Source organism: Equus caballus, chromosome 22 (genome assembly GCF_041296265.1).
Source record: "Equus caballus isolate H_3958 breed thoroughbred chromosome 22, TB-T2T, whole genome shotgun sequence".
Lineage (NCBI taxonomy): Eukaryota > Metazoa > Chordata > Mammalia > Perissodactyla > Equidae > Equus > Equus caballus.
The window spans coordinates 29536098-29606093 of NC_091705.1; the positions used below are offsets into that span (position 1 = coordinate 29536098).

The 69996-nt window shown below is 51.5% G+C and overlaps 2 protein-coding genes across 3 annotated transcripts in view; both read left to right on the top strand.

Annotated features, from left to right (window-relative positions):
• Positions 1-1508: 1508 nt before the first annotated feature.
• On the top strand, positions 1509-34855 carry BPI (bactericidal permeability increasing protein). 2 transcript variants are annotated; one of them, XM_070248062.1, is made up of 17 exons: positions 1509-1590; positions 2775-2943; positions 7411-7610; positions 10231-10345; positions 11624-11752; positions 13190-13351; positions 14588-14651; positions 18624-18687; positions 20047-20138; positions 22292-22468; positions 23787-23846; positions 25487-25654; positions 26746-26813; positions 28822-28864; positions 31837-31900; positions 32917-32993; positions 34463-34855. In XM_070248062.1, exons 3-17 carry the CDS (start codon positions 7481-7483, stop codon positions 34499-34501), a joined length of 1452 nt encoding a protein of 483 aa, XP_070104163.1. In that variant the 5' UTR covers positions 1509-1590; positions 2775-2943; positions 7411-7480; the 3' UTR covers positions 34502-34855. The 2 variants fall into 2 exon arrangements, with proteins under 2 accessions (XP_070104163.1, XP_023482313.1); XM_023626545.2 differs by lacking the exon at positions 1509-1590 and having other exon boundaries at positions 2755-2943; positions 7426-7610.
• Positions 34856-43060: 8205 nt separating this feature from the next.
• Positions 43061-69996, top strand: part of LBP (lipopolysaccharide binding protein) — a 27335-nt gene continuing 399 nt past the window's right edge. The window contains exons 1-15 of the mRNA XM_001499784.6: positions 43061-43716; positions 45506-45620; positions 46764-46892; positions 49908-50063; positions 50693-50756; positions 54079-54142; positions 55827-55918; positions 56439-56615; positions 57961-58020; positions 59919-60086; positions 61275-61342; positions 61862-61904; positions 63706-63769; positions 64578-64654; positions 66772-69996. The exon at positions 66772-69996 is cut by the window's right edge and continues 399 nt beyond it. Coding sequence (XP_001499834.4) covers positions 43593-43716; positions 45506-45620; positions 46764-46892; positions 49908-50063; positions 50693-50756; positions 54079-54142; positions 55827-55918; positions 56439-56615; positions 57961-58020; positions 59919-60086; positions 61275-61342; positions 61862-61904; positions 63706-63769; positions 64578-64654; positions 66772-66816 — 1446 coding nt within the window. The 5' untranslated portion in view covers positions 43061-43592 and the 3' untranslated portion in view covers positions 66817-69996. The remainder of the gene's footprint in view (positions 43717-45505; positions 45621-46763; positions 46893-49907; positions 50064-50692; positions 50757-54078; positions 54143-55826; positions 55919-56438; positions 56616-57960; positions 58021-59918; positions 60087-61274; positions 61343-61861; positions 61905-63705; positions 63770-64577; positions 64655-66771) is intronic.

Below are 69996 nucleotides of genomic sequence, written 5' to 3' on the forward strand. Positions count from 1 at the left end.
CAGGGTTTGAACTCGTCCTCAGCTCCACCCCTTAGTGGCTCTGAGGCCTTGGCGACCTTCTTGACCTTCAGTGTCTTCATCTGTAACAACGCAGACGTTTGCCCCTTCCTGGGTGGAGAGGGCAAAGTGAGGGGTGGGACATGGGAGCATTTAGAAAATGATTGTCTGCCCTTTTCCCTTAGAAAAGAAAGATAGTCAGAAAACAGAGTCTGACCTTTGGACTATCGGACACCTGGGCACAGACCCCAGAACACTGCCTTGTGTGGTTCTGTTACTGGCACATTGGGTTCTTATTGTCCCCCAGGATGGAAATCAAGAGACAACAAATGGGAATAGAAAGGTAAAAGTTTATTAGCTTGTGCACAGGAGAGGCACAAGGGAGCCTGTGTGGAAAGGAAGGGGGCAGGTGAATGGCTCATTGGGGAGCAGGATTGTGGAGCTTTTGTTAGGCAAAGGCTGGGGAGGAGTGCCTTGTCAGGGCATGTAGAGGTGAGGTTGTGCTTGCGCTTGCGCTGTTGTTCAACATGCCACCACATGCATTGCCTGTATCAGTAGTATGCTAGCTCTCCACCCCTGGGTGTGATTTTTAGTACGGTAGTGGGGCTAGGGTCACCTTCAGTGGACTCCTGGGTGCTAGGGTGCCTGCGTAAGCCCAGGAGAGTCCAGAGGCTGTGGAATGTGGAACTTGGTGGTCTCTATCTGATTCTCCTCGCTTGCGAATTGGTTAGGGGCCCTATCTTGTTAGGCCAGGGGCCTTGCAGATGGCCCTGTCTCATTAGGCTGGTTCTTGTCTTAGTTCTTATCATTGTGGCCACCTGGGTTCCTCAGATCCACATATGCATGCTTGTATACACCTCACACACACACAGGAACTTATGGGTATTGTACTAATCAAGGCTACTAATTGGAAGCAACAGAAAGCAACTGTGGCTGATTTGAGCAGAAAAGAAATTTACGGAAAGGATAAAAATCTGACTTATGGAACCACAGGAAATTCTTCAGATCTCTACCCTGAAGATAGAGCGAACTTCATTAAAATTGAGAGGCACAGGTAGCATTGTGCCCTACGTAGACTTAGTGCTCCATAAATGCCATCGAAGACAAGAAGAATCTTCTCGAGTGACACCTCTGCTCAAAATCCTTTAACAGCTCCACCTGTCACAGGGAAGTCCTGGCCTCTGGGCAGGAGGTGCTGGAGGTGGGGGTGGGGACGGAGGCTCCGAGGTCTTTCAAAGGGTCTGCAAACTCTTTATCTGGAGGCCAGCACACATCCCCAGGTGGGTGGGAAAATCCCTCATCCCCAGCTGCTGATCTGCTCTCCCCGTCCTCCCCCCCGGCCCCTAGGACTTTGGAACTGCTGCTCTGATTAGCTGGATTCTAGGACACCGGTTGGCCCTGTTTTCTAGTGGGCGGGAGTCTCTGTGGCTAAAGGGCCACATACCCAGGTGCCCTTTCTCTGTTCTTCGGACAGTGCCCTGTGACCAGTAAGCTAAAGCCCAGCTCCCGCCCCCTCTCTCCCTCCACGAAAGCCGGTCAGGTCACGTTTGAAATTTCTCCCCGACAGGGCCACCAAAGGCTACGAGGGGAAGGGTGAGCATGGCCCAGCCCCTGTGCTCCCGCCCAGCCTCAGCCATTGGCCCCCGGCCCAGCTGACCGGGAATCACTACCTAGTCTCTGAGGCTGACAGTCTCTGGATTCAGCTCCCCAGGTGTCCTGAGGGCCAGGGGGCAGGGAACTGGCAGGGCAAGTTTTGTCTGTTCAGAGGTCCCTTAGCCAAACTTTCCACTATCATCAAACATGCCCCGTGCTCCTCATTTCAAATATCTGTAAGCCGGGAGCCAGAAAAATGCAAATTCGCTTAGAAGAGGTGTTCAGTTTGCAGTGGCTCTTTCTCAACCTACTAGTTGTAAACCTATTACCATGGGAGGACCTTCCTACTTGGAAAACTTGGGGGGTCTCTGGCCTCCAAGAACAAGACCACAACATGGCCGCATGGCCCAGGCCCCTTCCTTCCCCCTCGCAATCCCACACTGCACCCCCTAGGGATTTTCGCCCTCAGCGCCTTTGCCTAAGCTGTTCCCTCCACCTGGCCTGCCTTCCCCCACCCTGTCTGGGCAGATGCGGGCTCCCTGGACGTGTTTCTCCAGGAGCCTTGGCATTCCACAGGTACCTCCATCACACAACCCAACAGGAAGTGCTCCCTCCCCTCCTTTCGAAGCCCTCACCCTCCCTTTGCCACTTCTCAGGTGCAGGGCCTTGGGCAAGCTCCTTAACTTCTCTGAGCCTCAATTTTCTCATCTGTGAAATGGAGCCAATGAGACCTACTTTCAGGGACAGGGGAGGATTGAAAGAGAATGTTATCCAAGGGCTTGGCTTGGTTTCTGGCGTGGCTGGAGCCCTCTAAAGATGGGGCTGTGGTTATGGACGAGGACCCTGGAGCCCAGAGAGGAGCAAAGACTCGGCCAAGTTCACACGGCCATGCGGAAGCACAGCCAGGCCGTTCCTCACTGGCCTCGCTCTAGTCCGGGCCTCTCTGGGACCCCAGCCCCGTGCTCTCGCGGCCCCTGGGCAGGGCCAGGCTGGGAGGGCTGTGTTACTTGCCAGCACAGTTCTCTTTGGGACCAATCCTGGGCCCCCTGGGGCTGGCTGAGCACACACCCATTTCCTAGTGTGGCCGAGGGGAAATGACTCTGGATGTTGAGGCTGTTGGACATTTGGCTAAGTAATACAACTGACTGTTGCTTTATTTCCTGTGACCCTCCCTCGGGCTGGAGGAGGCCCAGCCCGCTGGAGCCAACACCGGAACACAGGTGAAGCTCTTCAGTTTCCGGAGAGAAAGGAGAAGTGAAGCCGAAGCCTTCAGCCTCCTTCTGTCAGGTGGGCTGCCACGCCAGGGCCAAGGCCAATTCTCGCCTCCTCCTGGAAGCCTTCAGGGATTGCCAGGTCAGGCCGAGCTTCTCCTTCTCAGGCTCCAAACACTTACTGTCTGGGATTCATGCTCTGGGTTCTGACCCTTCTTTCATTTCTTCCCTGCTGAACATATCCTGTGATCTACTCTGGGACTGTGGCAATAATCATAAGCATAATCATAATCCCACGGGAAGACGTGCCTCTACCTCCTGGACCAGTGTCCACCCTCTCGGGGTGATCTGCATGGTGCCAAACGTCTGACTGCCTTTTCCATACTCACCTCGTGGCTGGATCTCCATGAGGGCCTAGTCCTCTCCTCCCTTCTACCCCCAGGACACACCAAGAGCCCCCACCTACTCCCGCAGCCCCAGGATCCATCCAGAATCGGAGGAGGCGGGCTGCGCTGGGCAAAGGAGGGAAAGAGCTGGAGAATCAAGGCTGAGGGGGAGGGAGAGGTGATGGGGCCGCAGCTCACCTCAGAGACGGCCTCACGGTAACATCTGGGCCTGATGAGGGACATGTGCCTGAGGATGGAGCGTGGGGACAAATGAGGAAACTGAGGGTAGCAAGGTTAAGTGACAAGCTCAAACTCACCCAGTGAGTAAGTGGCAAGCTGGGGATTTGGGCCCAGGTCTGTGAGGTCCCCAACCTGTGGTCTTAACAGCCTTGCCAGCAGCTGTCTCTCCTCATGGTGCCTGGCCGAGTGGCAGGCTCACACAGGGATGTGAGCGATGGATTCCTCTCTCTCTGCCCATATCCAGCCCAAACCCAAAGACTAGAGGAGCAAGAGCTCAGTTTACGGTACCCTGTCTGTGTTTTCCTGGGGGCTCCAGAACCCTCCAGCCAGCTGGTGATGAAGACTGAATTATGACTATTTACTGAGCACCTTCTCTGTGCAAATTGATTCAGCTCTATTATCTCATTTAATCCTCAGAAAACCTCCCATGACGGGCATTGTTTCCTGGTCTTGAAATAAAGAATCCAAATTTCAGAAGGGTCAAAAAATTTGACCAGTGTCACACACAGAGTAGGTAGCTGGCTGCCCAGACCATGAACCCCTATGTACCGGCTCCAAACCGAATACACTTTCCTCTGGAAAAAGTCGACATCCTAAGGACCACAGAGTAGAAAGATGGACAGAAGCAGCCCCTGAATTAACCAACTCTTGATCCACCCCACCTCTGAATTCCTGCTGAGATAATTTATTTTCTTTATGAGTTAAGCCATATTGAGTTGGGAGAGCAGAAGAGAATTTAAGGGGATGATCAAACTATTCTATATCCTTATCGTGGTCCTGGTTACACAGAGCTATACATGTATTAAAATTCATAGAAATAGAAGAAACTGTTAGAGGTAAATATGTCATAATGGTAAGATTTTATTGACCTGGGTAGTCTCTTCTTATCTATGTTTGAAATATTTTACAACAATAATAAAAAGACCAAAAAGAGGAGGAAGAAGAGGAAGAGGGGGAGGAGGAGAAGGAGACATTGGAATAAGCCTGCTTAGATGTGATGGCTGGAGCTGTTGCAGCCATCCTACAACCATGAAAGAAGCCAGTGTGAGGGTAAATCTGAGACACTGGGATGGCAGAGATGGAGAGACAGTAAATGTCTGTTAGCTGCTGAATCAACCAAAACCTCAAACCTGCCATCTCTCTGGGCTTCTTCTCTGAGATAACAGATGTGCTTAATTGTCAAAGCCAATGGGAGTTGAGGATTTCTGTTACTTGAGTTGAAGACATTCCCACTTATATAGAATTATACAGAGCAGAGAGTCAGATCTGAAGCTGTGGGGCACCTCTATCGCCAGAGGCAACACTGAAAAGGAGGCTGCACCATCACTGACAGCCTCATCCGGACTGGGCTGGGCACCAGCCATCAGAGGGAAGCCTGTAGGGATGGCTTATTCAGAAACTTGCCATCTGGTTTTAAGATCCCGATTTTGTGGCAACGTAAGTCATAGACATGTGAGTTTCATCTCAATGCTCCTTTCCTGTCCGACACCCTTGCAGAGGCAACATCTGTCTGAGTCCAGGGGACTCAGGAATTTCGGGCAATTAGAGCTGCAGGGGTTCAAAACTGTGTAAGATAATTTTTCAAAAATCTAATTTTCTGTCAAGTCATCGATCTATGCCTTTTGGCTGCTACTTAGAGCTCTCTTCCTTGTACAGAGGAGACATCTGACCCTGGGGGCCAGGAAGGTAGAGCTGGGGTGAGGACCTGGGGTGACAAGTCCTCCCCGCAACCGCCCCAGGTAGGGGGAAGAAGTCTCCTCTCCATGAAAGGCGGTGTGACCTTGACAGAGACATAGCCACTCTGTGACTCAGTTTCCTCATATCCCAAATGGAGAATAATCGTCCCTCCTTGCGGTTGTTTTTAGATAATAGACAGAGATAATGTGTGTAAAGCACCTGGCACACAGTAGGGGCTCTGCACATGGCCACTGTTCTCGTTCTTAAGCAAGCCAGGATTCTTGCTGTTGTGGATGGGGGCAGGAGGGGAGGCCCTTTTAGAACCAGGCAGAGAGAGGAAAGAAAGACAAAACCTCAGGGGGTCTCACGTCCTCCTGGCTCAGCGGGCTTCATTAGACTTTCATAAAATCAGACTGGGGAAACAGGGCGCCAGGGGGCTGATGGGGACCCAGCGGGAGAGAAGCTGGCCTTCCCCTCCGCAGCCCCACCCTTCCTCTCATTACCATGGATACTAAGCAGGCTGCCCGGCAGGGTTCCTGACCACCCAGGGCCTGAGGATGCTGCAAAGGGAGGGGCCGGAGCTGAGCAGACAGAGTCCCGTCTGGAAAGCTGGGGTGGTGGGGGGCGTGTCTGCGTGGCCCCAACCATAACGTGCTGAAGGACCCAGGCTGGTGTGGGAAGCTTCTGGTGGTCTGCATTTGAATCCCAGCTCTGCTAGCAGCTAGCTGTGTGACTGTGGGAAAAACACTTCCCTCCAGAAGCCTCAGCTTCCACATCTGTCAAAGGAAGGGGGAAAAAGGAACGAAAACAAAAGCTTGGTGAGGAAAACTGTAGGATGAGGAAGCAATGAAATATGGTGCGTGTGGAAGGATATCTAATCCTGGTAGAGACGGTCACTCCATACCGTTTATTGAAAAAAGGGAACTTTGCAAAACTCACCGGTGAGATCCCACTTTTCCTTTTTGTTAGTTTTGGGTTTTTTGTTGTTTGTTTGCTTTTGAGGAAGATTGGCCCTGAGCTAACATCCATACCCATCTTCCTCTACTTTATATGTGGGACGCCTGCCACAGCATGGCTTGACAAGCGGTGCCATGTCCGCACCCGGGATCCTAACCAGCGAACCCTGGGCCATGGAACCGAAATGTGCAAACTTAACCGCTGTGCCACCGGGCCGGCCCCTCGATCCCATTTTTCTTTGTTCAAAAAACACACACTCTACCTATACTTACCAAAAAAAGGCAGGGGGAAGAGAAATACTCTAAAATACACTTCTGTTTGCCTCTGGAATCAGGGATTGCATGTAACTTTTATTCTCTTGGTTGTTTCTCAAATTTTGACCAATGAACATGGATTCCTTTTAGAGTCAGAGTGACATTAGCAGCTACCATCTGTGTGCTTGTCACGCAGGGGCTTTGTGCTAAGTGCTTTACCAGATTTAAAGCCCTTTCTGCTTCACAAGAGTCCAGGGAGTGTGGCAGCTCTGATTGTCCCCACTTTACAGAAGAGGAAATTGAGGTTCGGAGAGGCAAAGGGGCTTGACCAAAGTCAGGCCACCAGACAGTGGGAGAGCTGAGATTTAACAGCACAGCTAAGACCCTGGGCTCCAAAACTCAAGCATGTAATTATTGGCACTACTGCCTCTCAGGACAAGAAAACGCTAAAGGTTCTCTTGTCTTAAATGTTTTACTATGAAAAATAGCAAGGAAACCAAAAGTAGAAAGAAAAATAGAACAGTTACAAAGTGAATAAGTTCTGGGGATCTGACGTACAGCACGGTGACTATAGTCAAGAACAGTACGTCGTATGCCTGGAATTTGCTACGACAGTAGATCTTAAGTGCTCTCATCACACACAAAATACAGTAACTACGTGAGGGGATGGATGTGTTCATTAGCTTGGTTGTGGCGTCATTTCACAATGTATACATGTATCAAATCTTCAGGGTGTATACTTTAAATGTATACAGTTTTATTTGTCAACTATACCTCAATAGAGCCGACAAAAAGAAAAGAAAAATATAATGAAACTTGACGTACCCACCACCCAGGTTCAAGGAAATCCATGACGGAAGGATTTGGGTTAGGGGTCAGAGAGGAGGATGGGGTGCTTAGGGAGGGGAACGATACCCAGAGCCAGGAGTCTCACACACACACACACACACACATGGCTCCCAGGCTCCACTTCCCATTGCCTCTGGGGCTGTGGCCCCAACCATGGCGGGAACAATGGGCAACAGTCCTCCCCCTCGCCCGCCCCGCCCAGGTTCCTTCCTTCTTTCTACATTCTTCTGACGCGTGCTTCCCCAGCCGGCTCCTTTATAGGTCCCCGGTTCCCCTCCGAGGCCTCGAGGCATTGGCAGCTCTAGAGGACGAAGACATGGCCAGGGGTCCTGACAACACACTGCAGTGGGCGACGCTGGTGGTGCTGGCCGCCGTGGGCACAGCAGTGACAGCGGCCACCAACCCCGGCGTTGTGGCCAGGATCACCCAGAAGGGCCTGGATTACGGTAATCAGAGCCTTCCTTCCCTCATCTCCCACCCCTGAGGAGTACTTATTGAGCACCTGCTGTGTGCAGCCCTTTTAATCCAGTGCGTGGCATGCTCACAGCTCCCCCAAGCAGGCCCTCTTACCTCATCTTACGTATGAAGAAACTGAGGCAGGGTGAGTCGCCCAGGGCCACAGGGCTGGGAAGTGGCAGTGCTGGGACTGGAGAGCTGGTCTGGAGGACTCCAAGCCCAGTGCTCAGGCCCCTCAGGTCCTCACGCTCCCTTCCCTCCCTCTACCCAACCCCCAACTCGGGCTTCTAGGCCCTTCACTTCCCTCCACAGCTGGTTCTCAGCCCTGCCGTTTGCCTCGAGACCCCTGGCTCAGTCTTCAGCCTAGGCAGAACTTAGGTACACGAGGAGGCTGAGCAGGGCCAGGGCGAGCGTGGTGAGGGCCCTTCTTATTGGGCTCCCCCAGGGCAGGGGCTGAGCAGCCATAATGTGCAGCCCCCCATCTGGATGACCAGAGGGCCTCCCCCAGGCCACTCTCGAGGCCCAGACAGAGGAGAGAGGGTCCTGAAGCAGCCCCTGCGGACCTGCTCAGATCTGTGCCGGGCACTGTGCTAGGAGCTTGGCACGCTCCATCTCATTTCGTCTTCATTTCAACGCTGGGTGGGACATCCTGTTGCTAGCAACATTTACAGGTGAGCAACTGAAATTTGGAGTGGGTCTGAGGAAGTGGGCGGCCTGGCGTTGAGCTCCCGTCTTGCCCCATGCCCCGGCATAGGCTGCTCGATGCTGCCTCCCCGTGGCAGAGAGATTAACTGCAGAACAGTGGGGCATAGCCAGCCCCAGAGAAATGAGACCAAGCAGAGGGCAGAACCTCATGGGCCAGTGACCCCTGGGGGAGATCACCTCTGATTCCAAGGGTGCAGACAGAAGGCTCCACGTGAGCTAGGAGGGATGAGGACAGCTGTGCTCCGAACCCAGAGCAGGCATGGCCCCGAAGGCTTCCCCGAGCAGAGGCTTAGGCTCAGCCTTAACCCCATAAGTCTTCATGTTCGGTCCCGGTGGCCTCGGTTTCCCCTTCTTCTCATGCCCCACGGGGCAGCCAGTGGGTTTTCTGAAATGCAGCCATCTGCTCGTGTCCCTCCCCTGACTTACACGAGTCAGGGGTCCCCCAGCGCCTCAGAACATGTCCTGCCCTTCAGCACGGCACTGAGACCCTCCAAGACCCGGCCCCTGCACCCCGGCAGATCCGGGCTGTGTCACATCTTCTCTCCCCTCCAGGCCGTGACTATGTCTGTCTTGTTTAATTTGAACCCCCAGATGGCCTATTTCAGGGCAGGGGCTCTGGGACCAGAAGGCCTGGATTCAAATCCTGCCTCTATCATTTGGCAGCCAAGTGTCCGCCTTTCTGGATCTCAGACTCCTCATCTGTGACTCGGGGGTGGTAGCAGGACCTCCTTCCCAGGATTGTTCCAGCGACTTAATACACGCGCAGAGCCCCGAGCGGTGCCTGGCCCAGATAAATGTTTATCATGGTTATTCTTATTTCCTAACTGGTTCTTGGAAAACACAAAGCCTGGGGTCCCTCATCTCACGACTTACTCCTCCCCAGGTAACCAGTCTGTCTTTCCATTGGTTCTTTGATGCTGTTAGCCACACAACTGATGGCAGAATTCCTGACATGGGGGCATTCATTCCTGTATTCATCCAACAAATATTAAGTGCATTCTAATATTAACTGCCAGTCATTGTGGTAAATGTGGGGGACATTTCTCTACAATAGTAAATAAAACAGATATTGCCACTGAACTTGGGGGGCTTACATCTGGTAAGGGAGAGAGAGATTAATCAAAAAGTCACGTGAATAAAGGCATAACTACAAACAGTAATGGGAGCGCCAAAGGAGATGCCCACAGCATCGTGAGAATGATAACAAGAGGGGTTCCTCTCGTCTGCTGGGTCAGAGGAGGTTCCTGGAGGAAATGGTGATCGAACTGACTAGAAGTTGGCCAGGTGACGATAGGAGGGAAGGGTTTCCCAGTCAGAAGAAATGGCTCATGCAAAGGTCCTGTGAAGACAGAATCCAAAAGCCAGAGAGATGTGTATCTGTGAGGCCACAGCCCAGAGCAAGGCACAGAGGCGGGGTCCAACAAACACCCCTAGAATGCATGACTGGGTGTTTGGGGCTGATATTTCAGACCAGAGTTTGGCAAACTATAGTCCACAGGCCAAGGCTGGCCCACCACATGTTTCTGTAGGCCCATGAACTAAGAGTGCCTTTTACATTTTTAAATGGTTGAAAAAAAATCAAAAGAAGAATAGCTCACAACATGCGAAAATTATATGAAACTCACATTTCTCTGTCCGTAAATCAAGTTTTACTGGAGCACAGCCACGCTCATCCGTTTACACATTGTCTACGGCTGCCCTTGGACGCTAACAACAGGGTTGCGTAGTCATGACAGACAGTCTGACCCACAGAGCCGAAAACCTTTACTACATGGCCCTTTACAGAAAACCTCAGCTGACCCTTGCTTTAGACATTTTTCCAAACCCTGCATCCTTTCTGTGGAGTGGGCGAGGCCCCGCTCACAGCCTGGGCCTCTGACCATGACCTCTGCTCTCTCCCCTCAGCCTGTCAGCAGGGCGTGGCCGTGCTGCAGAAGGAGCTGGAGAAGATGAAGATTCCCGATATGTCAGGAAGTGTTAAGATGAAGCCTTTCGGGAAAGGGCATTACAACTTCTACAGGTAAGGCCCGTCGAGCTCAGTCCGCAAGGGCTCTGGGGCCGCCAACACCTCGAATCCCAGAGTCACAAACTCCTGAACCCAGAGAGGTTAGGATCCCAAAGCCAGCGTCTACACATCCCAAGGGGATGCAACCTCCCAAACTGAGCGTGGAGGAAGCCACAAAAACTGTCTTTCGGGCATTCACCGTGCCCCGTGGAGGGATGTGTCATGAACCCCAGACCTTGGCACTGGGCCCATAGATCAATTAGAATTTTGGGGGGTGGGAGGTGGGGGTTCAAGGATAGAAAACCTAATACCAAATGGCCTAAGCCAGAACTTACTGGCTCACAGGACTGAAAAGCCCCCAAAGCAGCCTGGCTTCAGCTTCAGCTTGAAGCAGCTTCAAATGCCATCAGACCCCGTTTCTCTCTTGCCATCTATCAGCATCTCTCCCCTTGGGGAGGTCTAACCCTCAGGGAGGGTGTCCCCTCGAGGAGGCAGGACAGTGGCCACCAGGGTCTCCTGAGAGCCCCCAGTCCTGAGGAAAGAGAACGTGTTCTGCTGGCAACTCAGGCAAAAACCCTAAGATTCACCCTGATTGGTCCATCTTCCGTTATGGACACACTCCTGAACCAATCACTGCGGGGAGGGGCACAGAATACGTCGATTAGCTTATGCCTACGTCACAAGCCCCGCCTCCTGAAGATGGAGGTGGACTCGACTTTCTTTGCAGCGGGAGCGGTAGATGTGGGGAGGGGTTCCCCCAAAGTAAAATGGCAGAAGGGGGCATGGGTGCTGGGCAGAAAACCCATAAACGTCCTCTACAGAATTTTATACGCCTGTTCATTCAACGGATATTTTTCAGCACCTACTGTGTGACTAACAACAGAAGGCTTTGCTACAATAGTGAGAAAAGACAGACACGTTCCACCCCCTACCGAGCTTGTAGGCAGTGGGGTAACATTTGTTGTCTTCACTGATGCCACACACCCTGTAAGATGGAGATTACTGTGCCCATTTTACAAATGAGGAAACTGAGGCTCAGGATGACCAAGTGACGTGCGCAGGGTCACACAGTAGTAAACTGAAGAGCGGGATTCAAGGGCAGATTTGTCTGACTTCAAAGCCTCGCCCCTCTGCCCATTGCCCACAGAGTTCCCAAGGCTGCTCTGGTAGCTTCTGGGTTCTCCTGGAGTGGGTGGGGTGAAGGGCCAGGGGCGCGCAGTGAGTCTGCGTGAACGATTAACTGAGTCCTTATGTGGGGGCCTGGGAGGCTAACTGAACGTTTCCTCTTTGCAGCATGGATGTCCGTGGATTCCAGCTTCCCAGTTCCCAGATGAAACTGCTTCCCGATGAGGGCCTTGGTCTCTCCATCAGAAACGCCAATGTCAAGATCGGTGGGAAATGGAAGGCACGAAAGAGTTTCATGTGCGTTTCCAGGCTTGGGGTTGTTGATTGATGGGTGAGCTTTAGTGACTTGGAAAGGATGAGAGGAAGGCCCAGTTTTCGCTTTGTCCCTCACCATTTGTCCCCGAGGGGTTCCTGGGGGAATTTTTCACATTAGAAGTTTCAACATAACCCTTGGTTAGTAGCTGAGCGTTGGTCCGCCTCTCGATGCAGGGCGCTGGCAAGGCTGAGTTGGTGCATGTGGCTTGGGATGGAAGGCTAAGTGGGACTTGAATTTACTGCCTTATCAGTTAGCCACTGCTGAGTCACAAAGCATCCTAGACTCAGAGGCTTAAAACAAGTCACATATCATCGCTTATGGATCTGTCGGCGAGGGCTCCCCGACCTAGGCCGGGCTCAGCTGTGGCGGCTTTGCTCCGCGCGTCGCTCCTCCTCCTCCTGGCCCCGGCGGGCTCCCCAGAGCCTGTGCTTGGTGGTGGCAGAGATGCAGAAAGGGCAGCGGACGCGTGCAGGCCCTCTGAAGGCCTAGACTCAGAACGGGCCCACGGTCGCTTGTGCTCATGGGCCCCTGGCCAAAGCAAGTCACGCAGCTGAGCCCAACGACAAGAGCACGGAAGTGCACACGCCTTCCCACGAGGCAGGTGGTGGTGAGGGTGTGGAAGCCAGGAGGGGCGAAAATTTGGGGCAAAGCATCAGAACGACGGCTCTGACTAGATATCGGGCTCTCGACGCAGCGACCTTGCCCACTGGTGACAGCGGCTCAGACTGACCAATGGCTCTAGCAATTTCTCCTTGTGGGAAATCCAGGGAGAAAATAGAATTGGTGAGGAGAGGGGCGTGAATCCGCCTTCCCCACCGAGGACCGCTGGGTCTGTCCATTCCCCACAACCAGAATTGCTCAGTCCTTCCCCCGGCTCGTTTGTGTCTATCATTTCTCTTATTTATGACCAAAAAAAAAATAACACTTCATCACATTATAGAAGAATTGACAAACTACATTCATGTCCTCTGTCTTATCTAACGCTCATGGCATCCCTGAGGAAGGGGTTATTTACCCCTTTAAATAAACAAGGGCATTAATTAATAAAAGTTATTGGCCCCAAACACCCAGCGTTTTAGTGGCGAAGCTGATGTTCCACTGCTGGTCCAGGGTCTGGGTGAGGAGACTGAAGTTCAGAGAGGTTAAGAAACCCGCCCAAAGCCACACAGCACGGGCAGTGGCTGAGGCACTGGGTAAGAGCAGGGTTCGGCCAGGCAGACATGGGTTCACACTCCAGGGTGGAGTCCTGGCTCTTTCACTGAGCTGCTGTGTGACCTTGAGCAAGCTGTCTCCCCTCTCTGAACTCCACGTCCTCGCCTGGAGACTAGCAAAACTACCTTCCGGCCCTGGTGTGGAGTTCGAATGGCAGTGGGGAAGACCGTGCTTGCTCCAAGTCATTTGTCTTTGTCTCCCATCAGCAAAACCAGCGGCAACTTTGAGCTGAATGTGGAGGGCGTCTCCATCTCTGCTGGTCTGAGGCTGGGCCAAGAGCCCGCCTCACGCCGCCTCACCGCCTCCTGCTCCAGCTGCAGCAGCAACATCGACGGGGTCCGCCTGCACGTCTCGGGCAGCAGTCTGGGGTACGATCTCCCAGGGCTGTGGATGGGAGGAGGGACCTCAAGGAGGACTGTGCCAGCCATCCCTGGATTCAGGAAACACACCCCGAGTGCCACCTCCTTGCCAGGTCTTGTTCAGAGGCCTCGGGTGGGGGGCAGAGGACAGGACTCCGCAGAGGGAGCCCACACCGTCCGCCTCGAGGAGCCACTGTGCGTTCAACGTTCCTTCAGCCGCCTTTCCTGAGCCCTCGCTGGGCCACGGGCTGTGGGTTACACACTTTACGTGTACCAAGTTATACAATCCTCACCCAGATCTGTAGGCGTCCATCCAGCCGCCCCTCCAGCAAATGCCGGCTTAGAGTCTGCCCTGCAGCAGGCTGGTGCCACGCGCTCGGGCGGCAGTGGTGGCTGATAAAACTTTCTCAATAGCTAACAGCAGTGGGAGGCTCACTGTATGCCAAGCACAGTTACAAGCCTGTGTGTTATCTCATTCAAGCTGCACCACGGCCCTGTGAGGCTGGTCTCCAATTACCCCATGTTCAGGGGAGAACACCAAGGCACAGACAGGATGGGAAATAATCAGAGTTTTCATACCTAGTGAGTATTGAGAAGGGATTCAGCCCAGGACTGGCTGGCCCCAGACTCTTAGCCACGCAGTCCCTGTTTTCTGGAAGCTTCCAGTCCAGTGGGGAAGACTAACATTAATCAAGTCGTTGCACTTATGAACGGCTCACAAAGAATTACGAGAGGATATCAGAAAGAAAAAAAAAGGTACAAAGTGCTGCAAACACATAGAACAGGAGGATCTGACCCAGTCTGGGGACTAGCCACTTCTTCCTTGATGAAATGACATTTGAATTGAGATGAAAAGAGTAAGTAGGAGTGAATTAGGTAGATGTTGGGGACGGGGAGTGTTTTAAGCAGAGGGAGCAGCATGTGCAAAGGCCCTGTGGTGGGAGGACAGAAGAGGATGTGGCAAAGTGGTGTGGCTGGAGTGCAGAGAGGGAGGGGAGTGGTGAGGAAGGAGGCTGGGACAGGGCAGGGGCCCGGGCATGTGCTCATGGAGGGAATAATCTCATAAGCAGGTCCCTGCACACAGGGTGAAGTGTCTTATGGGGGTGTGTGCAGTTGGAGCCCAGGCCTGAGGATGCCTAGGCCTCTTTGGAGGAGGGAGGAAGCCTTCCTGGATGAGGCAGCCTCCTGAATGCAGCCCAGAGACAACTGGGAAGCTCACACATGTCCCCACGTGTCAATCTCCAGGTGGTTGATCAAACTCTTCCACAAAAAGATCGAGTCTTCGCTCCGAAAAGCCATGAACAACAAGGTAGGAGGGGCTCAGAGTCCCACGGCGGGTCGGGGATGGAGGGGCCCTCGGGGTCCACGCACCTCATGCATCTCTGGACACTCCTACCGTCGCCCCAGCCCCGTCACCAGTCCTTCCCGCCTCTGAAGCCACTAGCCCAGCTCGGAGGTCAGTCATGTGCCTTCCTGCGGAGTCCAGCAAGGCACGAAGGACAGTCCCCTCACACAGCAGGGCCCCAGGCCGCTCACACCACCTCTGCTCTGCTCGCAGCCTCCTTCCCTGTCTCTGCCCCACCCCGAGCCCCCGTGGTGCTGCCCACCCAGAAAATGCAGTGGATGCAGCTGCTGGCCTGAAGGGTGGCCAGCTGTGCCCTGAGGCTGGAGCTGGTACGGAGGACGGCACCGGCCAGCGCCTCCCAGCCCTGCCTCCACCCTCACCCCCACCTGCTTCCCCAGCTGAGCAAAGGGCCTGTCATGGGGCCGGCTCTCTAGTCGTAAGCCGTCGGCTTCCAGGAACCCCCTGAGCGCCTTGCGAGCCGCATGAGCTTGGGCTTTCTCCAGAGGACAGTGGGGAGCCACTGAAGGTCTTAGTGAGGGGGTGACCTGGCCAGATCTGTGCTTTAGAACCATTTCTTTGGCCGTGAGAATGGCTGGAGAGGCCAAGAGTGGGGGCAGGAGGCTCAGGGGGACCGAGGAGGCCTGTGCCGTCTTCCCGATGGGAGACGTTGGTTTCCCAGGCAAAGGCACTGCCGTATGGGTGGGGAGACGTCTCTCCAATGAGATCATCCAACTGAGGGCACTCTGTCAAAAGTTAAAAAAAAAAAAAATCGGTGCATGTTGGTCAAAATGCGCAACGGTGGGTTAGAGAATGGGTTTTAGAGTCAGGATCTCTGGGTTTTCATTCCGGAGCGCGTAACCAGCTGTGTGATCTTGAGCAAATCACTGGACCTTCCCCAGCCCCCGTTTCAGCATCTGTAAGATGGGGACGTGGGTGCCTTCCTCCGCGGCTGCGGTAAGGGCGGCCGAGATGGTGCTGGCCACGTGCAGCCCGCCAACCTGGCTCCCCAGTGCGCCACTGTCTTTGTGGTTAAGTAACAATAACAGTCTGAGGGGAGTGTTAGCAGCTCTTTAACACGTGGGGCCGGGAGAACAGGTTCTTTCCCGGTAGACAAGCTCATGAGGGGGACGAAAGAGCCCCGTGTGCTGCTCCGTGTGCTGAGGTCACAGCGGGCCTGGCGCCGGGCCGAGTGTACGAGGATTCCAGCGTCTATTGCACACAGAGTCCCTGTGAGGGGTGGGCGTCCCCATCACCTCCATTTTACAGATGAGGAGACTGAGACACAGGGAGGAAGCGTCAGTGCTGGGGTTCAAGCCACACCCACCCAGCGCAGAGGCGAAGCTCTTAATAATAATAAGATGTAGTTTAGAAGAGAGACTGACTGAATGAATGAATGAATGAGTGAAGGAATGAATGAGCTGTCAGGATGTCCGTGGTGCTAGGAAGAGCTGAAAATGGGGAAGAGTGAGCTGTGAGTTAACTCCCAATGAACACAGAGTGAGGGTAGGTGTCCGAGGGAGGGCAGAGCCCGAGGCTGGGAGGGGTGCGTGTGGGGGGGAGGGGAGGCCGCAGGCTGGGTTGTGGTTTGCTGTGGTCTGGAGCCATCTGGTGGCCCTTGTAGGGGAGCGGGACTGGAGGGCCAGATGTGCCACCCCTGCCACCTCGGGGCCACTTGGAGCAGAGGCTCCAGTTCCTGAGAGGATGCTATTCTAAATCGTCTTGGGACATCCAGAGTCTTACGTGATAGAAACACACTCCGGGAAACCAAATTTTCTCTCTTTCTTCCCTCCCTCCCTCCCCCGGGTGAAATGACTTGACTGGTGGTGGGGAAGGAGAGAGGAAAGTGTGGAGGCTGCCGTCTGGGCAGACGATGGGCCAGCCCTGTGGAGGATTAAGGACCTGAGGGGCTTCCCTGGGATGTGCTGGCCTTGGGGGCCTATGGGACATCCAGGGACAGCTGTCCAGGAGGCTCAGGGGAGAGTCTGGGAGTTGGCCACATGTCCGGAGCCTGGAGGAGGTGACTCTGCTTGGGTCCCCACCACCTCCAGGCAGATGCTGAGACACAGATTTGGGTGCAAGGAGTTTATGGGGGGGATCCCAGGCAGGACAGCGAGGGGCGGTAGGGAGCCGGGGATAGGAACGTTACTGAGGGGGCCACTGCTGTGGCACCTGGGGCTCACTCAGTCTTGTTCGCGAGTCTCAGCAGAACCATCCCCAAGGGGTGAGGAAGCTGGGGTATTTATCCACCAGCTCGCATCCCTCTTTGGCTGGGGCTGTTTCTGGAGGCTGTCCCTCCTTGGCACTTGGAGCGAGGCCCAGGGAGTAGAGACTGTCCCGGGCAGGGCGAGGTGCTGGTGCTGTGGGGAGCTGTTCCCGGGAGGACCACTGATGTCGGAGGCGGGGCTGTGGGTGTGCACGACACGGCTCCGGAAGAGCACCTGAGCGGAGGAGCAGGGAGCCCAAACGGAAGCTCCAAGGAGCTCCGACACTTTCACGAGGGAGGAGCTGCCGACGCGGGTGTCCGGGGGAGAGGGACAGACGGAGAGATCCTGGGGATCTAGAAGGAGCATTTCTGGGAGACAGTGGTCCCTCATGCCAGGGGCCGCCCAGCAGTGGAGAAAGGCGAGGACTGGAGAGACCCCATGGATTGATGAGGCGGAGGTCGCTCGAGACTTGGGGCGAGCAGCCTCGTGAAGGGAGGGCCTAGTCTGCCCAGCTCACGCTCAGCCCCAGTGCCTGCGGTTAGGGAGGCCGTGTGGTTCAGCCTACGTTCCGGCTCCTTATTGCTTTATGTCGTTTATACATTGCAAGTGTAGCGCCATAAGGCAGCCACCGTTTTATGATGCCCATGGGTTCTACGCGTCAGGAAATCAACAGGCACGGTGGGGCCGGCTCAGCTTGTCTCTGCCCCGTGATGTCTGGGCCTCGTCTGGGAAGACTGCAAAGCTCAGGGCTAGAGTCATCCGGAAGGGTCTTCTGTCATCTCCACGGTGCCTGGGTGGGGAAGACAGGAAGGCTTGGCTCAGCTGGGGCTGTTGACCGCAGCAACGACCCGAGGCCCCTCCAGGGAGCTGGGGCTTCTCGCAGCTTCTCACTGGGTCCCCCAGGGAGCGTTTCAGGAGACCGAGGGGGACGCTGCACGGCCTTTGGTGATCTGGCCTCTGAGGTTACACAGTTGCTTCTGCCAGGTTCTGTTGGTCAGAAGCGAGTCACCGCACCCACCCAGGTTCTAGGGGAGAGGTCACAGCCCCCATCTCTTCATGGGGGCGTGGCAAGACCACATTCCAGAAGAGCAAGTGGAATGGAGAACAGAAGCTGCCCCGTCCCATTTTACAGATGAGAAAATAGAGGTCTAGAGAAATGGAGCAACTCCCTCAGTGCTAAAGTCAGCGTGGGACCCGGGTCTTCTCAAACCAGTGCTTGTTGCTCTGGGAGTCAGGTAGGGGAGGGGCGGTCGGGGAAGGCTTCTCTGGCCACACACAGCAAAGGTGAGGGTGCCCACCCAGACTGGAGCAGAGGCCTTACCCCTGCTCCCAGAAGCACAGACAGCGGAAGGCTGACCACTGACCACCTTCTGTTTGTTCTTTCACCACCTCATTCCACAAAGGATCTGAGACAGCAAAAGCAAACAGATAAATAGACAAAAAAATCCCACATTAAAAAATAGAAACATAAATATCCATCAGGAAAGTTCCACACCAGAGAAGGAAATGAAATGCAGATATTCAGGTCATACAGTGATACACACAGTTTCCAAGCTACTTGTTGGACTCTGAGCTTCCTGGTGGCCAAAGAGAAAAGGGAAACTTGATTAGTTACATGGTTTCAAGGAAATAGAAATATTCAAGGAAAGCTAAACATGTCTGGATCATTATTCCCCAAGGACATTTTTTGCTGTGGGAAGCCATCACTGATCACTTCTTTTGTTCTCCCCAGATTTGCGAGATAATGACCCATTCTGTGTCCTCCAAGCTGCAACCTTATTTGCAAACACTGCCAGGTGAGGGCTGGGCGGGGTCAAGGAGGCTGGGATAGAAGGGGGAGGGGGTGAGGGAGACAGAGAGAGTGTGATGGAGCCAGCAAGTTTCCCAGGCAGGCCAGGTCTTGGGCAGGAATGGGTGAAATAGGTAATTTTCAGATGGCACTTGGCATTGGATCACTATTGGGCTGGGTCCTTGAGGCAGGTCCAGAAGTGAGATGGGAAAGCAGCCCACCCCTACTCGTTCCCCTGCTGGAGCCAAATAACCAAATACCCCCAGCTCTCTGAAGCCTGAGATCTGAGGCTGCTCATTTCTCCTGTCTGGGCCTCAGTTTCCATGCCTTTAAAATGGGGACGATTCTCTCTGTCCCCAAGTGCTCAGGAAACTGTGAAGAGCTGCGGTAGGTGGGAGACGCCCTCTCTGGCCGCGGGCTCACCACGGGCCATGCACCCAGCAGAATTGTCTCCCCTCGGCCTCCCAGCACCTCACTAAGGTTGCTGAATTCTCCCAAATTTACCTCAAGGATACTGAGGCTCAGAAAGGAGCCATGACTTGCCCAAGGTCACAAAGCCAGTGAGAAGCAGAAACAGGATGCAAATGCAGGTTTTCTGACTCCAGAACCCGTGCCCCAAACTGCAACCTGGGCTGCCTGCCCCGGAGCCCGGCGTGACCAGCACGTGGTACCTGCCCGTTTAAGATGCATTCCTCCCTCCAGGCCCCGCCCAGCGCCCCAGGAGCAGGGCCCATCCTGGGCATGGGCAGTGCAGTTGCGGTGTCGAGGTTTGGCCCTGGGACTCAAACTCCCCTCCTTCACTCTCCAGCCACCGTCTGGGACTCGTTACCAATTCTGAGCCTCAGTTTCTTCTGTATCATGGGAGGAATGGCTAAAGGAGGGGTCAATATTTATTTAATTCTCATTGGTTACTGCTGGGAAACAGAAGCCATTCAGGCCTGAGCCAGTCTGGGCTCAGCCCGGGATGTTATCACTGCTAATAAGGATCCCTTCTGGTTTTTGAGCCCTTACCATGTATAGGGCGTCTTCGGGTCACCAGTCTTGCCCCGTCCTACAAACAGCAGAAGGTGACTTGGAGAAGTGAAAGGACTCGTCCAAGGTCGTAGAGTTTGATTCAAGCACAGGTGTCTCTGCTGCTGTGCTGTAGCCACATCTCAAGGCTGCTGAAAGAAGGGAGGGAGGTGATGTCTGTGCATGTGGGGTGTGGGTTCATTTCCCTTTAAAGGGAACTCAGGGAGGGCTCCCTGGAGGAGGCGGGAATGGAACTAGCAGTGCAGTTCTTGATTCAACTTTCAGGGGATGCTAACGCTGCATCCCAGGCCCCAGAGATGCCGTTCAGCTCATGGTCCGTCTTCTTTCCCTCTAGTGACAACCAAAATAGACAAAGTGGCTTGGATCGATTACTCGCTGGTGGCACCTCTGAGAGTCACGGCTGAGAACCTGGATGGGCAGATGAAGGTGAGACTTGTACCGAGAATCATATAGGCTCGCACCTTGGCCTCGGACCCTCCCGGGGCTCCCCATCAACCTTGGAAACAAATCTTACAAGGACTCCACCCCCTCCTCTCTATCCTCACCGCTCCCCCTAGTCCACCCTCTGTGTCTTCTCCCTGTTCCAGCCACACTGACCTCCTGCCATTCCTGGAATGTTTTGCACCTGCTCCCTCCCCAGGGCCTTTGCACTTGCTGTACCTTCTGCCCAGGGACTCTCCCAGAAATATCCATCTAAGTTGCCCCTCCCTTCGTTCAAGTCTTTGCTGAAATACCCTCTCCCTGGAGATGCCTTCCCAGGCCACTGTCGCTGAAATAGCTCCCTCCTCTTCCCCCATGGCCGGCTTTATTTTTCTCAGCAGCACTTATTACACACACACACACACACACACATGAACACACACACATGAACACGCACATACACACACACACACGAGATGCTGAAACAAGTACGTACAAAAACCACATATACAGACGCAGAAATAAACGCACATATGCATATTCACACGAGTCCTACTGCACATACCGCTTTACAGCTTTTTAAAAGCAGAACAGTGTGACGTGGACGCCTTCCCATGAAAGCTCCCCCTGCAGCCCTTTCACTGGCTGCTGGGTCTTTGAGGGGACAGCTCGTGATAAAGTGGGTGGACAGCGCCCCCTCCTGGAACATTTGGGCTGTTTCTTTTTTTCCCACGAATGTAACCAGAGCTGCCGTGAGCATCCTTGCCCCTGGATCCCGCTCATCCTTGACTATTGCCGAGAAGTGGAATTGCGGGTCCACATAGTATACTTTGTAAAAGTCTAAGTGATGCAACAGAGTAAAGGATTTATACCCTGCCGAATTCTCCCCAGCGAATGAGGAATGAAAATGCCCTATTGACGGTCCCCCCCACCCCAGGCTGCTGCCCAGAGCGAGTGACCGTCAGCCCCAGGGGGTGTCAACCCCCACTAGCCCGGGTTCTAAGCATGCGCACACAGGGACATGTAAACCCATCGCGATTTTCCGGCTAGTCTGAACGGATACGCACGCTTCTTCCACTTGCTCTCCTTACCTCACAATGTGTATAGAGATGAGTCCTGGCTGGGCCGTTGGTCCATCTCAGTAGGCTTAGAGTCACGTGGTAATCTACAATATGGGTGGGATGCTCGGTCATTTTAAATGACGAAACGATTCAAAGGTACAGAGAATATTACACCCTCTCATGTACCCACCACCCACATGTAAGAAACGTTCCCATTTTGTCATATTTGCCTCTGATTTTTTAAAATGAAACACTGTAGAAATAAATAGGCCAGGCCCCCTTGGGCACCCTCTCCAAACCTGCCCGTCCCACCCCCCTGAGATGATCACGCCGATGATGTCAGCGTGTGGCCGTCCTGGGGCTGTTTACATCCTTTTACTACATATCTGTGTGTGTCAACAACTCTTCTATAGTATGTTTTATAGGCCTTTCGGTTTTACATAATGGTATCCTACCATATGTATCCATCTACAATTTGCTCTTTTATAACTCAACGTTATTATTTTTTAGCTAAACGATCTGCTTTTGCAGCATGTTGCCAAATTGCTCTTCAGAAACATATAAACATATATTCTCCAGCAGCATATGAATGCTCTCACCAAAAACTGGGAAGGATGGGTTTAAAATACACACACACTCAGAACAGCTTAGCTCTCTCTTTAAAAATTTTGCTAGCTTGATAGATGGAAACAAACAGAATCTCATTGTTCTATCAGTAGAATTTCTGTGCTTATTTGTAAGGTCAAGGCGGAGCCGGTGGAGCGGCTGGGGGTGTGCTGCTGGACCCTGGATGGCCAGGGTCAGTTCCTGGCTCGGTCACCTACCCCCGAGTGACCTGGGGCAAGTCACTTCACCTCCCCCTGCCTCAGTGTCCTTTCCTGTAAGATGGGCACGACCACACCTACCTCACAGGGTTGGCGTGAAAAGCACGTAGAATCTAGCGCCCAGGAGGCGTTGATGCTCCTGTCGGTTTCCGGCCTCGGCGTTCCCCTCTGTGAATGCACGATTGGTGTCACCAGCCTGTTTCTTCCTGGAATGGACAGGTCAAATTATGGCTCCTGAAGGATGCCCAGCCTCACTCTGTCGCCTCCGCCGCAGGGGGAGTTTTTCAATCCGGCCCACCGTGACCCGCCTCCCTTTGCTCCGCCCGCGCTGGCCTTTCCTGCCGACCACGACCGCATGGTGTACCTGGGCCTCTCTGACTACCTGTTCAACACGGCCGGGCTCGTGTACCATAAGGCTGGAGTCCTGAAAATGACCCTCAAGGACAGCATGGTAAAGCCGGGCGGGGGGTGCAGGTGGGAGCGCACGGGCCTCCGAAGGCAGTGGGCTTGGATCCGAGTCTGTTCACACCAGAGGGGCTCCAGGTCCCGACTTCAGAGTCAGCCAGACCTGAGGGCCGATAGCAGCCCCCTCTGCTCCAGCTGGGTGACCATCACTAGCTTTTTCACCTCTGAGAACCTCAGTTTCCTCATCTATAAAACACCAGGGACAGTAGCTTCCTCCGAAGGGTGGAACGGGGGTGAGATGAGATGTGACCGCGTGCAAAGCTCCTATGCAGGCCTGGCTGTAGGAAGCACGGGCTGAATGACAAAGCGACCGAGGACTCGCTAGGTGTCAGCTCTGTAATCCAGCCTTAGCGTCGCATCACCATTAGTGTCCTCATCGTCGTTGTCTCTATTCGTGGCCAAGTCCCTCTCTGGGCCTCAGTTTACCCACCTGTAAAATGAAGAAATGACCATCCTTTCTAGTCTAGGTGCACCCTGATCCCAACCTGGTCACTGACATGTGGGGCTCCTCCTCTGCTGCTCCTGGAAGAGGGGCCAGGTTCTCGCTCTCTGTCGTGGCACCGAACGGATGCGGAGCCCCCGCAGGTCCCCTGTGGAAATAAACAAAGCCCACCCGAATGAGAACAATTCAGGGCCAGGGTCAGCTGCCATCACATGCATCTGGCAGAGACTCATAGGCAGGCAGGGGGTGGGAACGCCTTATAGGGAGCAAAAGTGAGGTCTTCAGACATGCCCTGTGGAGGCTGTCTCGAGGGGAAGCTGGAGGTGGGCCAGCAGGTGCCGGGCATCCTATGTGATCGCTTTGGGGAGCGTATTTGACTTTGTCGGGGGCAAAAAAATAGGGCAGCTGGCCATCACTGACCACGTCCTGACTGTTCTGGGCTGCTTGCCACAGAAGTGGGTCTGGTTCTATTGTCACATCTGGTCTGGGCATTGTCTGTCTGTATAGTTAGTCTCTCTCTCCTCAGATGGGAATTGCCTCCTACCCCTGGTCTGTAACAGAACCCCCCAGAATCCTCTCTTTTTTTTTTTTTTTGAGGAAGATTAGCCCTGAGCTAACATCTGCCACCCATCCTCTTCTTTTTGCTGAGGAAGACTGGCCCTGAGCTAACATCCATGCCCATCTTCCTCTACTTTGTATGTGGGACACCTACCACAGCATGGCTTGCCAAGCGGTGCCATGTCCACACCTGGAGTCTGAACCGGTGAACCCTGGGCTGCCAAAGCAGCACATGCGCACTTAACCACTGCACCACCGGGCCAGCCCCCCCCAGAATCCTTTCTTCTTCTTCCCTTGCTTACAGCTTCCAAAGGAATCCAAATTCCAACTGACAACCAAGTTCTTCGGAAGGTTCCTGCCCGAGGTGAGAAAGCACCTGCTCCCCTTTAGTCAGCTCAGGAGGGGCTGGGGAAGACGGGTCTGCCGAGTGCCTGATGAGAGCCCCTCTCCGGGTCCAGAGGCGCCCCGGCCCGAGAGAGGGGCAGTAGCTTGTGCAGCCCGTGCGCAGTGCAGAGAATGGCTCGAAGCCCCCGGGCACTGAGCATAAGGGTGGAGGCTGGGGCTGAACCATTCAACAGACAGTTGCTGAGTGCCCGCTCTGTGCTGGGGGCCCCACATGGGCATCCAGCAAAATAGACCGTGTCCCTGCCCTGCCAGAGCTGCAGTCCAGCCGAGAGAGAAAATGATTATTCAGGCACCCAAAACACCGAAAAAGAAGATGCAGACTGTAATAAGTGAAGCCACCAGGTCGATGAGGTCACATTAGACCAGGCAGTCATGGAAGGCTCCTATCTCAGTCGGCTCGGGCTGCCGTAACAAAATGCCACAGACCCGGTGGCTTCAACAGCAGAAATTTATTTCTCACCCTCTGGCGGCTGGAAGTCCAAGATCCAGGTGCCCACAGATTCCGTTTTTGGCGAGGGCTCTCTTCCTGGCTTGGAGATGGCTGCCTTCTTGCTGTGTCCTTGCTTGGCCTCTCCTCTGAGCACAGGCAGAGAGAGCGAGCACTGCTGTCCCTTCTTACAAGGACACTAATCCCATAGGATCAGGCCCCCCCATGACCTCATTGAATCTTGATTACTTCCTTAGGGCCCCATCTCCACACACAGCCACATTGGGCTTAGGGCTTCCATAGTATGAAATTGCAGATGGCACAAACACTCAGGCCTTAACAGGTTCTCCAGGGGTGACACTTCCAGAAATTTCTATAGAGAAGGTACTGGTGTGGAAGAGCTGTGGGGGGAATTACTTGAAGCTTTATTTGCATAACAATCGCATCATTTTTATTCAGACTGAGAGTTTACTTGGGGGAGGTTTGGAGACCAGCAGAGCTGGGAGTGTCGCCAAAGCCCACCTCAGTTCCTCCTTGAAGCCACCCCTGCTCTCTAAGGAGGCAACATGTGAGCTGAGACCTGAAGGAAGGGAAAGAGCCAAGCTATGGGAGAGCAGGGGGACAAGCATTCAGGGAGAGGGAACAGAGTGTACAAAGGGTTTTAGACGGGAAGAAAGCAGGTCATATTTGAGGAACGGGAGCTGCATGTGGCTGAAGTTGGAGGGTAAAGGGGTAGAGGGATGTGGAGTGGGCTGATGTTGGCAGGGCACCAGGTCTCACATCGTGCAGTCTTTAGGATTTATTTGGAAATCAATGGGAAGACATCGCAGGTGTTTATGCAGAGCTGGGACAAGACAGGATTTAGAAACATTTTAGGGGCCGGCCCAGTGGCTCAGCGGTTAAGTTCGCACATTTAGCTTCGGCAGCCCGGGGTTTGCCGGTTCAGATCCCGGATGCAAACATGGCACCGCTTGGCAAGCCATACTGTGGTAGGCGTCCCACATATAAAGTGGAGGAAGATGGGCATGAATGTGAGCTCAGGGCCAGTCTTCCTCAGCAAAAAAGAGGAGGACTGGTGCTAGATTTTAGCTCAGGGCTAATCTTCCTCAAAAAAAAAGAAACATTTTAATAAAATTGCTCCCTTTGTTGGTTGTCCCCGCGGGGGGCTGAAGGTGGCCAAAGTGTTCCCCAACATGAAGATGCAATTCTTCTTCGGAACCGCCTCCCCACCACAGCTCACCATGAGCCCCGCTGGCCTTGTCCTCACCCCTACCTTGGAGGCCCAGGCCTTCGTCGTCTTCCCCAACTCCTCGCTGGTCCCCCTCTTCCTGCTTGAGATGGTAAGCTATTCCCGGGTGTGGGCAGACGGGGAGCCCTGGACAGAGCTGAGAGCACGGCCCTCGGGGTCAGGGCCGGCCGGTGTAAGTCCCACCCAGATTCCATCCTGGACTGTGTGGCTGCAGGGTCTGAGACCAGAACCACTCTACTAACAGACATGCATTCATTCAATTACGAATCCCGTCGTTGGCTTGAAATAGGTGTACTGCTTCCGGTTCATTCATTCCTAACATTGGTCCTACAATTACGCATTTGTGTATTTGTTCACTCATTCATTTATTCATTCGATTATTTATTCATTCAATTATCCCTTAGACTGCTGACTTGCAAATGCTGTGCCTTTTCTGCTTCGTACACGCATTCATCTATTCCGTTGTTCATTCACTAGTTCATTTATACGTTCATTCAGTCAATCATTCGCTTGTGTATTTGTCCTTCCATCCATCGTTCACTCATCCATGCATCTTTGTTTCTGTTTTCACTTGTGTGTTTAATCCTTCGCTTATCCAAGTTTTTATGACCCTGCTGATGTGTGCATTCAACCATTTGGTCACTCTGTCACTCCACAAACACTTGGTGGCACCCTCTACGGCCACCAGGAGTGAGGGCTGGACTCTCTCCCCGCCGAGGAGGCGCTCACAGGCCTCGGGCACATCTGCCCGCTCTCCACTCAAGACCCATTTTGCCCACTTGGCAGATTCCGTGGGTTCCGATGGGGTCACCTTAGGTCACGCAGACAGTGGGCAGAGAGCTGAGGTGGGAACCTCAGTTTCCCAATTCAGTAAATATTTGTTGAATGAATAAATGAATGAGTGACTGTGAGAATAGGCCTGGCCTGAACTCCAACCCCCCAGTCTGTCTCACCTAGTCCATGGGAGTGGCCTGGGAATTCTGCAAGGGTCTCGGAAGCAGAGGGGAGAAAGTGGTAATTGGTTGAGGGTCCAGAACACACCAACAGGCACAAAGCAGGAGTCCCCCCTTCCTTGGGCTCTGTGGGTCTGCCCCTTGGCGAAGCTGACCCTCCTGGTCCTGGAGGCCTCGCAGAGCCCCGGCCCCGGATCGGGACTTCACCTCTTGGCTTGCTGCTTTGCAGAGCACGAACATTTCTCTGGAGGTCAGCGCCAGGTCCAACAGGCTTGTTGGCAAGGTCAAGATGGACAAGTAAGTGGGCCTGTGGGGATGGGAGGGGGGCTGCCCATCCATTCTTGGTGCCCATGGGCTAGCCAGGAGCTTACAACGTGCCAAGTACTGTTTCGTTGCTTTCCTGTTCATCCATCACATTTAAGCCCAAACAGTGCACCATGGGCACAATAGCCCCATATTGCAGACAGTGAAACAGATGCTCAGACATGAAGTGACCTGCCCAAGGCCATACATTGTAAGGTGACCAGTCATCTCAGTTTGCCCAGCGTGTCCCAGCTTAACACCCCTCAGTCCTGGGCCGACTCATGGCTGGGCAGCGCCTGCTGGCGATTCTGCTCCACACTGAACCCCAGCACCCCAGCCACCCCACATCCCTGGCCTCCCTCGGCACTTGGAGGGCCCACTTCAACTTCGTCACACCCGGTCCTCGGTCTCGGTCAGCCGCGCCCTGCCAGGAGCCTCTGGAATCCACGTGACCGGGTTGGAGTCCGGCAGGGGAAGTGGCGGTTGGGCCAGTGGGCTCTGGCGTTGAGGCTGCCTGCACCTGAAGTGCGGCTCGCCTCGGCAAGCACCGGACTCCCCAAACTTCAGTTTCCCTGCCTGTGAAACAAGCCCAACGATTATCTTTTGCCAACAGCATCGTTGTGGGGACTAAATGAGGTATCCATATGTGCTGAAGTGTTTGGGACACTTGGTAAGCAAGAGAGAAAGAGAGAGATGCACAGAAAAAGAGAAACACAGACGTGGGGGAGAGACAGACAGACAGATGGAGAGACACATTAAGAGGGAGACTCTGAGAGACAGAGACACAAGAGGAGGGAAGAGGAGAGAGAAGGAGATTGTCAGAGAGAGGGTCAGTCTCTCGGGGACCCCAACACTCAGACCTGGTGTCTCTCTCTTAATCAGCTGCACGCTGTTTAAACTGAGTCTTGACCCACCTTCCTGCTCACTTCTGCCTTCTCGCTTGCACAGAGCTGTCCTTCAGCTTGAGATCAGCTCCTGAGGTTTCTGTACTGCTCAGTTCTCTGGGCATCATTTTGACAAGTGTTACTCCTTTGGAAACATGTGAATTTCATTTTCCTGGAAACACCCGCGGGCCTCTCCAGTAGAGGAGCCAGAGAGGATACAGCTGGGTGATGGCTGAGCACAGACTCTGTAAAATATGCAGGGTGGAGGTAGTGAGGGTCCAGGGGGCAGGAGTCCTGGGGCTCCCAACTCCTGTTGAACAAGAGCGAACTTTCAAGTTTTGTATGGTATTGGAGACAACAGGAGTTTTGGCATCAGAGAGACCTGTTTGAAATCCTACTTTGCTAATTGTATGCTGTGTGATCTTGGGCAGATTGCTTGACCTCTCTGAGTGTCAGTTTCCTCGTCTGTAAATGGGAGTGTGATGGCTCTTGCCTCCTACGGTGTTATAGGAATCTCAATGGGATAAAGTACTCAACATAGTGAATGATAGGGGTTCATTAAAATGCCATTTATTTCCCCCTCTCTGTGAAATCGCTGTTAAAATGCCATAATGGCTGTAAAGAGAGGATAGTTTATTCGCTCAAGTAATTGGAAAGTCCAGGGGTTTCAGACAAGCATGAATCCAGGTGCTCAAATGATGTCCTTAGGACTCTGACTTTGTCCATCTCTTGGCTCTGCCATCCCCTATTGCTGGCTTCCTTTCCCAGCAGGCTGTCACCAAGTGATGGCAAAAATGGCCACCAGCCGCTCCCTAATTTTCCTGGAGAAAAGAGAACACCTCGTTCCCAATATTTCCAGCAGAAGTCCTGGGACCAGCTCTCACTGGGCCAGCATGGGTTGCAGGTCCATCCTTGAAGCAGTCCCTGTGGCAGGGGAGATGCACTCTGCCCTTCGGCCAGCTCTCCCCACAGCCCAGCACTGACCATGTAGGGGATGGGAGTGGATACTGGGTTGGGAAACCAGTGGCATCCACCAGAACGGGCCCCTTCTCCCCAGCAGCTGGGCCCTCGGCAGGGTCAGGTGAATGAGGTCTCAGCTTCCCCTCCCCTCTTCACAGGCTGCTCCTGAAACTGAAGCACTCGGTCATTGGCTCCTTCCCGGTGAGTCTGAGGCCTGTGGTGCCTCCTTCCTTCCCCTGATCTTGAGATAACTGTCCTGAGGGCCGCTCAGGCTCATGGCATCGTTTCTGGAGGCCACTGGTTCATTTGCATCTAATTTGCACCTGACATAGTGATGGGAGGAGCCCTGTGGCCAGAGAGACCTGAGCTGGCATCGCTGCTCTGTGCTTACTAACTGTGGGCCTTGGGCAAGTCACTTCTCCTCTCTGAGCTTCAGACCGTTCCCTCAAATCGGCGGTGACCCTTTCTACCTGAGTGAGTGTGGTGAGATTGAAATGGGGTTAAACATGCGCAGTCTGGAACAGAAAATCTCAACAAGTGTTTGTTGAATGAGCAAGTTAATTACTTTGTTGAGCACCTACTATGTGGCAGGCACTGCTCCAGGTGTGGGGATATGCTGATAAAGAAGACAGTGACCCCCTTCGAGAGCCTTACATCATGGTGGGGAAACAGACAATAAGAGGTGAAGATCGTTTCAGTCATGATCAATGCAATGAAAAACAACATGGAAAGTGCTGGGGAGCCTTGAGGTTAGACCCTGTGATCCGGGAGAGCCTCTCTGAGGAGGTGATATTTGGGCTGAAGGAGCCCTGAAGGGGAAGATCTGTTGCAGGCAGAGGAAATAGCAGGGGCAAAGGTCCTGTGGTGGAAACAAGCTTGGCGTGTTTGGGGAATGGAAGGAAGCCAGTGGGCCAGAGCAGCGAAGTAGGGGGCAGAGGAGGAGATGTGGCTGGAAAGGCAGGCAGGGGCTGGCTCACCCGGGCCTTCTGTGCCACAGTAGATTGTGTTCCAAGGGCAGTGAGAAGCTGGTGAACTGTTTGGTGCAGGGAGTGACGTGATCTGATTTATACCTTGACAAAGATGGCCCTGGCTGGGGCGGGGGAAATGGATTACAGGGGATGAGAGTCAGACCACGTGGATCAGTAGGGAGGCTGGTGGTTTGTCCTTGTGAGAGGTGATGGAGGCTGGGACTAGGCAAGGAAGAAAGAGGAAGATGTATTTTGGAAGTAGAATTAGACAGGACTTGGTGAGAGGTTTGGTGTGTGTGGTGAGAGAAAGGGCGATGAAGAAAGGCCTAGAATTTTGGCTTGAGCAGCTGGCTGAATGGTGGAGTCACTTACTGAGATGGGGAAGGGCAGGTGGGAGGGAGGGGAGGAGGCCCCTCGCCAGCCCATGTGGATGATTTCACTCCCCGGAATCACTGACCGTCCTTAAGGAGACTCACCCCTGCCTCCCCACCGGGGCTCTGGGATTGAGTTCCCCATGTAAGTAGCAGCTAAAACGCTCTCCAATAGCCGTCCTGAACGCACATCGCCCTGTGACTTCCATTAGAAGCCACGGCTGCTGACTCCGTCCTCAGCGACTTACTGCACGTGGCCCAAATCTCCCAGGGGGCCTCTTGTCGAGCCCCTGGAGAACATTTCCTTAGATCTCTGAAATGCCCTCCAAGATCCCCTCCGCGGGGGTGCCTTGTAAGCCACCCAGCCCCAAAGTCAGACTGTCCCAATGTCCCCTCCAAATCTGATGGAGATCCAGCCAGCCGTTTCCATCTGATAAGATTACAATAAACGGAAAGATCCTAAGCGACCTCATTGTGTTTTCCTGGAGATACTGGTGCCAAGCCTCTCTCAGTGGCTTGACCTTGTCGGTAACTAACTTCTGCTTCTGCAGAGAATAAAAATGTAAAGTTCCAAGATTCATGGGAAAAAGGGCACCACATTTGATGAACCCAGGGAATTACTGCCTGGGGAAGGAAACTCAATTGTTCCAGAAACGAAAATGTACATATTTACAAGTTGTAAATGTCACCAAGACACGCAATCATCTTGAGGGTGTTACATTATTTTTGAAAAACTTTTTTTATTGCAAAAGCAAAACATATACATTGTAGAACAATCAGAACCTACAGATATGCAAAACAAAGAAAATCAAGACCATTTCTATTTTCACCACTTAGTTAATAATTTTTTTCTTTTTTTTTTAAGATTGGCACCTGAGCTAACAACTGTTGCCAATCTTCTTTTTTTTTTCCCCTGCTTTTTCTCCCCAAATCCCCCCAGTACATAGTTGCATATTTCAGTTGTGGGTCCTTCCAGTCTGTGGCATGTGGGACACCGCCTCAGCGTGGCCTAACGAGCAGTGCCATGTCCGCGCCCAGGATTCGAACTGGCGAAACCCTGGGCCGCCACAGCGGAGCACACGAACTTAACCACTCAGCCGCAGGGCCAGCCCCTAGTTAATAATATGAGGTGTACCCTTCCTGACCTTTTGCTGTGCATGTTTAATAATGAAATGGAATTACGTGGTTTCTATTGCCTACTTTTCCTTACTCAAAAATATATCCTGAATATCTCTGTGTTGATAATGATAGTTCTATAATATCAATAACAGTTGCATAGTATTTCCTAGAATCCAAGTGCCACCATGTCCCCAGATGAATCTCCAGTCGTTGGACATGTAGGTTGCTTTTAATTTATTGTTTTGGTTGAATGTCTCACTCTGATGAGCATCCTTGCATCGACACTTCTGCCACACCCTACGTCATCTCCTGAGGATAAACGCTTCCCGGGCGTGTTGGCTGGCCCACCAGGCACACGCATCTTTAAGGCTTTTGATAAATATTGCCAAACATCTGCCAGAAAGATAGAAGCAATGTGCCCTCTAGTCTGAGGATGCGTTTTCTTACGCAAAGGTTGTCATGTTTGAATCCTCTCTGAGGACCTCCCTTGTCTCTGCCCTGCTCTCTGCAGTCTAGAACATGCTTTACATCTGGACCTTTTAGAGTGAAAAACATCACTTCAGTGACCTTGATCGGGCTGCAGACTCACACGTCCTCACTTGTGTCCGTCTCTCGGTGGTTTTCCCAGCCGTGGGGTTGCGCTGCGTGGGAGGGGGTGAGGGAGCACTGCTGAGGCCACAAGGCCCTGACACGGGCCCTGTCCTCTGATTTCCAGGTGCAGTTACTGCAGTCCATCATGAACTATGTCGTGCCCACTCTGGTGCTTCCCAAGGTCAATGGTAAGGAGCTTTGGAGAAACAATTCATTTTCCATCCTGGGGGAAGCAGAGGGGTTAATTCCTAGAGCCACCTAATGCCCGGCCCCTGCTGTGGGAGCTGGTCACCTCAAATGGCCTCTGCCCTGGAGAAGGGATGGAAAAAAGGGAGCACAGGAGGTGAGTTCCTACTGCAGGCCCATCCATTGTTTCAGCCAGCCCTTAACGACAGCGCCATGCGAGGGGGGATATTGATATCTTCAGTTTTCAAGCGAGGCTATAGAAGATCAGAGGAGTTCAGTGACCTATTCCAGGTGACAGAGCAGGTGAGACATGGAGCACAGGTGTGATGCCAGCTCTGAAGCCAGAGCTGGTCTTTTCCTGACTCTGAGAGACAGGCTGAGCTTGCTCACCACCCTGGTGACGCCTGCAGAGTCAGGGGAGAAGACAGAGAGGCCCACATAACTGTGACAGGAATAGCCAGCAATCATACATTAAGACAACAAATTAGTATAGACAGTGTGATTGATCCTCCCACCTTGGCACACGTCTCTTCATAATGACCTGGGAGACCAGATTTGATTTAGAATTCTCCAGGGTTCCAGTTCAGAATATGGTGGTGCTGGGGAGCCGGCCCCCGGCCACTGACCATCTCTGCTTTCATCCTAAACATCGACGGGCTTCGTGTGCACACGAGTGGACACCCCCAGTGGCATGTCCAGGGACTGTCCACACCCCTGCAAGCAGCCGCCCCTGGCTGTCACTCGGGCCTGGTGACACCAGCAGTGCTGTGGGCAAGAGGCCTGCACAGGTCTTGGATGTGGGCGTGGGGCCGATGGGGTGAGAATGTGAGGGTCCCAGGTCTCTGGAGCACGGTGGAGGACAGGGCAGGAGACCCAGGGCAGCCCTCGTTTCAGTGCCCGTGCCAGCCCCTCCCAGAGCTGGACACACCGGCTCAGGGAGGGCGCTCGCCTGGCTCTCTCGGGCCCCTGCCTCTCCTCCCCTCCCCTCCCCCGGTCCTTACTTCCACCTCCGTTACAGAGAGGCTGCAAGAAGGCTTCCCTCTCCCGCTGCCCAGCCGCATCCAGGTCTTCAACCTGGTGATTCGGTCTTACCAGGTGAGTCCAAAGGTCTCTGTTCACCAAACCTCCCACAACACCGGCAACCCGCTGCTGGAGAGCTGCCTCCGTGCCACCTGGTACGGAGTGCCTTCCGCCCTGACGACAGCCCTGGAGGGTGGGGGCTGTGAATGACGGAGTAGAGAGACCATGACGCAGGAAAGCCAGCAGCTGCTACATGAAGCCCAGGGTCAAAACCAGGTCCCTGCTTTTAACCATCATTGTCCCCACACTTCACCCGTGGAAGGGGAGCTCACTGGTGGCCGCTGAGCCTCTTCTATAAAGTGGAGGCGTTTACATATTTGGCAAATATGTATTGCCTGCCTTGCTTAGCATCCAGCATCCTTCTAGGCCCGTGGGGTGTAAAGCGCGGTCAGTGTCTGGCGGCTTTAGATGCCGGGATGGACGGCCTCTGCTTGCCTTTCTCCTCGTCTCACCCCCCACCCCCCACCCCACCGCAGCATCTGTCCTTGGGATGCTTTCTTCTCTCGGCTTTGGAGACCCCCTCTCCTGGTTTTCCAGCCTCCTCTCTGGCTGTTGCCACCTGCTTGGCTGGTTCCTCCTTCCCGGAGGGCATTCTCCAGGCCCCTGCCCTTCCCCCACGATCCCCGTTCCCTGGTCACTTTCATCCACTCTCTAGGGCTGAACAGCCACCTTTGTGCCATCCAGTGGCCCAGCTGCACTTCCAGTTTCTTCTAAACTCCTGACCTGTGCATCTGCTGGCTTCCTCGGTGCCTCCACTCTGAGGCCCCCTACACCCAACACATCCCAACAAAGCCAGTATCTCTGCAATGAAACCATTACCCACCGTCGCATTCCTTACCCGGACAGTGGCCTTCCTGATAACCTTGAGGCCCCCGGGAAACCCCCTCACCACCCAGATTCCTCACTCTCCCTCGCTCCCAATGTCCTGTCAATCAATCCCCAATTCTTCCAACCAGGGAACTAACGGGGCTCAGAGACTGTAGGAAAACAGCTGAGAGCACAGAGGAAACATCCCCCGTGTTCCCCACATTTTACCAAGATTTTTTTTTTCAAAAAAAAAACACCCCATGGGGCAATTTAACTTCTTCATTTCTGAAAACCCTGAGTGAAGGGCATGAAAGAGCAAAGAGAAGTGGTTTTTCAGCCTTGCTTGGCACAAGGGCTCCCTGGGGCTGCCATGAGGCCGGGATGACAAATGAAGGCCTCCACGCCGCCCGGGGCTCCCCACGGCTGTGAAGGAAATAGCCACAAGGGAAGTTGCTGGCACATTCATGGGCGCTGGCGGCCGTGATGTGCAGGCCCCCAAGGCGAGACCCCGAGGGCCCCACATTCGCTCTGACCTTTCTGTCAGCAGACAGGCCCCCTCTCCTCTCTCCTTCCCGACAGGCAGGCTCCCCAAGTTTCCTTCTAGAAACCCAGCAGCCCCACACCCACCAACAAGGGGTGCCCTTCCAGCTGATGACAGTGTTTCCGTCTCTCCCTAGAATTTCCTGCTGCTCGGCGCAGATGTTCACTATGGCTGAAGTCGCCATGGGTGCCCGGGGCTGTCACCCACGCCAGGAGGTGAGGGGTGGCCAGCACCCGCTCCTGACCGGCCTGTGGGGCACAGGCTACCTTTCTCCAGGCATCCCTTTCTAGCTCTTGACCCAGAGACCCTTGCAAACTTCTCTGAATTCAGATTCAGAAGTGATCTAAACATGGGGGAAGCTTGTCCTTGGAAAAATGTGTCATGTGTATTTTGAGGATTATGAGCTTTTTTTAATGGCTAAGTCGGCATGGTCATTTCCTCCAGGGATTGCATTTCAATTGTAGCCACAGTATTTCTCTTTGTGCTTCACATAAAAAAAAAAAAAAGGCCTGCTCTTTTTTTTGATGGACTGCTGTGTGACGGTATGGTTTCTTGTTTGGTATCCATGCATTCTCCCATCGGCTGTACCTGCAGCCCAGTGCACAGCACAGATACAATCACCTCTTTACTTCTCTAATTACTTCCTTGAGTCCTCACATCCCTCTGTCAGCAAAAAGCCCCATCAGGGGCCGGCCTGGTGGCGCAGTGGTTAAGTGTGCGCGTTCCGCTTCAGCAGCCTGAGGTTCGCCAGTCCGGATCCCAGGTGCAGATATGGCACCGCTTGGCAAGCCATGCTGTGGCAGGCGTCCCACATATAAAGTAGAGGAAGATGGGCACGGATGTTAGCTCAGGGCCAGTCTTCCTCAGCAAAAAGAGGAGGATTGGCAGCAGATGTTAGCTCAGGGCTAATCTTCCTCAAAAAAAAAGAAAAAGCCCCATCGTTTCTTTTGAGGACAGCTTTCATGCCGCACTGCCCAAGAGTGGGATTTCCTCAGTCCAAAAGAGTGGGTCTTGCTTCCAAGGTCCCACCCAGCGGGTCTGCCCAGCAGATCAGTCCACCGGGCTGTTGTTCTTGTCACCACCACACGGTGTCGCTGTTGAACAGTGAAGCCGCGCGGCCTGTTTTCCCTGCCCCACACTGGGGCTCCGCGATGGTGGCCCTCCTAGTCCACACTGTCCTGCCCAGCCAGTGGGCCCAAAGCCGAACACTGAGCCAGGGGACAGAGCCCACTGGGGCTTTTTCAGTCACTCACATCCCAGGACCCGCCAGATCACCAGCCCAGACTGTCCTTGGACTCTTGGTGAGTTTCCTTGGGGACTTTGGGCCATTTCCTGCCATGGGACATCGGGTGTGGCTATCTCAGGCCGTTAGGCAGGTCCTACTAGCATTACACTTCACATCAATTGGGCGGTCCTGGAAGGCCCCGTTAGCTGCTGACATTTGGTCTGAGACAGAAGGATGAGGAAGAGTTTGGAGCAGGTAGTGGGTGTGGGACGACATGACCAGCTTTAGTTTTAAAAACGTTTTGTCGTCTCTTCTGAAAGCTTTGGAGGGGTGAGAGTGGAAGGCGGTGGGCACAAATTAGGAGTCTGTTGTTGTCATTCAGACTTCTCCAAGTGGGTGATAGTAAAAACGGAGAAACGTCTTTGTAGTGAGGAAAAACAGATAAAAGATATTTTTACAACTGTATTTTTAAAGAAAAATGCACATGCTTCTGCTAACGTCATTGATTCTCTGTTAAATGGAGGTAGAGGGTCTGGAGCCACACAGGGGAAGGGAGGGACATCCATCAAGCACAGCACATGAGAGACTTGCTTTAATCCTCACGGCACTCTCCATGCCCCCAGGTGGGAATTGTTCAATGCTTTTAGACTGAGTCACTCTCCTTGGGTCACAGAGCTGCCATGTGACAGAGCTAGGATTCCCCCCTTCCCTGCCTTTCTACCATCAGAGCCCATCCTCTTTCCACTCCTCCCAGATGTCAAAATCGTGTCTGTTTGGGGCTTGACATATTTAAGGCAGGATGACCGTGTTCAGTTGCGTGGGTTGTGCACTGTAAAAAGGCACCAGGCTGAGGAAACAAAATCTGTTCTCTAATTTGTCCCCCAAGAGGGTGCACATTTCTCTATTTTCCAAAGGCACTGAGTAGGAACAGACAAGCCACCTGTGAGGCTGGAGGGAAGAGAGCAAGTGGGAGCACTGCATGGGATGGGGCTGGGAGACCCAGAAGACTGTTAAGGACTCTGGATTTTGTTCCAAAAAATAAGGGAAGCCACTGGAAAGTTTTGAGCAGGAGAATGACACAACCTAATTCATGTTAAAAAAAATTATTTTATTGAGGGCGTATTGCCGTATAACACTGTGTAAATTTCAGGTGTACGTCGTTCTGTTTCTGCTTCTGTATAGACTGCATCGTGTTCACCACCAATAGTCTAGTTTTTATCCATCCCCATACACATGTGCCCCTTGACCCCTTTCACCCTCCCCCTGCCCCCTTCCCCTCTGGTAACCACCAATCTGTTCTCCGTATCTGTGTTTGTTTGTCTTCCACATATGAGTGAAATTTGTCTTTCTCTGACTTATTTCACTTAGCATAATACCCTCAAGGTCCATCCATATTGCCACAAGTGGCACGATTCTGTCTTTTTTATGGCTGAGTAGTATTCCATTATATCTATCTACCACATCCTCTTTATCCATTCATCCGTTGATGGGCACTTGGGTTGCTTCCACGTCTTGGCTACTGTGATAATTCATGCTTTTAAAGGACCCCTCTGGCTGCTGTGACAAGCATAGCTGATGAGGATGGGGACACAGCCCTGCTTCCCCTGCCCTCACTTCCTCTTCTGTCATTCTCTTTGGAGATGGTTGGTCCTCTCCCACACCTACCCTCTACTTACCAAAGCATTCAGGCAGTCCCCGCCCCACTCTCTATAGAAAAAATGCACATATTTCTTGGAGCTAAAGCCTGGTAAGTGGAGCACCCTGGGCCCTGGGGACCTCTCTCCAGTGGCTGAGCACAGGCAGGAGTTCGGAGGTGTGACTTGAGGAGCATCCCCAACACGCTCCACATTGTCTGCCATGCTGCCTGCAAAGCCACTATACATTCTCCCTTCAGGCTCAGCATTGTCTGCTCCGAGTGGCTGCTCATGGGTGCGGGGCTTCTTTTGGGGGTGTTGAAAATGCTCTAAAATTAGATTATGGTGATAGTTGCCCACAGATAGTATATTCTGTGAATATATTACAAACCGCTGAACTGTACACTTTAAATGGGTGAATGTTACGGTATGTGAACTATATGTCAATAAAGCTGTTTAAAAAAGAATTGCCCGCTCCAGACTGCCTGCAAATCTCCCTATCAGAGCCGCTTCCCCCTGGGTTAAGCATTGCCCTCTTGGGCTTCCTTTGGAAATGCTGACATTAAATATGAGGGAGGGGTACCCTATGGGGGGAGATGGGTACCCTATGGAGGGGTTACAGGGAGACTGACCACTGTGTTCACCATTTTGTCACATCCCACTAGTGGCCATGAGTGGCCCTGCCCTGGGCCAGTCTCTTCATGGTCAAAGGCAGATGGAAGCCGCATTTTCCAGCTGAGGAGTCTGAAGTGTACGGAGGTTATGCAGGCTGCCCAAGGTCTCTCAAATCCGTGTTCAGGGCCTGGGCTATGGAGTCACCCGTCCCTGGTTTGAAACATCAACCCAGCCCCTCATGGGCTGGACAACTTTCCAATGTTACTTAACTTCTCTGATCCTTTATTTCTTCCTCTGAAAAGTGGAAGTAAACCCTTGCCCTCCTCTTTGGTGTGAAGTTCTTGGGAAGAATCGGTGATAGAATTGATAAGCTCATAGCATGGTGGTGAAGAGCACGAGCTGGGCTCCCAGACCCCATGGGTTCAAACCCAGCTCTGCTATTTACCGGCTGTGTGACGCTGGGCGATTAGCTCTCTGGCCTTCGATTTTCTCATCTGTAAAGTGAGGATCATCATAGTACCTACCTCACAGGGTCGTTAAGAGAATGAAATACGCGTGCCATCTGTGGTAGGGGACCTGCCAAGTAGTCATCAAAGTCAGTTCTACGTCTTAATAAACCCACTTCTTCTCACTGCGCGGTTAGGACAGTACCCGGCCTGCCATAGCTGTAAATTCCTGATGCCTGGCGTACGCAGGTGCTCAATAAATAGTTATTTTTAAAGTGATCTAGGATTTGAATCCACATCTGTGTGACCCAAAGCCACTATGTCAGCGATTCTCACAGCATGATCCAGGGCTGGCTGCCTGACAGGCCCGACCCCAAGAATTAGAGCCGCTGGCTGGCCAGAAATCCAGGCTGAGCGCTGGGTTCCCCGTGGGACCGGGACCCTTTCCCTCTCTAGGTCTCAGTTTCCCCATCTGGAAAAGCAAAGGCCCTCTGGAATCCCAGGAAAGGAATCCAATAAAGTGAGCTCTGGAAAATATCCAAGAATCTTTTCTTGATGAGAAATTTTCATTTTAACAGAAGCTCCTTAGGGTCCCCAAAACCATCAAGACCCAGTGAAATGAGGCCACTGCTGGAATCTTAGATGCTGCCAATTGCAGAGGCAGAGATGGGCTAGAGGGAGAGAAGGGGGTGTCCTCAGGTTCCCTAGAGACCCCCTGGGGTGAGGAGCTGTGTATCCACAGGGACAGCCCTGCTCCACAGGGTCTCCTAGCATCCTAGGTAGGTGACACACAACCTTCACACTGGATTGTCACTGACAGTACTATTTTTCTTCTGTAAATGCACTTGCCTCAGGGCTTGTGTGTGTGTGCGTGTGTACGTTCACACTCAGACCTGGAGGTGATAGGGCTGGGGAGGAGGCTGCCATCAATATCAAAGTGTCAACACCGAAGTACCCTACAGGGATCCAGAACTGCGGGTTCTCCTCGAACTACAGTGATGTTCTCAGGAGGGTGGGCACCATCATAGACAACTGCGCCGAAAATAAGAGTGAACAGCGTTATAGAAACGCAGAGCTGGCGGGGAACTTAGAGCTCATTTAGTCCCTTGTTCTCCAACCATGGTCCAAGATCAGCATCTCCTAAGAGCTTGTTAGAAGTGCAGAGTCTCAGCCCCCAAAGGAACCTGATGAATGGCATTTGCATTTAAACTAGATCCCTGGTATATTCCACAGCTGCTTTGTCTGTCCATCATTGGACACTCAGGTTGTTTCCATATCTTGGCGATTATGAATAATGCTGCAATAAACACAGAGGTGCAAATATCTCTTCAATATCCTGTTTTCATTTCCTTTGGACACATACCCTGAAGTGGAATAACAGGATCATATGGTAGTTCTGCTTTTAATTTTGGGGGGAGCCTCCATACCGTTTTCCATAGTGGCTGCACCGATCTGCATTCCCACCAACAGTGTACCAGCATTCCCTTTTCTCCACATCCAGAAGTTGTGCTGTATGTATATTCAACAGAATGTTATTCAGCCAGGAGAAAGAAGGAAATCCTGCCATTTGCAACAATGCAGATGGAACTCGAGGGCATTATGCTAAGTGAAGTAAGTCAGTCAGAGAAAGACAAATACTGTGTGATCTCACTTATATATGGACTTAAAAAAAAGCTAAACTTGTAAAAACAGAGAGTAGAATGGTGGTTAGCAGAGGCTGGCGGTGGGGGAGCTGGGGAGATGTTATGTAAGGATACAAACTTGGAATGAGTAGATAAAGAAGTCCCCGAGATCTAATGCACAGCACAGTGATTAGAGACAACAATACTGTATTATAAGCTTCAAAGTTGCTAAGAGACTAGATCTTAATTGTTCCCACCACGCACAAAAAAAGTAATTATGTAGCGTGGTAGAGGGATCAGCTAAAGCTACAGTGTAATCGTATTATAATATATCAATGTATCAACTCGACACATTGTACACCTTAAACTAGGACCTCAATGAAAATCAATTTTAAAATAAATAAATAAATAAACAAGATCCCTGGGGGATTTGAGAAAAGCTGTCCTGGTCCACCGCTGTCATCTGCATTTGGGGGGAAATTGAGGGTCAGAGAGGGGCATGGTTTGCCCCATGTCACACAGCCCATCAGAAGCAGAGCCTAGACGAGGACCAGGCTTCCTTGCTGCGGGTCCTTCCCATGTTGTGTGTCTGTCTTTTGGAACATGCTGCTCCCTCCTCTGGGACGGCCCTTTGCTTTCTCCTCCACAGAATCTCCATGTGACCTTCAAGATCCTCCAGCAGGATGTCACCTCTGTACAAAATCTTCCTCAGTGACTCCCCAGAGACTTCCTTGGTGGCAGAACATGGGTTGCTGTAGATTTTTAGTCGTGTCTTTCACAGTCTACTGTCCCCGTGGAAGACTTGGACAGACTTGGGAAAAGAATTCAGAGCTCGCTGCCGGAAGAGGAAGGCATTTGCTACAAAAGGTCCATCATGCAGAAGAAATGCTCGGTGTACTAATTATCTCAATCAGGGTCAAGGCAGGAAACCAGAATCCAACTCAGATGGTTCTTGGGATTCGAACTAAGGGGCTATGTATAGACTTAGGGGGCAGGCTTAGGGACACCGTGAAGGATGCCGAGGCCCCCAGAAACTAGCATCCCTTAGCTTGAAGCAGCAAAGAGTCAGGGTCCAAGGCCAGTGAGGGCTGGAGCCACAGGTGAGGGGGGTCAGGAGTGACATGCCACAGCCTGAACTGAGACCTGAAGCAAGGAGGGGGCAGGGAAGCAGTGCCCTGACCACTCACTCTCCCTGACCTCTGACCTCTTGTCGTGCTGCCCTTGGGCTCAGCCCAACTACAGATGAGGAAACTGAGTCACAGAGTCAAGCCCAGGCCATCTGGCCCCAGAGTCCATGCCCTTAACCTTGCACTGTCTTCTGCCACATGTCCCTTCACTGTCAACAATGATCTATGTTGTGCTGCCCAGTAGGCCAGACACTGTGGTTTCCAAATCGTGGGTTTTCCAAACTCTTTTCAACCAACACTTTTGTAATCCACACAGTGGGTGGAGGCCTGGCCTGGGGCCATGTGGCGTGCTGGCCAGGCAGATCTAAGGTCCACAGGTCGCTGCTATGGGAAATCCCGCCCCTGCAAATAGCCCCCAGCTAGGGACATCCTCGAACTGTTGCCACAGGAAGAGTGACATCTGTGTCCCCATGAGGTCCTCACTCTTCAGACTGTCCTCTCCCACTGTCCAAGCTGGAAGGGCCTGTGGGAGTCACTTGCTCTGCCCCCCTCATTTCGCAGAGGGAAACTGAGGCACACAGAGGAAATTAGGCTTGCTGAGGGTCACACAGCCAGGCAGGGCTGAGTCAGGGCGGGAGCCTGGTTTCCTGACTCCCAGCTTAGGCCCCTCCCCAGGCTGAATCCAGGGAGCAGACCCCCCACCATTGCCCCCAGCACGTGGGGAGAACCTGTGAGCCCTTGCCCTCTGCCAGGCCTTGGCCCTGCTCCCTGCTCCGCTGGGATGGCTCTTCCAAAGGCCAACTCCTTCTCCTCCTTAGGGCTCAGCTCAGATGTCATCTTCCCAGGGAACCGTTCCCTGACCTCCTTTTGAAATGGCGTCCCACAGATCTGGGTTCAAATCCTGCTGGGCGACTGTGGCCATAATCACTTCACCCCTCTGAGCCTCCATTTCCTCAGCTCAGAACAAGACTGGAAGACCCACATTAGAGGCCACTGCGGGGCCCAAGGAGGAGTGTGCATAACCAAGATGGGATCTGTCATTCAACAGGAGCTCAATAAATGTCAATTTCCTGCCAGCCCGCTAGATGCTGCAAGGATGGCGGGATACGGAAGTCTCGGCCCTGCTCTTGGGAGCAACCAGGCTGGTGCAGGACAGACGGGGCCCCGACAAACCTCAGTCAAAGGGACCGGAGCAGCAGGGTACAGAGGAGCAGAGGGGCCTGGGCTGGGGCTTCCCTGTGCTCAGCGTGGGAAGTTCTGATCTTAATGTCTTTTCTGACCCACTGGGAAGAAATTCTGTTACTTCTGCCCCATTCGGCTGTTGAGGCAGTCACAAAGACCTGCTGGATTTCACGGGGCACGGTGCAGAGACTTTATCTTTAGATGGAAAGAGTATCAAAGAATTTGTGGACGTGTTTTTACAAGACCACAATTATGAAAAAGCAGGTTGATGCTGTGATGGTGAAAGTGCAGAGGATTCTGGGAGCTCAGAGGAGGACTTTTCCCTCATCCAGGGAAACGAGGGCGTGGTCAGGGAAGGCTTCCTGGAGGTGGAGGTAGAACAAAGCTCACAAATATAGGGAGTCCTGGGGCAAGGGGATCCCTACGAATTAAACACAATCCCTACTATAAATTTCGTTTTCCAAATAAAATGCTATTATCTTTACTTACTGCCAATACAGTATATCCCCAAGAAAATTAAAATTTTAAATACCAACAAACAAAAAGACTTTAAAAACACCGGTAATCCTGCCCATCTAACCAGAGATAATCTCTCAAAACTCCTTGCTAAAAAGTCTCCATATGGCAAACATGGGGGTAGAACAAAGGAGCAGCCCCTCACTGTGTGGTGCCCTTGGAAACCAACCCTCACCAGCACGTTTCTCTAACCAGAAATACGTTAATTTCCGCAGCATCACTTTAAATGTGTCATAATGCGTTTCACCGATGCTCTGTCCTCGGCACTTTGGGTCGGGTCCCACTCCCCCTGCCTATTTCACCCAGCGCAGCAATGGGCATCTTCTTGAAGGGATGTATTTGCACGCTGGCTTAATTCTGTCCACAGGGTCAAGTTCCAGAAGTAGAATGACTGGGTTACCAGGCAGACGGGTGTTTAAAGACCGGCCACGTCACTTTCCAGAACATTTTACCGCCAGCAAGGTTTGGGAAAGCCTGTTTTCCTAGGGTGGGCATGGGTTTCTTTTTTAAATAAACAGAGTCGAGCATGAAGAAGAGAGAATTTGGATGGCTCCGGACCTGGCTGTGAGTCCCAGCTCTGAGCGAGTGACATGGCCTCTCTGAGCCTGTTTCCTGGTCTGTAACACCGGGCCTTCCTAGCAATGACTGTGGGGTTTTGTTGTGGGAAGAGCGGACAGAGATTGTCACCTGGGGCCAGGCCAACCCACCCTCTGATCCTGGGGTGGCGACAACCAGCTTCTCTGTGTGACCTGTGACCCCAACAGTGTCGCAAGCAGGTTCCGGTCCCTGTGCCTCCCCTTCCCGATCCCAGGAACCCGCCCCCAGCCCTCAGGCTGCTTAAAGGATCTGGGCCCAGCCCACAGTTGTGACAGTCCTGGCCCCCTGACCTGGAATCCAGGATGGAGGCCTCGGCTGGGACCCTGTTCTCTCTACTCCTGATATTGCTGTTCACGTCCACCCCGGGAGCTCTGGGCTCCAACCCCGGCCTGGTTGCCAGGATCACCGACAAGGGCCTGGAGTATGGTAAGAAGCTGCGGGTTTGGTAAGGATTCGACTGGTTTTGGCTGACCTGCTTGGCACCAGGCTGCTCTGGGCGCAGTGGGGGCACAGACCAGGTACTCTCCCTTGGCTGGTGCAGCCTTCCCGGTCAGGTGGCCCTGGCTCAGCTTCTAGCCAAGTCACCCAACCGCTGGGGCCACTTGGGCACCTTACTTGTCTTAGCTGGGTCCCCACTAACCATCAGAGATAAGGATTTGGGTGCAAGTAGTTGATTTGGGAGATGGTTCCAGAAAAAACCATAGGGGAGTGGGAACGTGAGATGGGAAAGGAAAGGCAGCCAGGAGAGGCACATTATTAAACCAGCAGCCACTGCAGTGTCTGGAACAATTCTGCTGGAAAATCCTTGGTAAAGTTTGAAAACATATGCCTTAAAACTAGAAGTCAGAATGGCGGTTGCCTCTGGAGGCAGGTAGAGACCGGAAGGGACGTGAGAGAGCCCGCAGGGGCGCTGGGGGTGAGCTGCATCTTGTCTGGGTGGCGGTGACATGCGTGTACAGACATTTAAAAATTACCTAGCAATACCTTTAAGATTAGTGCCTTTGAGGACTTTACGTATGTCATACCTCAATTTTAAAGGGTAGGAAAAGGAGGACTATTTTTAAGATGCTGAAACAAAGCCTTAGAATTAATCCATCTGAGTGGCCAGGGATCTGGGGTGTTTATATACTCCTCCCCACAGCAACTGACCAAGGGCTGCTCCTCAAGTTTGTGGAGCCTCGATTGCCTTATGTGTTAAATGGGGTCATAACATGCCCTGGGGGTAGGGTTGTTGGGAGCCCAGACTGGCTGAGGGCAGAGAGTGAGTAAGCAGGGAAGGCTTCTTGGAGGAGATGAGGTGAGCAGAAAAGATAAAAGGGAGTTAGGCAGAGACAAAGGGTAGCATTCTGGCAGAGAGACCAGCATGTGCATTTGCTAGAGGGAGGAAAGTGGTGGAAGTGGGGCTACTGGTCACCGGTGTACACATGCCCTCCTCGAGGGCAGAATCCTGGCTCCCTCACATCTCAGAACAAACAGAAGCTCCTAATAAATGCTGTTTATATTGAAACCCTAAATCGGGCAAAATCTGCCTTTTGTCCCTTCCCACTGTGTGGACATACCATGTTCACTGAACCAATCCTGGAGAGTTGGACATTTGGGTCCTTTCCGTATTTTTAGTAACGTAAACCCTGCTTGCTATTCCAGACACTTACAGGGTGCCCCGCTGTGTGCCGGCACCAAGCTAGGCGTGCTGTGCATCCCCGCAGCCCCGTTGGTGATTTGCAACGATCTACTTTAACCTCAGGGCCCCCCATTAGGAAAGCATTGTTGCCATCGCTATTTGACAGAGGCAGGAAGTGAAGGCTGAGGACTTGCTCAAGGTCACCCAGCTAGAAAGATGCTAATGCCAGGATTCTAACCCTACAATCCTTATAGTTTCTTCTACGCAGGCTAGACACCGTGAAGGACAGGAAAGAGGACTGCCCCCAGCCCAAGCACACAGCACTCCACCCCTCGTGGAGTTGCTGACAAAGGCGTTCTGTTTGCTCATCCCTCAAATGGGCACGAATGTAACAACACCACATAAAACGTGGTGACCCTCCTGAGTGTTTCTCATGCCACTTGGCACGCAAGAGGGGCTCAGTCAGCTGCAAGTGTAATTAGTGCTAATAAACAAGTTGGCCTCTCTCCCCAGGGCAAGTGGGAGCCCCTGAAGGCTTTAGAGGGGAAGGAGGCAGGCAGAGCAGGCTGACTGCCAGCTTTTTCCTGTCCACAGTGGCCAAGGAGGGGGCAATGGTTCTGCAGAGAAAGCTGCGTGGAATTTCTCTGCCCGACTTCACTGGGGACTTCAAGATCCGCCACTTGGGCCGTGTGCACTATGAGTTCCACAGGTGGACCTCCTTTCTGCTGGGGCCCCGAGGTGGGGGGGTTCTGGAGAGGAAGGGAGGAGAGCCCCAGGATTCCTAGGTGGCCAGTGGGCTAGTTCCTCGCAGAGTTCAGAGGGAAGTTCTGGGAGGGACTCGGGCTCCTGCATTCATTCATACAACAAAGATGAATGGAGACCTCCTGGCTGTGTGGCTGAGCCTCAGTTTGCCGATCTGTACAACGGGGAAGACACCTCTCCTCCTCGGAGGGACGTGCAGGCTCTGGTCTGGCGGCTGGAGGGTGTCTGGAAGGGAAGACAGACCTTCAACTTTAAATATAGTAGCCCAGCTGTTAGAGCCGCGCTTTGTTCATCCAGGGGAGTCAACAAAGGCTTCCCAGAGGCAGTGGCATCTGAGCCTAGTCTCCAAAGGGTCATTCGACATGAGCAGCTGATGCTGAAAAGAGACATGAGACACTTTTTGACGGACGGCAATGGGAGGAGGGCAGCTGAGCCCACTGCTCATCAGGGCCCTTCCTGCTCCCTACCATTGATTGCTTCCTTCATTCCTTCTTTTATTCAGTCCACCGCAGTCGTTTATTGAGCACCTACTGTGTGCCAGGCAAATAAAATGGAACCTGACAGCTTTTTTCCCACGGACGACCCCACAATATGTGTCATCGTCTTGGTTTGCTGGTCCCAGCCATTTTGTGTCTTGAGGCTGCCCTTGACCTTCCCTGAACCCAGTTCCCAGACATGGATGTAGGGAAGGGATGGCTGGGAGAAGGAGCTGCAACCCCAAAGGGGTGTGTCTACGTGCCCTGCTCCGGATCCCACCCAGGATCACGAGTTCGTGGGCTCTGATCCTGATCGTGTGGCTTTGGGCAAATGCACCCCTTCCAAGAGGTTCTGTTTCCCTCTGTGAAGAGGGAACAAGAAGCATATGGACTCCCCTGTGAGGCCTAACTGACTTAACAGAAGGAGAACACTCCTCACGGCAGCAGCAGTGCAGGCACACAGCAGGCACTCGAGAAGTGGGGGCGCCAGACACCTGCCCGAAGCAGACTCTGCTGGCCTGGTCCCCACGGGGAGTGGGGGAGGAAGCAAGATCCAGGCTGAGGCTGGACCCAAGCTGGGGCTGATGCTGCCCTGCCTGCATCTCTTTCCGCAGCCTGGACATCTCCAGCTGTGAGCTGCTCGGCTCTGCTCTGATGCCTCTCCCCGGCCAGGGCCTGAGGCTCACCCTCTACAACTCTTTCATCGGGGCCCACGGCAAGTGGAAGGTGCGCAAGTCATTCTTGTAAGTAGACTCTGCTCCTAGGCTTTCCAGCCCTTGGCCTTGATTTCAGCCTTGGCCTTGGCCCTCTTCCCATCCTTCTTGGGTCAAAGGTGTTCCTAACTCAACAGAAAGGCCACATGGTGGGTGGAAGGAGCCCAAGCCCAGAGGTCGACCTGCCTGAGTCCTGGCTCTTAGATGAGTCTCTTGCCGCCTCACGCTTCCCTGACGGGCTTGTGGGCGAGCTAAACCAGACAGAGTTGTCTTCTCGGTTTGCTTTCCCCAGCAGCCAACCCCAAGGCAAGAATTCAAGGGCACTTAAGCCCCTTAGCTGGGATCTTTCTAAGGAAAGATCCGGATGGGTCTGGAGTGAGACAGGGAGCTAAGGAAGTCAGTTTGGCCGCCCATTGGCACTCTGCGCTCCTGGGGACCTCTGCAGACACTGTGGGCAGAGCCCAGCTCTGAGTTACCCCAACTCGGCCGCGTGACCCCGTCTTCCTGCTTGCGTTGGTCAAGGCTGGCTCCCAGGGCCCCGACTCTCCAGCACTCCGAACCCCTCTCTGACTGCGAGGTCCTTGCGGGGAGGGTGGGTTAGTCCCCCCAGGCTGCCTTACCGAAATATCACCGCCTGGGGGGCTTCAACAGCGGAAACGTACTTTCTCACACTTTGGGGGCTCCAAGTCCCAGATCAAGATGTCGGCAGGGTTAGTTTGTTCTGAGGCCTCTCTCCCGGGCTTGCAGGGGACCCTCTTGTGCTGCATCCTCGCGTGGTTGCCCCCTCTGTGCTAATCTCTTCTTAGAAGGTCACCAGTCAGACTGGATTCTGGCCCACCCAGTGGCCTCACTTTAACTCAATCACCTCTTTTAAGGTTCTGTCCCAAATACGGGCACATTCTGAGATGATGGGGTTTGGGCCTTCAACACATGAATTTGGGGGGACCATTCAGCCCGTGACAGGAGGGTTGACCAGTCTCTCCTGGGTGACCTGACCACATTTACACTTTAGACCTGCCCCATCCAATACGTAGCCTCCAGCCACATGTCTTCATGGAGTACTTGAAAAGTGGCCCAAGGGAGACCTGCTGTAAGTGGGAAACAGCAGATTTGAAGATTTAGAACAGAAAAGAACATAAGAAATCTTCTTAATAACTTATTTATTGATTACACGTTGAAATGATAATATATACTATTAAAATAATTTCACTTCCTTCTTTTTGCCTTTCTTTTTTTTTCTTTGAGAAAGATTAGCCCTGAGCTAACATCTGCCAATCCTCCTCTTTGTGCTGAGGAAGACTGGCCCTGAGCTAACATCTGTGCCCATCTTCCTCTACTTTATATGTGGGATGCCTCCCACAGCATGGCTTGCCAAGCAGTATGTTGGTCCACACCCGGGATCCAAACTGGCGAACCCCGGGCCGCCGAAGTGGAGCCTGTGAACTTAACTGCTGCGCCACCAGGCCTGCCCCTTCTTTCTGCCTTGTTTAATGTGGCTACTGGAAATTTTAAGTTATCTATGGGGCTCACAGTCTATTTCTTTTGGACAGCGCTGTTTTAGAAAGCCGCTCAGGACATGTAGCACCTGTTAAGTGCACACCCTTTCAATTTTCACGAGAGGAGTCAGACCGTGCTCTTCTGTCCTGGCCTTTTTCACTGACATGTCTCAAAGCTTTCATTATATGAGCCTATGAAGACCTACCTCACTCTTTTTTAAACTTTTTTTTAATGTTCTATTTTTATTGAGGGGAAGTTCATATAACATAAAATTAACCATTTTAAAGCGTACAATTCAGGGGCATTTAGTACATCCACCACGTGCTGCAATCACCACCCACATCTACTTCCAAAACTTTTTCATCACCCAAGAGACAACTCCGAACCCATTAAACGGTCGCTCCCCGCTTCGCCCTCCTCCGGCCCCGGGTGACCACCCGTCTGCCCTCTGTCTCTGTGGATTTGCCCGGTGCGGACATTTCATATAAACAGAATCTTACAATACGTGACATTTTGTGTCTGGCTTCTTTCACTTAGCATAATGTTTTTGAGGTTTATCCAAATTGTAGCACGCATCAGTACCTTATTCCTTTTTATGGATGAGCGATATTCCACTGTATAGATAGATAGACCACATTTGGCCTCATTCTCTCGAAAGGCTGCATAGCATAGACGCCGGTGACTTCCGATCCTGTCCCTACTAGCTGACATTTAGGCTGCTTCCTCATTTCTTGCTATTACCCATGATGCTTCAGTGAGCTGCCCCCCACACACATCTTGGCAGGAAGAGCCACAAAGTAACAACTTAGAAGCAAAATTCCTGGGCCAAAGATATGTGTGTGAAAATTCGGAGAGATTGTACCAATTTGTGCTCCAGACACGCTGTCCTGGACGCAGTCTCTGGGGCTTCCACTTAACCTGCACCTTCGCAAGTGCTGGGTGTTAAAACTCCACAGCTTTTATTAAGCTGATAGGCAAAAGCTGGCATCATTGTTATTTCCATTTTTAATAACTTTCATATGCTTCTTTGCAATTGAACTTCTTGTTCACATCTTTGATCTTTTTTTTTTTCCTTCTTTTGGGTTGTTTTATCCTTTCCATATTAATTTATAAAGGCTTGTTCTTTGTGATTTAAGGAAATTAGTCATGTATTAGCTCAAGATAAGGAAATTACTCTTTGGCTGGCTCATGATGCCTTTCTTTGTTTTGCTCTCATATGGCATTTGTTTGTTGACTGAACTTTTAATTTCCTATGGTAGTAAGTGTATCAGTCATTTCCTCTATGGCTTCTGAGATTGGGTCCTGCCTAGAAAACCCTTTGCCCTTCCCTGACCAGGAATAAGTGAACACAGGCTTTCTTCTAGATTTTCTATGATCTTATTTATAATAAATCCTTGCTTTCTAATAAATATTTGTAACAACTATTTGTAATTAAATGTTTACTCCAGCTCCACTTATTTTCGGGTAAGAATTGAGCTCATATTTCCCCCCTAAATGGTGGCCAGCCCTGGCCTACGGCTCAGTCACGGCTTCTCCAATCTCCTCCAGGAAACTAGATGGCTCTTTTGACGTGGGGGTCAAGGACATCACCATTTCGGTCGACCTCCTCCTGGGCAGCGAGCCCTCGGGGAGGCCCACAGTCACTGTCTCCAGCTGCAGCAGCCACATCTCTGACGTGGAGGTGGACATATCAGGAGATTTGGGGTAGGTCACCACTGGGGCAGTCACCAACTTAACTCCTGGTTGCCACTCGAGGCCCATCCAGCCCGCAGCCTGGCCTCTGATAGGCGTAAGAGTCCAGGCTTAATGCAGGAGCCCGTCACAGGCACTTGCAGGTAATTCTTTGGGGGACCCTGCTGAAATTGACAGATGCAGATTCAAGCCAGAATATTGGTGTGCTGTTTCCACCAAAACATGAACTTCTGGGGGCCACCATCAGGAAATGAAATTTGCCTGTCGGCTGAACACAAAGGTTTTAGGCCAAAGGAGAGTTTGTGAAAAATATACAAGCCCTTGGGCAAGTCTCTTTGAGTCTCAATTTCCTTGATGAGAACAATGTGGATTCTTGAGCCCCTCCCTCAAATCTGCTGAATCTGATTGGGGCTCAGCCAGGGCCTGGGGTGCCAGAGGCACCGAATCAGTGAGTGCGCTGGAGCCGGGACTGGCGTGTTCATCCTGTTCCAGACCAGACACAGCAGGGTACCAGGATGGGGTGTGAGGGGTTCCCTTGGAGACTGGCCTGGTGAGAGGCCAGGGCCTAGCCTTCTCAGCCACCCTGCCATCCCTGCATTCAGTGGCACACAGCTGACCATCCACTGTGCTCCATTCCCCAGGTGGCTGCTGAATCTCTTCCACAGCCAGATCGAGTCCAGGTTCCAAGAAGCATTAGAGAGCAAGGTAAGAATGTCTGAGCTGCTGGTGTCCCCTGAGCCACCCAAAAGCTGGATGCAAGTCCTCAGTGACCTCTGGTCCTTGACAGCTGTGGGAGCTGGCCCAGACATACTTGGGTCCAAGGCCCAGAGAGGACAAATAATTTCCCAAGGTCACAGAGCCAGTGTGTGGCAAAACTGGGGGCAAAAAGTAGGTCTCTGGACTTCAAGTCTGTCCAGCTAGGGAGAGAATGGTTATATGGTTGGCCAAGTGTCACACAGCAGGGGCCGAGCAGAGACTCCCACCCCTCCCTCTGCTTGCTCACTGCCCCCCACTGCCCTGCATTCCACAAAGACCAAAAAGGAGGTCAGCGGGGACCAGGCAGGAAACTTCCGGAGCGAGTTCGTGAACCAGGTGGGTGAGCTCATGAGCACCTGCCTTGGATGGAGAGGCAGCGATGCAGCATCAAATTTTCTCATTAAAAAAATAATACGAAATCTCTTAATTTTGTAATCTCTGGCTAAAACAAAGAGGTTTCCTGTTGACCTTCTGTTACCCCCCAAATCCTATTTCTGAAGTATCGTGTAACTGGAGCTGTGTCTGTAGCAAGGGCTGTGCTTGGGAAAGGAGAAAATGATGAAGGAGGAAAGGAGAAACACAAACACACACACACACACACACACACACACGAACACGCACCTCTCTTGGTCCAACCTCTGGTCTGCCTTTAAGTGCCCCCTGGTGGTCTAATCGAGAATAGCAGGTAGACCCCACAGTTGGGCGTGACAATCTGCACACGTTCCTGTTCTTGTTCTGGGGTCCTGGGGTCTGGGTGAGCTTGGGAAATATGCCACCCTCCTTCTCAAGCCCCCTGCTACCATGTTGCCATGCCATTCTGAGTGGGACATAATATTCTTTAGCGGTGTGGATTTATACTCCCCTGTTGATGGGGATGATAATAATGACTAATAATATTATATAGCAATAGTAATATATTATAATTAATTGTAACATAATAATTATCAAAGTAATAAAGTACCATGACAATTACGGTTTTGATAAATTAATATGATTACTGTTATATAGAATATATCATTGTATAACTATTCTTATTTGTAATAATAATGGCGGCTATTTATGGAGCCGGGGGTTTGGCCAGGAATAACGTGCTAAGCACTTGGCACAGGCTTTTGAAGGAGTTGCCATTTTGCACATCTGACAGAGGAGGCTCCAAGAGGCGGAGTAATTTGCCCGTGGTCACCCTGTTGGCGGGAGGCTAGGTCGGGATTTGAACTTCCCAGAGCGGGGAACAGCTTGTACCAAAGGCCTTATAGGGCTGAGGGTCTCTCACCTGACTCCTGAACAGCGTGGGTCTTCAGAAATCTCCTTCTCCGGGGAAAATGTATTGCCCCGCACAAGATCCTTCTAATTCCCTGCTCAGGGCAGGACGTGGTGTCTGACCAGCAGGGCCAAGATGAACGAGCACTCACTGCGTGCTTGCACTCTGGGTCAGATATACTCACGCACCCTGCGAACACTTGGCCTTGTCACTGTATCCTGTGGGTGAGGACCCAACAGCAGAGAGAGATCTGCAAAGGTCACACAGCCAGTGGGGCTGGACAGGATTTGAACCCAGGTTTGTCCAACTCACCTACTACACCTTTAACCACTACCCCAATCTGCCTCTCCAGGAGGCCCTACTGTGTGTCTGGGACAGAGGTACCAGAGTGCCTCCTCCCCGCCCCCCCTCCCCCCATCATTCAGGTCCCCTCGAGGTGGGGCATCCAGGCTCAGGCCTTTGGGATGGTCTGAAGGAAAAGCAAGAAGGAACAGCCTTGGGCGAGTTTTCTCATTCCTGTGAAATCAACCATGAACGTTCCTCATCATCCCTTTGCATTGCTTTCTGGCAGCTCCCCACTGCCAAAGCCCTCTCCCCAAACTGTGCCGGCTCCAAAGGGGGCTTAAGATTTCACCCCTCGCCTGCCCAGCCGCTCGCATAGCCCTCCCCACTGCCCTGTCCCTGATCAACGCCTGCTCACCCCTTTTAGCTTGTCCTTACAGTGTCACCTCTTCAAGGGAGCCATCTGTGACCCGACACTAGGCCAGGACCCCATCACGTGCTCGTGGAGCACCCCCAGGTCCCTCTCCTTCACTGCACATGTGGATTCACTTGCACAAGAGGTGGTAGCTGGTTAATCAGAAAAGCTGTTTAAAGAGAGGACTCTCTCACACATGTATAAAGGAAGAAAATATTTACATATAAATCCAAATGTTTTAAGATAACAGCCAATGTAAATTCATTTGATGTCAGGCTCAGAACTGTTCTCTGAAAATAGTCTCCCACAACTCTTAGGACCCACAACTAAAAAAACATACAACTATGTACTGGGGGGATTTGGGGAGAAAAAAAAGCAGGGGAATAAAAAGAAGATTGGCAACAGCTGTTGGCTCACAGTCTCTTGATTGGCGTTGCCTTTCTTGCATAAAACATCAATCTGCTACAAATTCCAGCTCCGATTTCTTTAACCACAAGGAGAATTTAAAGACATTTGCAAAGAAATCCCAGTGCAGAATCCTTCTAGATGTTTTTGATTTTTTTCTTCCTAAGCTTTTCTTGTCCACACCAAATTTAACAGCATTTTCTTTAAGCAACGTACCTTTCCAAAGGGTTTATCGTCACACTCCATCGGTTTACATAATAAATAATCTGAGTGATTACAATAGCAAGTGCAGCAAACGGGTTTGGGAACATGCAGTTCCTTTTCCTGAGAAGCATGCACCTCAGGCAGTGGCACTCAATCCCGTGTGCCCGCCTCCTGGGGTAGCACCCTCAGCGTGAGCATCCGGTCTTCCCTGGACGTCAGGGCAAACGAGGAATATTCGTCAGTGCAGCCAGCCTAAGTGATGACATTTAAGAAGCATCTACACTAATTACGCATTCGTTCGTGTGGCCATTTCTACCTACTGCCTAGTTCTGCTGCTCAACTCTAAACTCTGGGCGGCCAGGGCCTCCCAAAGGAAACACCTTCAGTGGCAGAGCTGCAGGCAGTGCCTCTAGGCTCTGTCCCCTCATCAGGCTGTGGACGTGAGTAGCTAGCGCAGATGTGCAGCCTTGGAACTGACTTTGAAAGGTCCAGTTGGACTCTATTGGGGTCCACACGGGGATCTACATGTTTTTGGTCATTTCTGTTTCCTCAGTACCCAGCACATGATAAGTGCTTATAAATTTTTATAGAATCAATGATGAATGAGCAAATACGTGAAATAATGGGACTAAAGCAAACAGCACAGCACAGGGCCAGACCAAAGCCAGGGAACTCACGCAGGCTTTCTCTTTCATTTCTTTCAGATTTGTGAAAAGATCCAGAATTCAGTGACCTCCGACCTACAGCCTTATCTCCAAACTCTACCAGGTAGGGCACCTCACCCGCTCCTGGCTCAGTTTATTTCTGTTAATTTTTATAAAAGCATATACATCCATTATAAAACCTTAAATGGGGCAGAAGTATAGAAAGTAAAAATTAAAGGTCCCTTTTTCTCCTCAAATTTTCTTCTAAGAGGTAACTTCTATTTTGACTGTATCCTTTTGGATATTTTCTTTGCTTGCACAAATATAAATATACACATACATAAGCATATGAATATACCTTGATATATGTATTCCTTTTGTTCATGAATATGTGTATATATGCATAATTATGAATATCTATTAATCTAATCGTTGTATAGACATTGTCCTTTTGTAACTTGTGTATGTCGGAGATCTTTCTATATCAGCACACGTAAGTTGATTTCATTTTTTAAGTTTTCTGTGTAAGTTAATATATAGAGAAAAGTGCTCAAACCAGAAGGGAACAGTTTAAAGAATTTTCACAAACTGAGCACACGCACGTAACCAGCTCCCAGATCAAGAAACAGAACATGAATGGCCCTTCAGAGCCCCCTGGTGTCTCCTTCTGTCCCCGCCCACCTCTCCAGGGTAACCAGCATCCCAACTTCTACCAGCAAAGATTAGGTTTGTAACTTGTACATGAATAGAATCATCCAATATTTGTCCATTCTACTGTTGAAGGCCATTTGGGTAGTTTCAGTTTTAGACCATTTTGGGGAGTGCTGTTATGAATATTCTAGAACATGTGGACGCACGTCTTTGGGTCTATAGCTGAGAGTGAAGTTGCAGGCTCATGTGGTCTGCACAGATTCAGTATTATCAGATCCTGCCCGACAGTCTTCCGAGGTGGTTGGAACAGACGTCATTTTAACAGCTGCATAGTATTCCATCACATGGATGTGGGTTCATTTGTTTAATAAGTCCCCAGCTGCTGGACATGGAGGGTTGTTGCCATCCTTTGCTATTGCACAACCTCTTTGCCCGCACACGTAAGTGTAACTGTAGGAGAGTCCCCTAGAAGTGGAGGCCCCAGATCTAGGGTGCACACCTAGAGTTTGGAGAGACAGTCTGACAAGTTGTCTGAGGTGTTCTCTGATGCCTTGGCCCCCAGGGCCCCCCACGCTCACTTATTGACATTCCCTTTTAGTGGGGTCCCAGGCAGGCACAGATGGCCCAATGCATGGGACATAGGACCCCTGTTCCCCTAAGGCTTTATAAGGGAGTGGCTGGGCCCTGGACATGGCCCGACCTTCCTGGTTATTTGGTTCATGTTGATAGGAGGCTGGTTTCCCCGAAGATCGAGGCCTCTGTTGTAAACCTGGGGAGTAATACCTTTGGCTGGAGAATTTTCCGCATTGTGTGGCTTCCTTGGCATGAAGCTCCAGGGGTGGAGGGGCTGCCAGAACTGGACTCCCCTGCCCTTGGGGTGTGTGCGTGTGTGCATGTGTGTGTGACCCTGGAACCCACTCAGGCTCCACCCTGAGCATACCGCACCCTCCACCGGTAATTCACCGGTGGGACAAGAGAACCCCCGTCGTCTCTTTCTTGAAGAAGCAGCTCTTTGCCCCAGGGCTGGGCTGGCTGGAGGGCCTTAAGGCAGAGGGGCAGGGGGTTCTGAAGAAAGTCACAGGGAGTGTGTGTCAGCCAGAGCCCCTACCCTTTCCCCATCCCCTGGCTCCTAACTCCGCCCTTCCCCCACTTCACAGTCACAACAGAGATTGACAATCTCACCAGCATCGACTACAGCTTAATGGAGGCCCCTCGGGTAACAGACCACGTGCTGGATGTAAGGTTTAAGGTGAGAGTCCTGGAGCAGGGGCTTGGGTGGGTCCAGCCCCAGTGTGGGTCCAGCTCCTCTTTCTTGGAGCCTCCTATCCCCTTGGCTTCAGATCTGTCCTCATCTCCCCAGTGGTTCCAGCTGCGTCGAGGACAAGGCAATATGGAGTGGTGGGGAGTGTTCCCAGAGCCAGGATCCTCCCACAGGTGTCTTACAATTCTTAGGCCTTGAAACTTCCCCTCCCCCTACTTCCCCTCCTTCGCCTGTCCCACCATGCAGGTGAGGTCACAGCTGGCCCTGGGTGGGGGAGAGGAGCCGGCCAGTAAGTCCTGTGGGTTAATATACCAAAGCTTCTGGGGAGCTTTTCATTAAGAGATTCTGGAAGCACAACACTTAGACCCAAAGTCTTTAATGGTGGAGTTTCAGACAGTATCTCTAGCCAATGCAACCTCATCAGGCTGTGGAGGTGGCGACCTAGCCCAGATGTTCAGCCCTGGGATAGACTCTGAAAAGTTCAAATGAACCCTACTTCTCTCTCCAGGGTGAAATTTTTAACCATGATCACCGCTCCCCAGTTACCTTTGTTGCTCCTGCCATGAGTCTTCCTGAGGAACACAGCCGAATGGTCTACTTTGCCATCTCGGATTATGTCTTCAACACAGCCAGCCTAGTTTATCAAGAGGCGGGGTACCTGAACTTCTCCATCACAGATGACATGGTAAGGATGGTGGCAGAACAGGACTCACGAATGATAATGTAACCTGACCTTCCTTCCTTCTTTCCTTTCCACCTCATTTACATCAGTGACATAGGAAAAAAGATCAAAGACCAGGAAAAATATGTTAGCACAATTTCCCTTTTCACTTTGGCTGCCAGGAACCTCAAAGTCAAAGTTCTTTCTCCCTTATATAACAACTGTGGAAGACTTTGTGGCTTGCTTATCTGTTTTATTTTCCCCTAGTCTAGCTCTGTTGTTCTGATTCATATTTTCTCTCATCCTGATGGTTTTTGGAGGTTTTTTTGAAAAAAATATGTTAGTGAATGAAGCAGAATAATAGACACACTGATAAATGCATAAAGTCACATAGAGCAGGAAATAAAGACCGAGTGAAAAGTAAAGCACAATTATGAAGACACTGGATCCAGAAATTGATTTTTTTTTTCAATCACAAGCCTGTCTGGGAGCTTCTTTGTAGCCAGAAGGGAAAGGGTACATGGTTTAGTGACTCACGGTAAAAAGGAGAGACCAAGTCCTCCTAGCATTTATCTCTGAAAAAACTGTCTCCAATGTGACTTTGTCTATAGGATACTAAATTTGGTAGTATAATGTAATATTCTGGGTTTCAGATGGTTGTTTCTTGTAGCTCTTCGTAAAAGCTGAGGCCTCGTGTACAGTGTCAGGATGGCAACGCAACACGATGTGGTCCAGCTTGGAGGATCTAGCTTCCCCTGGTGATAAGTCGGGGACCACCTGCTGGATGGGTGGAGTGACTTTTTGTCCTTCAAATGGCTTCTCTCTCACACACAGGCTTTCTCCCTCTATTATCACATTTGATACCCCATCCCCGCTGCAGGTCGTCCTTTCTCTTGGTGAATGGGACCACACGGCTGTGTTTGAGTGCTCACCATGTGCTAGGCCTCGTGCTGGATACTTTGGACCCACCATCTCATTTATCCCTCTCACACTGACCCAATAGGTGTGGACCATTATTGTTCCCATTTTATAGGTGAGGAAGTTGAGGCTCAGAGAGGTGAAGGAACTGGTCTAAGACCACACAGTAGCAAAGCCAGGAGCCAACCCTAGGTCTGTATGACTGCAAATCTCACCCTCGGGGACCCTCTGAGTGGGTCCTGCATGTCAGCCAAGCTCCAAGGAGAGCAGCCAAGACCCTGGGGACTCACGTGCTCATGGTGAATGCAGGACGGGCGTCTTGTCACTGCCGTGGTGAGCCCAGGCAGTCGAGAAGCTACAAGATTGAACCTCCCTCCACCTCCCTACGTCTCTTTAGATCTTCAGCTTCAGCAGGAGCACTGTAAAACTTCTTTGTGTCTCTTTGCTATAGGTTCCGCCTGACTCTCCCATCCGACTGACCACTAAGTCCTTCCGCGTCTTTGTCCCCAGGGTGAGTCCCCTCAGCCCTTTTTGGGCGCAGGTCGGGCCCACTAGCCTTCAGGGGTTTCTGTTTAAAACCTCCACACTCTCTCAGTTTACCCAAGAGCCAGAAGGCGGCAGCAAGGCCCCCAGTGAAGCCTGGAGTGCTGCAGGCTTCAGGGCTCCCTTCCCTTCAAAGCCCACGTAACAGATGTCTGAGCCCCGTGTCTCATGGGACCACAGCTTGTCCGGTCTTTTATTGGTGATATCTGAGAGTCCCAAGGAATGCCAACATGTCCCACAAAATGTACCCTAATCAATATCATCAAACAATTACAGAGGCGTCCTGGGGTCCAGGCACTGTCCATGGTGCTTAAAAAATTATTTTTTGACTGAATAATAAATTCTCATGGCTCAACATTCAAAAGACATAAAAGGTCATAGAGGAGAAAGTCTCCCATCCATGCTGTCCCCTAACCACCCAGTCCCCATCCCGAGCCCACCAGTATGATCAGATATACATCCTTCTGGGGATGCTCCACGTATATACAAACAAACGTCGTGTGCCTTTTCCCTCATTTTTTTACACAAGTAGAGGCACCACTTTGTACCTTACTTTTCCCCTTGCTGTACCAGGAGATCATTCCATATAGGTAGATAAAGAGCTTCCTCGCTCTTGTTCTCCTGGGCATCCAGTCTGCCAGTGAATGGATTTACCGTAGCTGTTAAGCCAGCCTCCCATGGGAGGACTCATAGGTTGTTTCTGGTCTTTGGCTCTCTCAGAGTTGCAGTCAATAGCCTTGAGCCCCATCATCACTGGGCAGCATCTCGTTTAATCCCACAAAAACCCACCTGTCCTCTCCCCCACCTTCCGAGTCCCCCAAGATGCACTCAGACAGGCGGTAGTGTTCAACATGTCCTGGCATCAGGCAAGAAGGCCTGATGACGGTTGAGGGGAATTAAAATGGTGGGAAAAGTTTTAAATTTCACGTCCTGCTGTGCCTGGGTCATGTCCTTCCATAAGTTTCCCCCTACAGGCCCTTCCCCTCCCTAGAGACCTGCGACAGCCCAACCAGCCTCTGTACTGTGGGTGCTAGCTTTGCAGGGCCTGTGGCCACATCCTGGCTCCAATGTCCTTTTGCTCCAGCAAGAGGAGGGAACTCTCTCTCCCTCTTCCTGCTTGTATGATAATCAACTCAGCCCACCTTCCAAGTAAAGTGGTTGCCCCCCTCAACCTTCTCTACATCCCCCTTTTACAACTGAATGTAGATTTCACATTTGCATAACCAAAAGGCTCATGGGACTCTCGCTCTTCCACCAACCTCCCCCTGAAAAGGAACAGTCTCACCCCAAAATTAAATTCTAGTTAAACAGAAAATTGCGAGCACTTTTGAAATAGTGGCATCTAGTGGTATCGTATTTCCAAAACATTGGCGTCCGGTCTCCGCATGTACAGTTACCCGAGTGTGATGAGGATGTGGAGAAACCACAGCTCTCGCCTGCTGCCCGGGGAGGGGTGGCCGGTGAGAAAATTGGCCCGACCTTTCTGGAGGACAGTTTGGCAATGCCTGTCAGACGCTTGAAAAATATCGCTGCCCTTTGAGTCTGCAATTCCCCCAAAATAACAGCCAAGGGCACACAGAGGGGTGGTCATTTTAATGGCGAAAACTTGGAGACAACTTGATGCCCAGTGGGGCTCGATCAGTCACAGTACTCATGCACGATGGAACACAATGCGGCCACGAAACAGATGATGCAGACTCTGGCGTGGGAAGATGTTCCGTTGTGTGGTTAAGAAGAAAGCACTCAGCAATTGTGGAAATAAAACCAACCCAGAAGCATTCTCAGTTTTATCTGACTCCCTCAAGCCTCTCCCAGCAAGCATGCATCTTTCCTTCTCTTGACCTAATCTCCTTATTTTGCCCCCAGTTAGCCAAGCTCTACCCCAACATGAACTTGGAGCTCCAGGGAGCAGTGGTCCCGGCCCCATTCCTGAACTTCAGCCCTGGGAATCTGTCCTTGGCCCCCAACATGGAGATTGACGCCTTTGTGCTCCTGCCCAGCTCTGCCAGGGAGCCTGTCTTCCGGCTTGGTGTGGTAAGTTTCAAAGCCTTTGCAAATGTTGTTCCCTTTTTCTGCATACTTTTCCCCTCACTCACGTCCTGGCTAATTCCTTCAGATCTCGACTTAAACATCACTTCTTCGGAAAGCCCTTTCTTGGTTGCCCTGACCCCTGACCCACCTCAGGCCCCTTGTCCTTTTTTTCTTGTAACACATAATATTTTTCTTCGTGGCATTTATAATAAAGATGCTGATGCAGCTGTTGGCAGGTTTATTTGTTTAAGCATGTATCTCCCACTGAGTGAGTCTGGGCTGTGGCGGGGAGGAAGGTACAGGGGTCTTTGACCCATTTGCTCTGCTCTGTGTCTGTATCTGACCCCGGAAGACTACATTTCCCAGGCTCCCTTGCACTCTGACTTCCAGCTAGGTCAGCCAATGGAAGGTACTGTCAGGAGAATGGAGGGGGAGAGGAAAGAATTGAGTGTTTTTCCTCTCTCTTTGTCTTGCACAGAGACTGTCTCCTGCACGGCGGCTCCCATAACCCCACTCCCCACTCTGTCCCCCAGGTCCTGGGGTGGAAGCAGCTTCCTCCTCTGCTAACCTCTGAGCTGCCTCTCCAGCTCTTTTATTGGCTTCTCAGCAATTCCATCACTTGTATAGCAATTCCCTGTATTAAATTCCCTCTGCATTAAATACCCAGAGTGGTTTCTCCTTTCCCAAGGGGCCCCACCTAGTAGGGAAGGGATCTGAGTCCTTCGGGGTCCTGCTCACTGGATGGAGAACGTTGCTCACTTGTTTCAGGTTTGAAACTCAACAACACAAACCTCTGGAAGGGTAATTGCTCCTAGATGCTGTATCTGCAATTTGATGTTGTCATCAATATATTTTAAATTAAAACAGAATCTATTATTATTATTACTAAGGCTGAATCTTGAGATAGCTAAATCCACCCCCTTTAGAGATCTCCATGGATCGACCTTCTCCTGGTGGTCCGTTCAAAGTTGAACTGCTGTCATAGTCAGCAATTCCCAGTGGAGATGTTCAAGGTCACACACGTATTGAGCACCCACCGTGAGCCTCCTGGAATTCCACAGTTAGTGGACAAGTGCCTGCTCTGACTCACGGAGCTGTTGTTTAGAGGAGAGAGCTGGTCCTCATAGGCATCCTTCCTGTCTGTGACAACCTCCCTCATTGGGACCCGTTTCCTTCTACTGGCATTTCCAGACCACTAATGTGTCCGCCGTGTTGACCTTCAACACTACCAAGATCACTGGGTTCCTGAAGCCAGGAAAGTAAGTCCTCCTCCTGCCCCCTGGGCTCCATCTGGGCACTGTCTCTGAGGCTCTGCAGCTGGGGTGGGATGTGAGGAGACCCTCCTGTCAATATTGGGGGCCTGCCATTTGGGAAGGAAACTTAAATTTCACCCCAGGTGGCTCAATTCTTTTGCCTCACTGGTCATGCCCCCACAAACTTCCTTTCCACCTAACCCCCATTACTTCCAAATTTCTAAAGAATTTACTAACACTGCTTTTTCTTAAGCTATAGATTTTAGATATCCGCTGTACTGACTTCCTGAAATGATAAAGATTGAGGTCTTTTTACACCACCTCCCTCCCCTCTGCCAGTCTTCATAATGTAATTGTACCACTGTTTTTTGTTACTCACTCATCTTTTCCACTCCCACCTCTACCCCACCTTTGGCCCTGTGACTTCTCAAGTAGGTACCTCCTACTTTCTTGGGACCCCCACATTGCTTAGGTTTCCCACGGATGTAATACCTATGTCTCTGAATCTTCCCTGATTCCTTGTAGGGTACAAGTGGAACTGAAAGAGTCCAAAGTTGGAGTATTCAATGTAAGTTATCTTTGTTTTTATTTATGACATGATTAGGGCATTAGTCAATTTAGAGTGTGTACTAAGCAATGCTATGGCGCCTATTGAAGGAAATAGAAAAGAAGAAGAGCAGCTATCTGCCCCAAAGAAGTACAGAAGCTCTCGAGGACACAAAACATAGGGCCAAGAACAATTACCTCCCAAAATAAGACAATATATAATTAAACATTAATTAAACATATAATTAAATCATCTATTGGACAGAATTCTTTTAACTGCAAGGAAAAGATAACCAACTCAAATTGTCTTAAGCAAACAGGAGGAATGTAGAGAGTCATATACCTAAAAAGCAAAAACCAAAAACCAAAAAATTAGGGCCACAGGTTTCAGGCACACCTGGATCCAGGTGCTCAAATTAGTGCATCAAGAATCTCTCTCTGTCTGTCCATTCTGCTTTCATCAGTGTTGGCTTCATTCTCAGGAAGGTTCTTCCCATTAGAGGAAAACCCCAAAATTTTCTGTAGTTTCACTTTCTTAAAAAAAACTTACCAAAAAAAAATCCATATAGTAACTCATTGGATTAATCTTAGTCATGTGCCCATTCTTAAGCCAATCACCGTGGCCAGAAATTGGACCAATCAGCAAGCATCCATTTTATCTACAGTCCTGGAGCCAGGATTTGCAGTCCCAAATCATGTGGACTAAGACTGGAAAGGCAGGTTCCCCAGGGGAAATTAAGGACCCTGTGACAAAACCAAGAGGAATTGCTTGCTGGGCAGGCAAAACCAAGAGATGATTTCTCAAGGAGGACAAAGTGGTGAAATAGGCAGTCCCCTATTAAAGGAGGAAAGAGAATGGGAAGATTGGGGTGGGCTGAAGGCATCAAGGAGAGATCTCTGAAAAGAGGGAAGGCGGACGATGGCAGCTGCTCTTCCCAGGCCAATGGAGAGATGCAGTAGTCGTCTTCCTTTCTCCCATCCCACAATGCCTGCCCCCTCTCACCACCCTCCTCCCCCGCCCTCCTCTTCCCATGGAGAGACACTGCCCACAGGGACCCCAGAGGATGACTCCTTTCAGAGACTAAAGGATAAAGTGAATAATGACACACTAACATCGTATCTGCGCATGGCATATAAAAATGTCCTAGAAAGTAAAATGATCATATGTAAAGATTCACAAAAAGTCATCCCTATCAGGTTTCCTGAACATGACATGTAACAAGCAAGAGCTATAGAATCAGATAAATCTGGATTCAAATTCTGACCCTGCTGCCCAGTTTCTAGCCAGTCACTTTCCTTCTGGGGTCCTCAGTTTTCTTATCTGTGAAGTGGGGACATTAATATCAACTTCGAGGGGCTGTTGTGAAGGTTGACTCAGATACAAATGTAATGCTCTGAGCCGACAGCTGGCACACAGTGAGTGCTCAAAGTTGTGTTTCATAATTTTCGTTTTGACTTACAAATTTCTTTATTACACAGGTACTTCAGGAGAACATTCTCAATGTAAAAAATTAAATACTAGAGATAAGGCTAGGCCAAGCCTTGATGTTCTTCCCAGAGGAAAGACAGTTGGCTGTGCAATCTTCCAGAATTTTTCTATCCCTTTGCACACATATAAATGTGCATCTCAAAACAGTTTTATCTTATAAAATAGTAGATATCTATCCGCAATTTGCTTTTTTCAAGGCTTTTGCCATGTCAGCACTTACAGAACCCCCACCCCCGTGCCTGGGGGCGGGGGTGGCGGGGGGAGCCAGGTGGAGGGTTGTTGGTGAGCAAGAGGCTGCCGGTGGTGACAGTGTACCTCTCCTGCTCTCCACCAGGTGGAGCTGTTGGAGGCGCTGATCAACTTCCACATTCTCAACACCCTCTACCCCAAAATCAACGGTAAGAACATTGTGGATTTTTCCAGTCAAGAGGGGACATTGCCCTTTGGGTGAAAGAGAGCTGGCCTTGCGGTTGGAAGACAGGGCTCTCCTACAGGCTGTGTGATCTTGGGAGAGCCACTTCTCCTCTCTGAGCTTCGGTGGCTTGTCCGTGAGATGGGAGTGTGGAAGCTGGTGTCATCTTCCTTCAGAGCTCTAATGAGGCTTGGGGACTGAGCTCTTTGGAGCATGGGAAACCTCCTCATAAAGGGAAGGACGGACTCACGGACGTGTCCCCCACACCCTGAAGTGGCAGGTGACAGATTGAGGACCAAGTTAATATAGAGGGCACAAGGCAGCCCACCTCTGAATTCATTTTCCCAGGCAATTGCCAACTCTCTAGTCAAAAATTAAAGCGTAAAGATCTAAACCCTGTTTCCGTGAGGCCCTGCTTCATTGGGCTGAAAGAGAAAGCAGGGGAGGGTGGGGAACGGGTCCACCAGCTTCTCATCGTGAGTGTCTGCTGCCCCAGACCTGCCACTTCCTCCATAAAGTGCCCTGGGCTCAGGCTCCTGGGTCAGCCTGCCTGGGTTCAAATCCCACTTCTGCCACTTTATAGCTCTGTGACCCAGGACAAGTTACTTGGCCTCTCTGTACCTCAGTTTCCCTATCTGTAAAATGGGAATAGTAATTATACTTACCTCATAGTCTTTGGTGATAATTAAATGGGTATAGCGTTTGCAGAGATGACCTTTTCATTTTGTGTAAAACTTCATCTATAATCGTTATTTATTAACTAATCTCTCTCATTGTCATGCCTCAACTTCCAGATAAGTTGGCAAAAGGCCTCCCCCTCCCTCTGCTGAAGCATATTCGGCTCTACGACCTTGTTCTCCAGATCCACAAGGTCAGTGGGTTCATGGGGGGCTCTGAGGATTGGGGGGGTGCAGTTAGCTTGCCAGGTTCAGAGGCCATAACTCAGTGAGCAAGACCCAGCCCAGCCCAGTGGCTGGGAAACTCTGCACTCGAGGAGGATGCCCTGGGCACAACTAGATGCCACAAAGCCATCGCGTGTCCTTCAGAAGTGCCCCTCTATTGAGGCGGAGGGCGTCTGCCCAGCTCATGCCCCCTTGCCTCCCACTGCCCACTGTGGGTGGCTGGGGGAACTCAAGACCAGCTCGTTTTGAAAATCCTGCGATCTTTGACTGGCCACAGGTTGAGTTCTGAAAGCCATTTTTAACTTTTTAAAAATTGTTCTAAATTCTTAAGTGGAAGAGCTTTATTATAAATATGTTTGGAGGCCAGCCCCCGTGGGCTAGTGGTCAAGTTCAGCACACTCTGCTTCAGCGGCCCGGGTTCGGTTCCCCAGAACAGACCTACACCACTCATCCGTCAGTGGCCATGTGGTGATGACGACTCACATAAAAACAAGAAGATTGGCAATAGACGTTCAGGGCGAATCCTCCTCAGCAAAAAAAAATACATATATATATGTTTGATGTGCTCCTCCTCCCATTTTAAACAAGTAACATAACCATATTATACACATTTTTAAAAATTATTCATAAACCCATTGCCCCACCACATTGACAGTTTGAATTTCGGTGTACCTCCTTCCTTTCTTTTTTTCTCTCTAAGCATTTTAAAATGTTGTGTTTGTTTATTTTGGATAGTTGCGTTGCTGGTGCTCACACCTGTCTTTTTTTCTTTTTAAATTTATCATCCCTTGGGCTTGTTCCCTTGTTGCAATCTAGTCCCCCCCTCCCATGTTAATTACTGTCCCATCCATCAGAAGGACCATAATTCATTTAACTATTTTAATACCAGGGAATATATCTGATTCTCCCCTACTCTGACCAAGGATTTTATGGTCCACTCGTGTCCCACAGTTCAGGTTATCTTTCTAGAACAGCATCTCTAAGGTGGGATGACTGGTGGGCTAGAAGCGTTAAAGGAGATGCTGCATTGTGCCCGGTAATTGTCAACATCTGGTAAATAACAGTTACTAAGGAGTGTGAAGGGCAACAGAATGGTCAGAAACATTGAAACATTGACTAAATGTTGTGTTTGAAAAACAAATGTCCAAAGCCCCTTTGGGCCCAGAGATATCAACACCCAAGTACTATTGAGTGTTTACAAGGAATCAGACAGATCTTGGCCCGGTGACTCAGCAGTTAAGTTCACACGTTCGCTTCAGTGGCCCGGGGTTCACCGGTTCAGATCCTGGGTGCAGACCCATGTACCACTTGTCAAGCCATGCTGTGGCAGGCATCCCATATATTAAGTAGAGGAGGATGGGCACGGATGTTAGCTCAGGGCCAGTCTTTCTCAGCAAAACAGAGGAGGCTTGGCGGCAGATGTTAGCTCAGGGCTAATCTTCCTCAAAAAAAAAAACAAAACAAAACTGGAGTGACAGTTCCTGCAGTTGGCCTCAGTTTTCCCCCCTGCAAATGGGGTGTAGCCCAAACTCCACTGGGCTCTCATGAGGATTAGAGGCCAAGTCTGAAAGCATCTTGCTTCAGGACACGGGAAGTGATTAGAAGATTTATTATATGTCATCATATTCGTTAGAATTTTGAGGTCAACTCCATTCATTTGTTTGAGCGCCAAAGGCAGGGAATGGATCGCTGTGGGAAAGAACTGGACTTTTCCTTGAGTTCAAAATTCTTGTCCCTTAGGGTAATGGAAACTTATGAGAGGGTAGGAGAGTAAATCCCCACAGCTCGCAATTTTGTGTTATTTGCCAAGGAAAGAAAATTTAGGTGACACAAAGGACATTTATGAGGACTGCCAGGAAGCAGCAGCTTGGGAAATGACAGATAAATTGCCGCCTCGGAGAAGGTAGCTGGCAAACCTGTGCTTTATGGAGACCTTGGGGATGGAGACACGCTCACGATTTATGCATTGACCTGGTTTCTGCCAGAACTTGTGTTTCTCCAAGCACGGGCCTCCCTTTAAACCGGAGATGCTTCTTTTTGGAGTGGAGGATGCGTTTACCATCCTGTCCTGTCTCGTCTCTCCTAGGACTTCCTGTTCTTGGGCTCCAACATCCAGTACACGAAAGTCTGAGGGCAAGGAGGAAGGTGGGGCTTGGAGGTCACAGCTGGATCAGCACGTTGCCCTTCCAGATGTGCAGCATCCTCCCGGAGATTCTGGGAGGAGGAAGACACTTCTGTTCTCAGCTCTGGGGGCGAGGTCTGCGGGGCCTCTACCCCGACACTCCTCTTCAGCAGGTGCACCCACGCCCTCTCTGACTCCAGACTTTCCTTTCCTGCCGGGATGGACCATCCTCCCTCTCAGGCCTGTAATGTCTTTAAGGGCAGGCACTGTCTTTTTTATTCACCATCCAATCCCCATGCCTAGCGGAGGGCTGGCACTTAGTAGGTCCTCAATAAATATTGCCTGAATGGTTCAGTAAAGGAACCACCTGGTACTCTAGCTGGACCTCCCTACTGCCCACGCTCTTTTGCCTAAGGGGTCTTTCGATGGTCAGTCCCGTCTGTGGTCTGCGAGGCTCGACTCTGACCACATTCCCTTTTCTCATGGGCTGCTGCTTTGGGACCTGACAGAGAGAACAAGGGATCCCGCTCCCCGCTCAGCCGTGGCTCTGGCACTGATGTCTGCTCTCTAAGGAGCTCGTCCCTCTCAGTTCGTGGGCAGTTCAGGGCTCGCTTCCACATGCACCCCCTCCCTCGCTTCTTGCCTGCTGCACACACAGGAGCCAATGGATCTCCTAGAGCAAAATGTCAGCCTCCCACTGCTTTCTCTGACGAAACGGGTATCAATTAGGAGGAAATGGATCCATCTAGTTTTTGGTCTGTCCCAAATAAAAAGCTCATCCAACGGTTGTTTATGAGCCCCAAGCCTGGAGGAAGAGGCTTTGATTTCTGATCACTGAACAGCCAGCCTTTGATCAGACTTACTAAAGAGTCATTTCCAAGTTATGTAGTTGTCCCTTGGGGACTGGGAATCAGAAGGCTCGTTTGATTTTTTTTTTATTGTGTTAATGAGCAGATGGATGGAGCTGCCAGCTAGCAGATAATTCACAGGGAATAGACCCATTTACCCTGTATGTGACAGCAATGCATTCCAAGATGGGACGACACGCTGTCACCCAGCTGGCGAAGCCGTGGCTTTGCCTTCTCCCTCCTCTTTCCTTTCGTCCACCATCGTCCCTGTGCAGGGCTGGTGGAGGGCTCCAGCTCAGTCCAGTACTAGCCATGTGGCCTTGGGCAGGTCCTTTCCCCCCTCAGCTTCCTTATCTATAAAATGAGGATGATAGTGATATATTAATAATAATGATGACAATATTAGGTAATCCACATCAAAGGCTTCATTTAGCCATAGTGGGGATTGGAAACTTATTGGCTGGATTGCCTCCTGAGCATCTTCTATTGGCAGGCACGGGGCTGCTCCCCACGGGGACACAGAGGCAGCACAGACCCGGATCCGGTCCCTGATTTAAGAGTGTGGCCTCGGGTGTGCTGGAAAGGGCCAGCCTTGAGTCCAGCTTACTTGCTTTAGGCCCCTGGGCAACGCCTCTCTAAGCCTCAGCATCCTCACCCTTCAAAGGGGGCTGGGAACTCCTCCTCGCAGGGTGACTAGGGACCCCACGGGGTCAAGCTTGTGGGGGTGCCCAGGGCATAACTAGGTCCTGGTAAACAGCTGGTGCGATCATCACCTGCTTTCCTTTGGGCTCCCCAGAAGTGGACACTGAGACAAGAAGGTGAATGCAAGTAGTTTATCGGGAAGAAGATTCCAGGAAATACCCGCAGAGGAGAGAAAATGAGAGGAGGAAGGGAAGGCAGCCTGTAAAGGATGTGTGACCAAACCAGTTACCAAATGGCGGGGCTGGGATTAACCCCACTGGGGAAACTCCGGGAGCCAGTGCAGAGCACTCCTGAGTGTCCACCCCAGGGCCAGGGCAGCTGGGATATTCGCACACCGTGTCCCATCAGTCACTGGTTGAGGGAGCTCCTGGAGGACCTTAGCTCCCTAGTTCTTCTCTGAGCAGACCGGGCTCCAGTGGCCACAGAAACCTCTCAGACAAAAAAAGAAAAATGCAAGTAGCGGCAAGTAGAAATCAGGTTGGTGTGCACTGACGTGGTAATGTGGGCGGGGCGCTGACATGGCGGCATATAGCCCTATAGCAGGGTAGGAAATTCAAGAGCTCACACTCCTGGATGTGCTGTAAAACCGTCTGCCACATTGCCTGGAAAAGTTGTGGGTTGTTCTCCTCTGCATATTTTTAAGAAACTCAGGCTAGTTTGCAAGCAAGCCTGCATTCCAGAACCTTCTAAGACATTCCAGGGGATGGCTCCAAGAAAAGATTCAGGGAGCCCCAAGCAAGTCCTTGATGAGTATGGAGCAACCAGGTTTGCTATGAGACAGGGGAAAAAACACTTATTTGTGAAAGAATAAAATATTTCTTATTCACAAAGCAAGGAAAGGCCATTCTTACCCGGTGAGACTAAACGCATTCCCTTCGTAACAGAGCCTCAAGTTAGAGTTCATCGTGCCTTGCTGGGATAAGTCCAGGACCACCACACTGGCCCTGGGGTCCCGTAGAAGGTTCTGACATCCTGAAATCTGACTGTAGACTTGTGAGTATCCTGGACAGCTCAGTCTTGTATAGAAGGACTGGCCTTGGGACAGGACATTCTGACGTTAATGACCAGGACTCTGCTCTATCAAAGAACCATCAAGAAACCACAGTCTCGTTGCACATAGACCTCATCTCCACACCAAACTAAGACGCCACCCTGGAGACCCTCCTCTTGACCACAGCCTGTTTCCCCCTCTCTGCTCCTCACTGACTTCCCCACGACCCCTCCCTACAGCTACACAGTGCTCCACACTTGTGTACAGACAAGACAACTTCCTCTTTCTTAAAGATGCACAGGATGTCCTGGTGGGGATGTACCACAATTTATTTAACCAATCCCCTACAGATGGATCCTTAGGTTATTTCCAACATTTTGCTTTTATACATGTGGAGTCCAGCTCTTCATTTTAACCAGAGTCCAACAATTTAACCAAAAACTTATGTGTGACTTCTGAAGTCGGACCATAGGAAAGCTGCCTTCCCCGCCAGTCTTGGTGCACAGCCGATGCCTCGCAGCCTCTGGAGGGAGTTGCAGCCAGGGACACAGGCGCCGGCTGGCGATGCCCTTGCGTATCTGCATCCCTAGCCTGAGCGCCTGCATTTCTAGGTCTCTATCTGAGGCGCCTCTGCTGAGGACTCTTTAT

Coding starts and splice junctions, on each gene's coding strand:
- BPI (XM_070248062.1), top strand. CDS start 7,481: ATGGCCAGGGGTCCTGACAACACACTGCAGTGGGCGACGCTGGTGGTG. Junction 11,753..13,189: donor AAGGCACGAAAGAGTTTCAT/GTGCGTTTCCAG, acceptor GTCTCCCATCAG/CAAAACCAGCGGCAACTTTG. Junction 32,994..34,462: donor TGGTGATTCGGTCTTACCAG/GTGAGTCCAAAG, acceptor GTCTCTCCCTAG/AATTTCCTGCTGCTCGGCGC.